We start from the raw sequence: 72,089 nt of genomic DNA on the forward strand, positions 1-72,089 counted from the left end.
TCACACGACAGGGTTTCCCGGCCGTTCATAAATCGGCCGGCACCCGGCTGCATTAGGAATAATAGACCCCTAATGGGGCTATTCACACGACCGATTTTTTGACGGCCGGGAGAACCCGGCCGCCCGGCTCCCATAGAAGTCTATGGGGCCGGGTAATACACGGCCATCACCAGAATGTGTCCCGAGTGATGGCCGGGTCTACCGTTGCTCGCGCACTCCTCCTCCTCACAGTGCAGAGTGCATGTGAGGAGGAGGAGGAGGGTCTTTTATTGCTTGCTGTAGGAGTCGGAATCCCCAATCCCCGGCCGGGAATTGGGGATTCCGCTACAGGAGAAGTGGACATTGAAGTCAGTGACTTCTCCTGGAAGGGGGGGGGATGGGTGCAACCTACAGGGGGCTGTGTGGCATCACCATCAGGGGGCTGGGTGGCATCGCCTACAGGGGGCTTGGTGGCATCGCCCACAGGGGGCTGGGTGGCATTGCCTACAGGGGCAGGGTGGCATCGCCTGCAGGGGGCAGGGTGGCATCGCCTACAGGGGGCTTGGTGGCATCACCTACAGGGGGTTTGGTGGCATCGCCTACAGGGGGCAGGGTGGCATCGCCTGCAGGGGGCAGGGTGGCATCGCCTACAGGGGGCTGTGTGGCATCACCTACAGGGGGCTTGGTGGCATCACCTACAGGGGGCTTGGTGGCATCACCTACAGGGGGCTGTGTGGCATCACCTACAGGGGGCTGGGTGGCATTACCTGCCAGGGGGGCTGTGGCATTATCTACAAAGGGCTGTGTGTGGCAACAAATTTAAATGAAATTCATCCGATTTTAAAACGGACAGGGAAAAAAACGGATGCAAATCGGGTCCAAATCGGCCGGTAAAAACGGCAACTCGGCCCGGAACGGATGCAAACCGGCCGGGAAAAATCGGCCGATTTTCCCTGCCGACACTCAGACTCTGTCGTGTGAATGAGGCCTACTACTTCCTTCACACGACAGAGTCCGAGTGTCGGCCGTTTTGGGGCATTTTTCCCGGCCGGTTTGCATCCGTTCCGATTCCGTTCCGGGCCGTGTTGCCGTTTTTAACGGCCGATTTTTACCCGTTTTGCATCCGTTTTTTTCCCTCTCCGTTTTAAAATCGGATGAATTTCATTTAAATTTGTCACACACAGCTCTCTGTAGATAATGCCACACAGCCCCCTGTAGGTGATGCCACACAGCCCCCTGTAGGTAATGCCACCCTGCCCCCTGTAGGTGATGCCACCCTGCCCCCTGTAGGTGATGCCACCCTGCCCCCTGTAGGTGATGCCACACAGCCCCCTGTAGGTGATGCCACACAGCCCCCTGTAGGTTGCACCCATTCCCCCCCCCCCCTTCCAGGAGAAGTCACTGACTTCAATGTCCATATATGGCCACAGGGTCGGGGATTCCGCTTCTGAAGTGAGTGACGTCGCTGTGTCCATATATGAACAGTGTAGTCACTCACTTCTCCTGTAGCGGAATCCCCGGCCATAGAGTCGGGGATTCCGCTTCTGAAGTGAGTGACGTCACTGTGTCCATATATGGACTGTGTAGTTACTCACTTCTCCTGTAGCGGAATTCCCTGCCACAGGGTCGGGGATTCCGCTTCTGAAGTGAGTGACGTCGCTGTGTCCATATATGGACAGTGTAGTCACTCATTTCTCCTGTAGCGGAATTCCCTGCCACAGGGTCGGGGATTCCGCTTCTGAAGTGAGTGACGTCACTGTGTCCATATATGGACAGTGTAGTCACTCACTTCTCCTGTAGCGGAATTCCCTGCCACAGGGTCGGGGATTCCGCTTCTGAAGTGAGTGACGTCACTGTGTCCATATATGGACTGTGAAGTCACTCACTTCTCCTGTAGCGGGGATTGGGGATTCCGACTCCTACAGGGAGCAAAAAAAGACCCTCCTCACTTGCACTCTGCACTGTGAGGAGGAGGAGAGAGAGCGCGAGCAAAGGAATATATGGCCATCACTCGGGACACATTTCGGTGATGGCCGTGTATAACCCGGCCCCATAGACTTCTATGGGAGCCGGGCGGCCGGGTAAACGGCCGAAAATAGGGCATGTCCCATTTTTTGACGGCCAGGTTTCCCGGGCCGTCAAAAAATCGGTCGTGTGAATAGCTCCATTAGGGGTCTATTGTTCCTACTGCAGCCGGGTGACGGCCGATTTATGAACGGCCATCACCCGGCTGGGAAACCCTGTCGTGTGAATAAGGGCTAAGGCTATGTTCACACGCTTAATAAAAAATGGCTGAAAATACAGAGCTGTTTTCAAGGGAAAACAGCCTCTGATTTTCAAAAGGTTTTTAATCATCTTGCGTTTTTTGCGGTGTTTTTTATGGCCGTTTTTGGAGCTGTTTTTCTATTGAGTCAATGAAAAGCGTCTCCAAAAACAGCTCAAGAAGTGACATGCACTTCCTTTTACGAGGCGTTTTTTTTATGCGTCCGTTTTTAAAAACGGCCGCGTAAAAAAAACGCCCGGTGGGAACGGAACACCGTTTTTCCTATTGAAATCAATGGGCAGATGTTTGGAGGCGCTCAGCCCCACATTTTCAGTCGTTTTTCGGGGGCTTTTACGGCCCGAAAAAGGGCTGAAAATAGGTCGTGTGAACATACCCTTACCAAAAAAAGCCACCAAAAACAGCATAAAAACGAAATAACAGTTTTACTAATACAACTTGAGGTTTTTTTTTTTAGCTGCGTTTGGGTTTTTTTTGGCCAAAAAGCGTGTGAAGGATGCATTAACCACTTCCTGACCATGCACATTTTCAAGTTTTAGCCATGTGCCAATTTAATAGAATTGTTGTTCTATTCCTCTGCAAATTTACATGTATTTGGTCTTGTTTTTCTCAGAAGATATAGGGCTTAGATATTGTGTAATAAAACAAGGACTAGTTGGCACGTTCAGGACGCAGCCCCATTTTTCAAATCTGACATGTGTCACTTTATGTAGTAATAACTTTGGAATGCTTTTATCTATCCAAGCGATTCTGAGAATGTTTTCTCGTGACACATTATACTTTAAGTTAGTGGTAAAATTTGGTCGATAAATTCAGTATTTTATTGTGAAAAACACCAAAATTTGGCGAAAAAGTGCAGAAATTAGAATTTTCTAAATTGAAATGTATCTGCTTGTAAGTCAGATAGTAATACTGCACAAAATAAATGCTAATTAACATTTACCATATGTCTTCTTTAGATTGGCATCATTTTTTGAACATCCTTTTATTTTTCTAGGACGTTACAGGGCTTAGAACTTTAGCAGAAATTTCTCACATTTTCAAGAAAATTTCAAAAGGCCATTTTCACAGGGATGAGTTGAGTTGTGAAGTGGTTTTGAGGCGCCCATATAATGCAAATCCCCATAAATCACCCCATTTTAAAAACTGAACCCCTCAAAGTATTTTAAACAGCATTTAGGAAGTTTATTAACCCTTTAGGCATTTCACAAGAATTACAGCAACGTAGGGATGAAATTTACAAATTTCATTTTTTTTGCAGAAATTCATTTTTAATCCTTTTTTTTCTGTAACACAGAAGGTTTTACCAGAGAAACGCAGCTCAATATTTATTGCCCACATTCTGCAGTTTTTAGAAATATCCCACATGTGGCCCTAGTGTGCCAATTCACTGAAACACAGACCTCCGAAGCAAAGGAGCACTTAGAGGATTTTGGGGCCTTCTTTTTACTCAAATATATTTTAGGCACCATGTCAGGTTTGAAGAGATCTTGTGATACCAAAACAACCCCAAAAAGACACCATTTGGCAAACTACACCCCTCAAGGGTTTTATCAAGGGGTATAGACTGCATTTTAACCCCACAGATTTCTGCAGAATTTAGTGGAATGAAGCCGTGAAAATGAAAATCTAAATTTTTTCCAATAAAACTGAAATTTTCAATATTTTCAATATTTATAAGGCATGAAGGAGAAAAAACACCCCAACATTTGAAAAATAATTTCTCCCGATTACGGCAATACCCCATATGTGGTCATAAACTGCTGTTTGGACACACGACAGGGCTTAAAACGGAAGGAGCATAATTTTGGCTTTTTGAGCTCAAGTTTTGCTGCAATGATTTTCGGGTGCCATGTCGCATTAGCAAAGCCCCTGAGGGACCAAATCAGTGGAAACCCCCCAAAAGTTACCCTATTCAGGATACTACGCCCCTCAAGGAATTTATCGAGGGGTATAGTAAGCATTTTGACCCCACAGGTTTTCTGCTGACTTTACTGGAATTAGGCCGGGAAAATGTCGAAATGTTACATTTTTACAAGGCATAAAGGAGAAAAAGCACCCCAACATTTGAAAAGTAATTTCTCTCGATTACGGCAATACCCCATAAGTGGTCATAAACTGCTGTTTGGACACACGGCAGGGGTCAAAATGGAAGGATCACCATTTAAAGCTCAAATTTACCTGGAATGGTTTTCGGATGACATGTCACGTTTTCAAAGTGCCTGCGGGACCAAAATAGTAGGAAACCCCCAAAAGTGACCCCTTTTGGGAAACTACACCCCTTAAGGAATCTATCTAGGGGTATAGTAAGCATTTAGACCCCACTGGTCTTTTGCAGAATGTATTGGAATTAGGCCGTAAAAATGAATATCAACATTTTTTCCACTAAAAAGTTGAATATTTTTATTTCCTCAGGGATAAAAAGAAAGAGAAAAAGCACCCCAACATTTGTAAAGAAATTTCTCCAGAGTACGGAAATACCCGACATGTGGTCATGAACTGCTGTTTGGACACACAGCAGGGCTCAGAAAGGCAGGAGCGCTATTTGGCATTGGTTTTTGGGCGCCATGTTGCATTTGCAAAACCCTAAGGTACCAGAGTACAGTGGAAGACCCCGAAGAAGTGACCCCATTTTGGGAACTACACCCCTCAAGGCAATTAACATTTGCCTGGACATTTGACAGAGCTCAAAAGTGAAGAGCAACATGCGCATTTGAGGTCTATTTTGGTGATTTTCACAGCATTGGACCACAATTGCAGGGCTCCGAGGTCAAATAGTAAAACAAACCCCCAAGTAATTTTTATTCCATGTTTTGTGAGGGGTGGTGATAAAAAAAATAGCGATTATGGCATTGTTTTTTTTGTTTTTTTTTGTGGTGTTCACCGTGCGGGAAAAATAACATTACAGTTTTATAGATTGGGTCGTTAACGACACGGTGATACCAAACATGTGTACTTTTTTTAACGGTTTCATTTTTTTCCTATAATAAAAGGCTTATTATAGGAAAAAAAAGTCAGTGTTTGTTTTTATTAACTTGAAACTTTAGTTTTTACACTTATATTCAACTTTTTTTTTGTCCCACTAGGGGACATCAGGGCCTGCACCTCTAATCTTTACTCTAATGCATTGCACTACCCACGTAGTGCAATGCATTAGAGCTGTCAGTCATTCACTGACCGCAAGCCTATTAGGTCCTGTCTGTGGGCGGGGCCTAATAGGCTATTGTACGTGGCAGACCAGGACACCATTATTAGGCCTCCTGTTGCAATAGCAAGGATCGGCATCGTCATGTCGATGCCGATCACTACAAACCAATAAGATGCCGCGATCGCTTTTGATCGCGGCATATAAGTGGTTAATGGCAGGGATCTGAGCTAGCTCCGTTCCCTGCCGTTACAGCATGGTGTCAGCTGTAACATACAGCTGACACCAGCTTCTGAGCCTGCGCCATCTTGTTATTGTGGCCGTACGCCTCTGGGCGGGACCTAGCGGGCATAATTTCTAGGCAGACAAGAGGCCATTGTTAGGCTTCCGGTCTGCCAGAGCAGTCATCGCAGAGTTCCGATCTGCTTGTAAACACAATAGATGCAGCGCTCGGTTTTGAGGGCTGCATCTAAGGGGTTAATCGGCCGGATCGGAGGCTAGCTCCGGTCCTGGCCTTGAATCAGTGATAGCGTTAAGCTATCAATGCTTTAAAACTGTGCCTGCAGACATAGTATCCTGTTAATGCGATGTAGTAATAGTACGTCAGTTTGCGTTAACAGTCCACCGCCTGTGACGTAATAGTACGTCACAGGGCGTTAATGGGTTAAAGGGTAACTAAACGTTCAAACCTCTTACATGTCATAGTGACATGTCAGAAGTTTTGATTGGTGGGGGTCCGAGCACTGAGACCCCCACCAATCGCTAAAATGAAGCGGCGGAAGTGCTCGTGTGAGCGCTGAGCCGCCCCGTTTCTCTTCGTTTTTTTTTCCGGAAAGCCGATGTATCAGAGTACAGGCTCATAGACTTTTTATTGAGCCCGTAACACTGCTACATTGAATTCCGGAAAAAGCCGAACAGAAATGAAGCGGCTGAGTGCTCACACGAGCACTTCTGCCGCTTCGTTTTAGCAATTGGTGGGGGTCTCAGTGCCCAGACCCCCAATAAAACTTCTGACATGTCACTATGACCTGTCAGAAGTTTGTTTAGTTACGCTTTTATTTTTTATTTTTTTAAATATGGAAGGCAAATAAAAAGCCAATAAAAGATATTTTCCTTTAGTTGCCTTCTACAATGCTGGTGAAATCTGATTCGGCAAGTGGTTTGGCACACTTTTGGAATGTATTTTTATGATCCCGTGGCTTTTGCAGCAAAAACTACTGTTTCACCTGTAAAAACTGTACGCAGACATATGCAAACATTCCAGAACTGCTGTGAATTACTGTAACAATGTTTTCTCTCACATCACCACAGCACTTTAGCTGCTATGTGTAGCCTTAGGCCTCATGCACATGACCGCATTGGTTTTGCGGTCCGCAAAACCACAAGTCCATTGAGGTCTGTCCGTCCGCAAAAAAAACCTTCGTTGTGCATCTGTGTGTCATCAGGACTCACGGATAACAACAATTCACCAGTATTGGTGAATCCACAAATCCGGTCCGTAAAATGACATGTCCTGAGCTTAAATTGCGGTTGCAAAAGCACGGTCGTGTGCATGAGGCCTTACCCTAAAACTGTATACACACACTGTACCGATTAACCCCTTAATGACCGGGCCTGAAAAGGCCTTAATGACCAGATACATTTTTCAGTTTTTACCGCTCTACATTTCAGCAGCCATTACGTCTTTTATTTTTCATTGACGTGGCCCTATGAGGCCTTTTTTTATGCGGAAGAAATGTTATTATTTTTTTTCATAGTGTAGAAAAAAATAATTTTTACGGCGTGAATATAAGAAAAGCGATTCTGGGCATCGTTTATCTTGTTTCTTTTTTATCCCGTTCATGTTTCACACTAAATTAATTATTCAGGTTATTACGGTCGTTTAGATACCTAATATGTGTATGTTTTTTGTTTTTATTTAGTGTAGGGGCAATAAAATATATTTTATGCAAAATAATGACACCCCTGGCGAGTACCATTCAAAATCTGAAAGGGCTCTGAAAGGAAACCAGAAACTAGAACTCTAGCCGAAGGGTTGGAGTATAACGCTAAAATGGCAGATTTAATATAACTCGACAGACCAAATTTCTCCAAGGTGTTAGAAAGGTACATCCAATTCAGTCGGTCAAATGCTTTTGCTGCGTCCAAGGCTAATAATATAGAAGAATTTTTTTTATGCTCAACCCATTGAATTAGATCAATAAACCGTCTGGTACCATCAAGTGCCTGTCTCCCAGGTACAAAGCCCACTTGGTCAGAGGAGATAATGTCTGGAATGACATGAAGCAACCTGTTAGATAACACCTTGGAGAAAATCTTAACATCTGAATTTAAAATTGGCTGGGGTGTCAGGATCCTTTCCAGGTTTAGGAATAGTAACAATAGTTGCCGAGAGCATTTCTGCTGGGAAAGATCCCTCGACTGCCGCTTTGTTAAATACCGCTACTAGATGAGGTAATAATAGATCAGAAAACTTTTTGTAATATGCATTTGTAAAACCATCCGGCCCTGGCGCTTTAAATTGTTTGAGTGAGAAGACAGCCTTAGAAACCTCTATGCTAGATATAGGGTCAGATAGGTATCTCAGAGAATCTGAACTAATCGAAGGCAGCTGTACGCTATCTAGAAATGAGGAAATCTCCTGTTGTAAAGGTTGATAAGTAGAGGGGTCTGAAGACAAATGATATATCTCCTCATAGTATATGCGAAATTGTTACGCTATCAACCGTGGGTCCACCACTTTCCTTCCCCCCTCCCCCTTTAGGTGTGCAATTTTAGATCTCCCAGCAGACTGCGTAACCTTCCTAGCCAAGAGAGCACTTGCTCTATTGTTATGTACATATGAGCTTAATTGAAACTTTCTCAGGGTATAATCATACCTAGATTGTAACAAAATTTTAAATGCGTCCATAAACTACGTGAAGTATGCATGTGAGATATCGAAGGGGAAGCTTTATTAAGGCTCTCTATTTGAGAAATCTTAGTGACCGTATCTCTCACATCTTTTTCCCTTAGTCGCTTCGCTTGAGCAGAGGCCTGGATGAGGATACCCCTCCATATAAGCCTTGTGAGCATTCCACAAAGGATAAGGGTTAGTAACAGATGGAGCATTTATATCAAAATAAGTAGTGAGAACATCCTTAATCCTAGGCTAATTTTTTCACAAGTCAGGAAATATTATAAATTAGATTCTAATTTATAACATTTCCATGTGCTGGCCACTAGAGGGAGCAGTTCCCAAAATTGCAGCATGGTCAATGTGGTAAAGCAACCTCATTGCATTATGCTGCAAATTTGGGGTTGACACACTCTCTCTAATGTCCTCACACAATCCCCCCTCCCTTATTCTGGCTAGTGCCAGGAGAAGGAGGGGTTTGAATCTTCAAACCTCCTACACTGTGTGCTGCCATTTTCTGAGCGACTGCACAGTGTAGTAGGATTAGATACAGTGCCCAGCAGACAGTATAACACGAACATAATACACACATCACATATCCGAACATAAATTACCTGCTCCTGCCGCTAATGCCGCCTTCGCTTCCATTCTTTGCGCCTTCGCTTCCTTGAACATATGGCCGGAAGTCGCGACCGAAATTCGTCATCTTACTGTCCGGCAGCGGCTTCCGGACCACAAGAATATGGCGCCGGATTTCGCTCTGCGAACGAGCTTCGCTTTGGTCTGTGTGGGAGCGGCGCATGCGCCGTTCCCACACAGACGGCGTACGCTGCAGAGAATGGAACGGCTCCCGTTCGCATTCTCTATGGGGTTGTATGTGCCTTATTCCATCTCTGTATGTGTCGTTAATCCTGCCCCAGGTCCTGCATCGTGTCGGACGAGCGAGGACACATCGGCACCAGAGGCTACAGTTGATTCTGCAGCAGCATCGGCGTTTGCAGGTAAGTCAGCTGACTCTCACTCAGAACGGAGACCTCGCTATCCAAAAATGCCCAGAAGTAGGTAAGTACATTACCACATTGTGCCGGGTTGCCAGATGGAGAGGAAGCAGCAAGAGATCGCCGCTAAAGCACAGGACTGCAGGGAGCACTTAGATCATGCAACCGCTCCAGTTATCGATGTCGGCCATGCTAATACATTATACTGTGTCACTTTGACACAGGCTGCTGTTAGGGAAGCACAGTGTGCCCGAATGGAAGGCAAACTGAACAGACTACGCTGGGGTCCTTTGTAGGTCCCAAGGGCTGACTGCAGAGGAATTCCTCGATGTTTGACCACGTCACCGGGTTTCCAGTGCCTTGATCAAAGACGAAAGTTCCCTTTGATCACGCCGCAGTCACAGACAGCGGCGATCAAAGGGTTAAACAGCTGGGGTCCGAATGTTTTCCGACCCCAGCTATATTCAGCAGGCTCCTCTAAGATCAGGAGCCAAAAGACGTCACTGTAGAATTAGGACATGCACCGCCTGCCGTCAAGACGGTGGGTAGTCATTAAGGAGTTAAAAGTATCAAGACACCTTTTCATTCCCTGTTTTTTCTACTTTTTAGTTTCATATTGAGGACATGAGAACACTGTAGGAACACAAATGGAATTAAGCGGTAAACAAAAATTTTTTTTTTTTATTTTCAAAGTAGCCCCCTTTTGCTTTGATGACAGCTTTGCACTCTTAGCATTCTCTCATCTTTATGAGGTAGTCACCTGGAATGGTTTTCATTTAACAGGTATTCTTGTTTATTTCTTGCCTTCATAATGCCTCATGCACACGACCGTTGTGCCACTCGGCCAGTTTTTGACAGCATCCGAGTGGCACCTGATAGTCTTCACGGACCCATTCACCTTAGCAGGTGAATCGGGTCCATGAAAAATGATCCGTGGAAAGATAGGACATGTTCTATCTTTCCTCGGATCATTGACGAGAATCGGCCCGCGCACATGGTCGTGTGCATGAAGCGTAAGACGTGAAGGTCAGTCAATCCAGAAAATTTTAAGAACTTTAAAAGGTATCCTTAAGCGCATTCATGAAAACCATCAAATGCTATGCTGAAACTGGCTCTCATGAGGACCGCCCCAGGAAAGAAAGACCAAGAGTTACCTCTGCTGCAGAGGATAAATTCATTAGAGATCTCAGCCTCAGAAATCTCATATTTACAGCAACTCAGATTAGAGCCCCATAAATGCTTCACAGAGATCAAGTATCAGACAAATTTCAACATCAACTGTTCAGCGGAGAATGTGAGAATCAGGCTTTCGTGGTCGAATTGCTGTAAATTAAGCTATTACTGAAGATCAAGAAGAAGAGAATTGTTTGGACCAAGAAACACAAGTAATGGACATTAGACCAGTGGAAATACGTACTTTGGTCTGATGAGTCAAACTTTGAGATTTTTGGTTCCAACCGCCATGTCTTTGTGAGAAACGCAGAACAGGTGAGTGGATGGTTTCTACATTTGTGGTTCCGACCGTGAAGCACGGAGGAGGAGATGGGATGGTGTGCTGGTGACACTGTTGGCGATTTATTAAAAATTCAAGGAACGCTTAACCAACATGGCTACCACAGCATTCTGCAGCGTCATGCCATCCCATTTGGTTTGCACTTAGCAGAGCAATCATTTGGTTTTCAACAGGATAATGACCCCAAGCACACCTCTATATAATGGTTATTTGACCAATAAGGAGAGTGATGTAGTGCTGCGTCAGGTTACATAGCCTCCACATCCACCCGACCTAAACCTAATTGAGATGGTTTGGGATGAGTTGGACCACAGAGTGAAGGAAAAGCATCCAACATGTGCTCAGCACCTCTGGGAACTCCTTCAGGACTGTTGGAAAATCATTCCAGGCGACTACCTCATGAGAGAAGAGTGCCCAAAGCTGCCATCAAATCAAAATGGGGCTACTTTGAAGAACCCAAAATATAAAACATACTCTGGTTTACCATTTTTTTTGTTTACTACTTTATTGCATATATGTTAGTTATCATGTCTTCGATATGAATCTATAATGTAGAAAAAAAAAAACAAAGAATGTAAAGGTGTCCAAACTTTTGAAAGGTACTGTATGTCAAGATTTAATTTAAAAAGAATCTTTATTTATGCAGCGTAAAAAAAAAAACAGCATTTTTGTAGATTGATAGCTAAAGAGAATATATATTTATTGAGAGGAATAGTAAGGGAAAATGTAATGTGTTGGGACAATACATAGCAATCTCTCTCTCTGACAGGCTGTGAGGAGAGGGAGATAGTACAAACAAACACGATAAAAGTTTATCTACCTGCAAACCTTTTTGAGGTTTTTGTGACTGGATGCCACAGCGATCACATACCCGGAGACCATGCTGACTGGTCTCTGGGTAAAGCTTTGTGATCTTAGCTGTCTAGAGATAGTGTGGTCACAGAGCTCTGATGAAGCTGGAGGAGGAACTCTGCGGTATGTTTTAAAAGTCAATGCAGAGATAGGTTTGAACTGGCAGGAATGTCTATGGGTAGTCAGCAACTGGTTTCAGGAGAAAACAGCTCCGGAATTTCAGACGTAAAGGCAAGTGCAGGCGTTTTTCGCAGCGTCCATTACGGACATAATTGGAGCTGTTTTTCTATGGAGTCAATGGAAAACGGCTCCAATTCCGTCCCAAGAAGTGACAGGCACTTCTTTGACGCGGGCGTCTTTTTTGTCTTTTGACAGCGGCGCGTAAAAAAAAATGACCATCGGCACAGAACATCGTAAAGCCCATTCAAATTAATGGGCAGATGTTTGCCGGTGCATTGGAGCAGTATTTTCGGACGTATTTCGAGGTTAAAACACCCGAATTACGTCTGTAAATAGGGTGTGTGAACCCAGCTTTAGGGTATATGCACACTCTTACTAAAAAAAACGTCTGAAAATACGGAGCGGTTTTCAAGGGAAAACAGCTCCTGATTTTCAGACGTTTTTTAAGCAAACTCACATTTTTTTACCACCGTTGTTGGAGCTGTTTTTCTATAGAGTCAATGAAAAACGGCTCCAAAAACAGCTCAAGAAGTGACATGCACTTCCTTTTCCATGCGTTTTTTACTGCCATTTTTGGAGCTGTTTTTCTGCCTGTCAGAACAGAACACCGATTTTCCCATTGAAATCAATGGGCAGATGGTTGGAGGCTCTCTGCTACCGAAAATAAGCCGTGTGAACTTACCCTAATGGTATGTTCACACAGGGTGGATACACTGCGTAAAAGTACACAGCGTATCCATCCTAGAACCCGCAGAGAACTCCAACTGATAAACAGCACCCTATTGTAGTGAAGATTTCCGGGCGGAACATCCACTGCGGAAAACAAAACACGTGCGTTGTCATAACGACGTTTCCCTGTTCAGCCCACGTGACCGCTGCAGCACACATTATCCCAGGAGGCCGGGCTGCACGGAGAACAGAGGAACGCGTTGCTATGACAACGCCCAGAGGGCAAGTATTGGATTTTTGAGCAGTGGACTGACGTCAGGAGCAGTGGACTGACGTCAGGAGCAGTGGACTGACGTCAGGAGCAGTGGACTGACGTCAGGAGCAGTGGAGACCTGCTCTCCACAGGAGTTACACAGACTCTACAGAAGCCAAATGTTAGTCTTCATTAAAAATGTCCTATTTAGAAAGTTAGCTAATTTTGCATTTAGGAAGCAAAATTAATAACGAAAAAAAATTGGGTTCAAAAGTGTACATAGCAGAGGCTCTGTCACCAAATTATAAGTGGCCTATCTCGTACATGATGTGATCGGCGCTGTAATGTAGATTACAGCAGTTTTTTTATTTAGAAAAACTATCATTTTTGACGGAGTTATGACCTATTTTAGCTTTATGCTAATGAGTTTCTCAATGGACAACTGGGCGTGTTTTACTATATGGCCAAGTGGGCATTGTGAACAGAAGTGTATGACGCTGACCAATCAGCATCATACACTTCTCTTCATTCATTTACACAGCATATAGTGATCTTATTACATAACTATGTGCAGCCACATAAACACACTATAACATTACTGCAGTGTCATGACAATGAATATACATTACCTCCAGCCAGGATGGGATGTGTATTCAGAATCCTGACCACTTCTCTGTGATTTACAGCACAGCGAGATCTCGCTGTAAACGTCAGTTTACAGCGTAATCTCGCGAGACTACGCCTGCTGTGCTGTAAATATCACAAAGACGCTACAGAAGTGGTCAGGATTCTGAATACACATCACGTCCTGGCTGGAGGTAATGTATATTCACTGTCAGGACACTGCAGTAACGTTATAGTGTGTTTATGTGGCAGCGCATAGCGAAATAGCTAAATCGCTATGTGCAGAGTAAATGAATGGAGAGAAGCGCATGACGCTGATTGGTCAGAGTCATACACTTCTCTCCACAACGCCCACTTGGCCATATAGTAAAACACGCCCAGTTGTCCATTGAGAAACTCATTAGCATAAAGCTAAAATAGGTCATAACTGCGTCAAAAATGATAGTTATTCTAAATAAAAAAAAAATGCTGTGATCTACATTAGGCTATGTTCACACGGAGTATTTTGGGGGAGGAATATCTGCCTCAAAATTCCGTTTGGAACTTTGAGGCAGATATTCCTCTCCCTGCACGCCGATTTTCGCGGCAATTATCGCGCCGTTTTTCGCCCGCGGCCATTGAGCGCCACGGGCATAAAACAGCGAGAAATACGCTTTCTCCTGCCTCCCATTGAAGTCAATGGGAGGTCAGAGGCGGAAGCGACCGAAGATAGGGCATGTCGCTTCTTTTTCCCGCGAGGCAGTTTTACTGCTCGCAGGAAAAAGACGCCGACGCCTCCCATTGAAATCAATGGGAGGCGTTCTCGGGCCGTTTCTGACGAGTTTTGCGACGCGGTTTCCGCGTCAAAAAACTCGGCAAAATACCCCGTGTGAACATAGCCTTACAGCGCCGATCACATCATGTACAATATAGGGAACTTATAATGTGGTGACAGAGCCTCTTTAAGGGGTTCTCTACTTTGTAAATGTTAAAGGGAGCAATTCCCAAAATTGCAGCATTGGCATGTGGTAAAGCAACCTCATTGCTTTATGCTGCAAAATTGGAGAAGACACACTCGCTCTAGTGTGCTCACACAATGCCCCCTCTTTTATCCTGGCTAGTGTCAGGAGAAAGGAGGGGGTTGAATGTTCAAACCTCCTACACTGTGTGCCGCCATTTTTTGAGCGAATGCACAGTGTAGTAGGCTTACATACAGTGGTAATCACACAGTAAAACACGAACATACACAAACATAACTTACCTGCTCCTGCCGCCGCCGCTGCTCCTAGTCCTTGCTTCTGAACATATGTCCGGAAGCGGTCATCTTACTGTCCGGCCGCGGCTTCTGGTCCACATGAAAATGGCGCCGGATTTCGCTCGGCCGAAGACCTTCCTTTTGGACTGTGTGGGAGCAGAGCATGCCCACACAGACGGCGTACACTATAGTGAATGGAATGGCTCCCGTTCGCATTCTCTATGGGGATGTATGTGCCGTATTCCATCTCTGTATGTGTCGTTAATAGACACATACAGAGATGAAAAAAAAAATGGCAGCCCCCATAGAGAAGTAAAAGTAAGAAAAAAAGTAAAACACAAATAAATAAAATTTATTTTAATAAACACACTGAAAAGCAAATTTATATAAAAAAAATAATTTTTTCGTGACACCTGTCCTTTAAGCTCACCTAAATGAGCATATGCTATTAAACTTTATGCTAAAGCTGTCCCATTGTTGGAATTTCATCTCAGGCAAGGTGGCTGCATGAAGATGCTGTGAAATCTACACACACACACGTTTGTACGGCCAGTCGTGTAGTGTATTATTTACAGTAAACCGCACCACAGTACAGTACTCAGGCAACAGTCCTGAAGAACATCAGTCTACATTCTAAAGCCACTTACCCTTACACAGCAGAGCCGCGTGCATCTTATTCTATGCAGAGCAGACACTAATGTATGTTAAAGATATGCAGTATGTAGAAATATATATTTTTTTATCATTTAATTTGCCATTCAATTAGAGAATAAACGCAACGTTAAACTGTTTTCAATATAAAACCGGTTTTATTACAACGTAATGGATAGATACTATAGGCTCTGCAACCCCTCCAAAACCACAACAGATATAGAACAATAACAGATGTATACCTTTCCTTACCTGTATCACTGCAAAATTACAAGATGTTTCAGTGACTTAATATTTCATAAAAGATTTACTAAATAAATATGAAATCTTATAAAACAATATTTCATATTTAAAAGTCTTGTCTGGGGCATCAAGTTACCATAGCACAGCAGCTATACTCTATCACAATATGGCTGCTGCACTAACTAGCTTAGTGAGATGCCTTTGAAGGTACTACCGTAATTCTCATGTTGGAGTTCTAGCTGATAGCGAGCCTTAAGGGCAATGCTCCCAGGGAAAGTATGCAAAAAAGCTCTCCTCCAGAAGGAAGAAAATGCTCTAGTGCCAGCTATCTCACTCAGCCAACCAGAACCCTATTGTATACCGATGAGCAACAACAACTCCGAAACAGCGCTATCTACAGATGGGTGTCCATGCTTGGGCTATTACCCAAGCCATGTTTCAAGCACTAGAAGGCTGGTTTCCCACGTAGCATAAACGCTGCAGAATTCCGGCATCAAAATTCTATTTGGAAATTCTGCAGCATTTACAGTAGCAGCAAAGTGAGTGAAATACAGCAAATCTGCAAACCCCCCCCCCCCCACCAGAAAGCTTGTGCGAAAAGTGTTCTGCGGTGCGACTTTCAATTCAGCAGCATGTCAATTTATGCTGTGGGTCCTGTGCGGTGATGCTGCGTGTATGGCCCATAGACTTTAATGTGGAGCAGAAATTCGGCAATAAATGAGCAGTTGCAATTTGTACAGAGTTTACGCAGCAGAAACGCAGTACAAACTGCTGAAAATCCGCAGGTGCACATATAGTTTTCTGTAATCAATGCTTGAAACTAAATCTGCAGGAAAAAACGCAGGGTTTCCGCAGCAATATATGCAGCAAAAATGCACTATTTGCTGCGGATTTCTGTGACTGAAATACCTGCGTTTTTTGGGATTCCGCTGAAGATTTTCTGTTGCAGAAATTCCGCAGCATATCCTGTGAGTGGCAATATACCCTAAGGGTAAGACATGGACTTACAGGGTAGCTACTTTTAGGTGGAGCGAGACAGAATTCCCTTCCTAATAGAGGAGAGCTATTTTGCAAACATAAATTAAGCCACGGGAACTGCTCAAGAAGGAGAGCAATATATTCCCATTAGGCAGAAATTAAAAATAATAAAATATATTGCATTTCTAATGGTTTTCTGTCATCTGTATGAGAACAGAAATAAAAATAAATTAATAATGACAGGCTCTGACTTATTTCTTTCTTTCTTATGGGTACACTATATGACTATGCGCCATCATCTTATGGAGGGAACGTGGGTGAGGTGAAAAAAACGCATAATCACAATATTATAACAATGAAACTTCAGGAGTCAAGTGTGTTCACAGAATGATATATAACACCAACTAATTTAAAAACCTTAGTCTGATATATACAAGGAAACACAAGTATTTCTTAAATAGCGTTGGTGGGACCGCATCTCTGGAAAAATACTGATCTGTTCATCTCAGCATCAACTCCTGTTGGTAAAAGGCACCTTTGTGTCAATAAGTTAATGACTATGAGCTAAGCCCATTTCAAGTTATCTGAAACTGTAGTCCAAAAACATTGAAGAGGTATCATTATTCTGGTTTGCGTGCCACAAAAAATATACAGTCATAGAAGTATTTCATCATGGATACATGATTCACAGTATACGTTGTCCTTACAGATTCTCTCTCTACCTGTAAAGAGAAAAGACAAAGGTGATCATTAGTTAACTACTGGTAGTGTACAATGGGAAAACATGGAAGGGAACTGCTTATAGAGAAGGGCAGTGTCCCCAACATATGGCTCTCAAGCTGTTGCAAAACGGCCTGCGAATAATTGGGCAGGCTGGGAGTTGTAGTTTTGTAGCAGGTGTAGACCAATGGTTTAGGGATATATGCAGGGAATACAAATTCTCTGAATAACCTAGGGTCCAGCACCTCCTAGAGTGTAATCACACTGCACTGTGGAAAGCCAGCCTTAGGCCTCATGCACACGGCCGTGCGATTGCGGGCATGGACGGCCGCCCGGATTTTCGCCCCGTGCACCCATAGGGAGCACGGCCCCTAAAACGCAAAAGATAAGATATGTTCTATCTTTCGAAGTACAGTTCTACAGCACGGACACCTGTCCGTGACGCAACGGAAAGGTGTCCGTGGCCAATAGAACTGAATGGGTGCGTAATTGCGGACCGCATTACAGTCCGCAATTACGGATATTTTTTACGGTCGTGTGCATGAGGCCTTAGGCGTTGTTCACAGGTCGCAAATAAAACACTTTTTTGCCTGGACTTCTGCTAAATAACAGCAAAAAAAACGCAACATTTGAATGCAGCTCCAGGAACCTTATCAGGCCATGACTTGAAAATGTATCCATAGAGAAAACACGAGCTAATTTATAGACATAAGTCCTTTTTTCTCCGACCGATAATCGGCCGTTGCAGCGAGCGCCGATCAACGAGACATCGTTGATTGGCACTCGTTTTCTCCTGTCACACGAAGCTATGGATGGGGACAAGCGCTCGTTACTCCGATCGCTCGTCCCCATACATTATCATCATGTCGGCAGCGAGTCTCCCAGTTTACACAGGGAGATGTGCTGCCGACAACGATAATTTTTTACTTTTTTAAAACTATAAGATTATCAGATAATCAAGCATTTGCTGATCGTTCCCCCTGTTTACATAGGGCAATTATCGGCAACGAGTGTTCTATGAACGCTAGTCTGCCCGATAATCGCCCAGTGTAAAACCCCCTTTAGTGAAACTAATTCAATACTAATTTATGCAACAAAAAAATCCTCAAGACAATTTGGGGTTCCTTAAGGACAGGTTTGGGAAACATTGCTGCAAAGTCTCCCACAGGGGAAAACAAGGATTAAAGATGTTGGGATTGTATATGGCTGATCCTTATACTCCAATGACAAGAGACGTCAGATGTGTCTCCTTCCATAGAAAATAACCTGCCCATTTGGTGATCAACACCTATTAAGTAGTTATGGCCTGCTTTGATGCATTGATGTAATGCCTAGGAATTGTGTAGACCTACATCTATACATTTCAGATGATTTTGTATGCAACATCCTATGTTTCTTGCATCTACCAAAGAGTCCTTAAATGGATCCACACCAATACAAATCCTTATTGTAATAATCTTTTAATACAATCTCTTGAAAGAGCAGTCTGGTGTGAAATATATCTGTAATAAGGTATGACAGGCAATTTTGAAATAAAAACATGGTGAGGTACATCTCTACAAGGAATTTTGGAAAGATCCTTCCAAATACCTCAATAAGAAATCCATGCTGTATAATAACATTTTTTAGATCTTCATAGCTCACTTCTATAGAAAGTTCATTTGCCAAGTTTTCAAAATGATACAAAAGTGGACCTGAAAAAAATAAAATAAAAAATTGAAAACGTGTAATAGCCAACAATGTATAAGAGTGCTGTTACTGTAATGCTTAGTCACTTTTCCCTTTTGTCTCACAAACTTGCTCCCCCATTTATAGCTCATAAATCCTAAGGCCCTTTAGGGTAAATGAAAAAAAACTTCCACAATCAGAAATAACTCTTCTATAAACAAAATGTATTTCAGCAGTGAAGCCTTTAATGTATTGCTTCCTCTGCCTAATGGGACATCGAAGGAGGAAACATTTGCCAAAATCTGACAGTCATTGGCATAATTTATCCAGAATGTTGAATGTCTCTTGGGTCAGTAAGATCAGCAATAGAATTTGGTATAGGCCGCATCACCCTAAGCACAGTCAAAGTGCCTCACGCATTAATGGGGTTTTCAGAGACAAAAAAAATAAAAAAATATTGGCTAAAGGCAGTGAATGTGATAAAACAACAAGAGAAACATTACTCACCGGGTATATCCTCCGCAGCTCCAACCGGCCTTCAGTGATGTGTCAACTACCCGCATGTGCCCGCTGCATCACCGATGAGGCCAGTGATTGGGTACAGCGGTCACGCGCGGGTAGTCGGCATGTCATTACTGCAGGAGAGCTAAAGACGACCAGTGGTACAACCAAAGCGACGGGGGATATAAAACAAAAAAAAAAAACAAAAAAAAAACAGAGCGCTATGATGCAAAGTTATGTTTAGGCTGCAGATTTTCTTTCAATTACTCCAATACGTCTGATTGTAAGAAGCGCGCTCACATGGTGTTCCAACAAATAACTGCCTCTCTAAACAGCAGGAGCACTCATTCATTTTCTAATAGAAAAGGGAAGGATGGAATTACAAGAGGTTCATAGCAGGAGCTACAAGAGGTTGATCGCGGTGCATATGACACTGCCTATTGGTATCTTGATTGTTTATGATCGCCTAAATGATAGTCATACATGGGAATGTGACCCAACCACACCTTGCCATTCTCACCCCTAACTTTAGACTATTGGTGCCATGGTAGTCTCATCCTTCCCCTTTCTATTTAAAGGGTAGATGTTCTAACATTTTACCTATGATAAGCGTTTTGTGTCGTCAGTTATGGTCCACATCTCTCAATACATGGTGCATTTTATAGGACCAATTTTTGAAGTGAGCAAATGAATGGAACTGTATAAGAAAGCCTAAAGCCGTTGTCCCATCTGGTCAACTCCTTCTAAACGACCTGCTAGGCAGCTAGTGCATATGGATGTCAGAGAGGATCCCTTACTTCAGATTCTGATCTATGAGTCGCTAGGAAGAGAACGGGCACAATATGAATGGATGCAGTTGTGCCAACCCCATTAAAAGAAACAGAAGCTTAGGCACTCAAGTGTTGAGGAAGAAATGTGTCTATAAGGGAACCTTATCACTTTAAGTGTGCAGCTGATGTCTCCAATATACGGTAATTAAAGGTCAATCAGTGTGATTTTATAATTCGCTTTTATTACAATTTTTTTGTACTATTTGAGATACAGTTGCTTTTGTATTCTCTATAGAGGGCGGCTGTATCCTGCGCTAAATCCAGTTCTTGTTAAGTCGGCAGGACTGATGGATGCAGGAGAATGATACAGCTGCTTTGTATAGAGAATACAGAGCAGCTGTATCTCAAAAAGTAAAAATAATTTTTAATAAAAACTAAATTATAAGAGTTACACCAATCACACGGATGCACCTTTTTATAAAAAAATAATAAAAAATAAATAAAAATACGCCTTTTAAAAAGGTGTACATAGCCTTCAACAATAAAAAAAACGTGACCACGATTACTAGCATGATGTAAATAGGCCTCCTAAATGTAAGATTTACAATAGCTGCCCGATAGATGCATAAAAGTTCAGGAATAGTTTAACAATAACTTTGATGTTAATGGGGTATTCCAGTTACAACAAGTTACCCCCTATCCGTAGGGTATGGGGTAACTTGCTGGTCGGTGGGTTTATGACAGCTGGGACGCCCGTCGTTTATGAGAACGGGAGTGCCGAACCCTTCGTTGACTTGAGCGGCAGGTCGCTCATGCTCACTGCTGCTATATTCATTCTCTATGGGAGCGCCGGAGATAGCCAAATGCTGTACTCGGCTATCTCCGGCACTCCCATAGAGAATGAATATAGCAGCAGTGAGCATGAGCGACCTGCCGCTCGATTCAAACGAAGGGTTCGGGACCCACGTTCTCGTAAACGGTGGGGGTCCCAGCTGTTGGACACCCAACGACCAGCAACTTTACCCTTATCCTACAGATAGGGGGTAATTTCTTGTAACCGGAATGCTCCTTTAAGTAATATTTTAGAATGTGGCTAGAGCTACACATTAAATAACCAAACTAAAATTTTAAAGGTATTACATAATATTAATATTCGTTTCTATTTAGAAGTGAAAAAGCAGATACCTTACCTAAATTAATCCAAATGCCTCCTGGTTTAAGGATTTTCCATATTGTCTCAACATAGTCAAGAATATTATGTGCAGTGTCTATAAAGAAGCATGTGGATACACAGTCCCAAGAGTCTGTAAAAATAGGAAAGAAACGCTTAGAACCTTTGATACACTGAACAAACCCAATGACAACGTTTAATGACTTGTATCGCTTCTGTTACGGACAATGTTCCATGCCTGGATGACTAACATCGTAGGGCTCTTATTTTTACATTCTTCCTGTGGCTAAATATTGTCATCAATACGCATGTATAAAACACACAGATTGGATTGACTTTTTTTATAAAAACTAATTTGACATAAACAAAGCTTATATATTGTATAAGAAACAGTTTTACAACGAATATTCTCACCACTTTCAGGATTCAGCGGATGTACGGCTTATTACAAAATCATAAAAAGGGGTCGTACGCTTTAACAAAAAAAAATAAAAAATTCAATACCTTATTATGGAATTCTGAGTTATAGAGGAAAATCTCCAGTTTTAGACCCTTATCTATCAGCAGAGTGGAAAAGGACTACAAAGAGTGTCGCTCTGAAGGAACTGGTTGCTTTCAATGGGAAATGTGTAATGCTTAATTTTCCGGCTGCGGGCAATTGTAGTATCAAACGAGTCTGGGTCCGCCAGAATGAGCAGGTGACCCTCCACCGCTGAACGAGTGGCTCCTGTTCGGGCAGACCCGAGAAGTCCTTGTATAAACCAGGCTGGCCATTCATTTGAATGGCTGCCATGTAATACTAGATCTCCCCTGCAGGGGAAATGTCTGGCTTTCCCTGGCAAAATCAGCTCACCGCTCCAGGGGGTGCATTTTGAAAGGGGCTCTCTCTAAAGACCCCTTTAAGCTTTATTTACATAAAAAAGGAACTCCTTTAAAAAAAACAAAACACACATTTAACAATTTACATATAGATAGATATAACCTTTGTAATAAATTCAGCAACTTTGCAAACGCATTGCATTACTGGTACTTAAAGGGGTCGTTTGGGCACGGGACATTTTTTTCATACTGATCGGTGTGGGTACGACACCCGGACCCTGCACCGATCAGCTGTTTCAGTTGCATTCGGGCACTGGATGTTATGCAGTGACCGGTGTCCATACACTGCATAGCGGCTGTGCCGCAAAACTGTTTTAATTCACTTGCAGTCCTACAGCTGCACTTGTAGTGTATTCAGCTGCAGTACTGGAGCTCGGTCGCTATACTGTGACCGAAGTCATCTGCTTCCAGCACGAACATCCGGTGAGAGGTCCATGTGTCGGGCCTCCACCAATCATATACTGATTAACGATTCTGTGGATAGGCCATCAGTATGAAAAACCATCCCATGCCTGGACAACCCCTTTAATTACAGTATGATTCATAGCCCAGAGCTGTATTCACAATACTGGTAAGTTTCTGAGCCCAACACCGTAAAGCTGTCCAGACAAATCAGAGAGCGGTTTACAGTCATCCGCTCTGCCCTCACTACCACGCACATTATTTTAACGTAAGAGAGGTATGTGTGTTTGACAGACATCTCAGCCACCATTTTATCTAGGAGGAATCTATAGGATCAGACAGGTTAAAATACACATTGGTACTTTTTTCTCTCGATCGCAGATGTCGGAGGGACTGTGTGCTAGGTCCCAGAGACTATAAACGACAATGCTGCTCTGGACAATATTACATTTGATAGTAATTATTTAAGTAATACTACATTAGAAACATAAACCAGTGTAAAATGGACTCATTCAGGTTTACTGGCCATTTTTAAGAAGCAAATCAAGGGTTTCCAGAAAAACTGTACTTAAAAGGCCTCATTCATACATGCCAACGAAAATACGGATCAAAAACAGATGCACAATACGTTTGTCTTTTTTTCACAATTTGTTCCATTTTTGTTTTTGATCCATTTTTGATCCGAGTTGTCCGTTTTTCACCCTTATTTGTTCTGTTTTGTGTTAAAGGGTTAACTATCGTTTTGCTATTTTTGTATTGTTGGAGAAATACGGATGACAAAAAAAAAAAAACACCACTGAAAAAAGACAGAACAAGTATTTTTAAAATTCAACCCATTAACTTTGATAGGCTAAAAACAAGACTCATGTGGATTTATTGTAACATACTGCGTATTGAAAAAAAACATCCTGGGGGGAGATCTATCAAAAATGGTGCAAAGGAAAAGTGGAGGAGTTGCCCATGGCAACCAATTGTGTTCAAGCTCTTACTTTTCAGAGGTCCTTTAGAAAACTAATGACAGAATCGGATTGGTTGCTATGGGTGACTACTCTACTTTTACTTCGCACCAGTTTTAAACTCCCATGTGTATAAAAAAATAAAAAAAAGGTAAATAAAACCATTCAGGGGTTTTCCCACTAAGAACATTTATCACCTATCCACAGGATAGGTAACAAATGTCAGATCGGTAGGGGTCCAATTGCTGGGACCCCCACCTATCAAAAGCGTCCCCGACTTCTCTATGTGAAAGTAGCGGTACTGTGCATGCTCAGCCAACCCTCCCTTCACTTTCTATGGGACTGCAGGAGATAGCCATGGATAGGTGAGAAATGTTGTTTATGAGAAAACTCCTATAAACGTATTGCCAACGTTTCTCCAATGATTTGCAATATGCAAGTGTGAATGAGCCCTTATACAGGTAATCTTTACTGCATTTCTTGATGGTCCTGGTTTAAATACCTTCTAACATGACGCATTCCATAAAGGTAGCAGAGGGTTATTTTTGTTTCAGCAAATAAAAAGTTTTACAATTTTCCAATATACTTTCTGTATTAATTCCTCTATTTTCAAGAACTCTATTTGCAGTCATCCAATAGGACCCTTCATTGTTTACTTCCAGTGGATAAAAATCTGTCCTGGCCATGTGAGGTTCATACAGGGGGTTGGTTTCATAGAAGACACAGCTCTGATAACGGCACCGTAACGAGCCGTGCACCTGTGTCCATCACATGGCTGCAAGCAGAGATTTTGAAAACATTTTTCTTTACAAAAAGAATAACCTTTATTTGCTGAAACTGGAATACCCCTTTAACTCATTTGAAGGCAGTAAGATAAGGTGATTATTATAGTAAATTCATCCATGGTACCTGAAATGAGTGAATAGAGCTACGCTGAAGGGTGTTCATTGTTTTCTGAGGACTAGATCACGGAGTGAAAAACCTATTTACTCACTGTTCTCTGTATAAATTTCCTGGAAGTCTCCTGCAGTCATGGAAAAATTTGGATTGTATGGAAGATCGTGAGGATTGACATCAGGAAAGTATACGGGTCTTACTTGATCTACTGATTTCACGTTGTTGCTAAACTGATGGATCCAAGGATAAAGTTTAAAAGTATTAATCTGGGAACATCTGTAACATATCAAAAAGGAAAACAATTCATAGAAAACCATTAACAAAATAAAGCCTATGACAAAAATGGTCATGGGACTTTTCACTGAAGTCACAACTATAATCGTGAAGTCTCTCCTGTCGCAAGATAAAGATTTAGAATAGAGAAGTACTAGTCTTTTTACTGCCTCTAAATGATCAGTGTGTGTAACTAGCAGAAGTCAGCTCCAGCCTAACTAGATTTAGGGCAAAGCCACACGTGGCGGAATTCCTCTTGAATTCCGCAGCGGACACTCCGCAGCGTTAATCCGCAGCGGAGCCGTTTGTCCATTGACTTCCACTTTTATTTAGCAGTGTTCGTTTAGACGATGCGTAAAATTCCGCTGCGGAGCATAGGCTGCGGAGCAGAATTTGGTGTCCACAGCATACAATGGATGTTGCGGAGTTGTGGCGGACTGGTTGCGGACTCATGGCGGAATTTCTCCATTGACTTCAATGGAGATTCTAAATTCCGCAATGAAGTCCGCAGCTGTCATGAAAATGTTATATGTGCTGCGGATGCGTCTTGCTTTTTTGACATGACATTTCTTCATTCTGGCTGGACCTATGTATTTCTAGGTCTACAGCCAGACTGAGGAAGTCAATGGGGCTCCCGTAATTACGGGAGCGTTGCTAGGAGACGTCAGTAAATAGTCACTGTCCAGGGTGCTGAAAGAGTTAAGCGATCGGCAGTAACTGTTTCTGCACCCTGGACAGTGACTACCGATCCCAATATACAGCAACCTGTCAAAAAAATAGAAGTTCATACTTACCGAGAACTCCCTGCTTCTGTCTCCAGTCCGGCTTCCCAGGATGACGTTTCAGTCTAAGTGACGGCTGCAGCCAATCACAGGTCAATCACAGGCTGCAGCGGTCACATGGACTGCCGCGTCATCCAGGGAGGTCGGGCTGGATGCCGAAAGAGGGACGCGTCACCAAGACAACGTCCGGTAAGTATGAAATTCGTTTACTTTCACTAGGGAAAGTGCTGTCCCTTCTCTCTATCCTGCACTGATAGAGAGAAGGGAAGCACTTTTCCCGCAGTCCGCAGCAGCTAGTCCGCATCAATTTACTGCACATTTTGGGCAGATCCGCCGCAGAATCTGCAACGCAGATTCTGTGCGGCATTGATGCGGAGGAAATCCGCCACGTGTGGCCATGCCCTTAGAGGCTCTGTCACCACATTATAAGTGCCCTATCTGCTACATAAGGAGATCGGTGCTGTAATGTAGGTGACAGCAGTGCTTTTTATTTAAAAAAACGATCTATTTTCACCACTTTATTAGCGATTTTAGATTTATGCTAATGAGTTGCTTAATGCCCAAGTGGGCGTGTTTTTACTTTAGACCAAGTGGGCGTTGTACAGAGGAGTGTATGACGCTGACCAATCAGTGTCATTCACTCCTCTCCATTCATTTACACAGCGCATAGGGATCCTTTTAGATCGCTATGTGCTGTCTTATACTAACACATTAACAATACTGAAGTGTTTAGACAGTGAATAGACATTCCACGGGATGTCTATTCACAATCTCTGCACTTCGTTACTCTGTCTGTGGTAGTTACAGCAGAGGAAGCGTAATCTCGCGAGATTATACGATAAATGACAGGTTACAGCGAGATTACCCTTTGCTCTGCTGTAACTACCACAGAAACATTAACGAAGTGCAGGGATTGTGAATAGACATCCCGTGGAATGTCTATTCACTGTCTAAACACTTCAGTATTGTTAATGTGTTAGTATAAGACAGCACATAAGGATCTAGCAAGATCCCTATGCGCTGAGTAAATAAATGGAGAGGAGTGAATGACACTGATTGGTCAGCATTATACACTCCTCTGTACAACGCCCACTTGGTCTAAAGTAAAGATACGCCCACTTGGGCATTAAGCAACTCATTAGCATAAATCTAAAATCGCTAATAAAGTGGTGAAAACAGATTGTTTTATTAAATAAAAAGCACAGCTGTCACCTACATTATAGCGCCGATCTCCTTATGTAGGAGATAGGGCACTTATAATATGGTGACAGACTCTTTAAGCTCTGTTCATAGTAGCATGATGGCTTCTGTTCATAAAGGAGCCATGACGGCTATGCTAGATGGGATTCCGGTGGATCTCTGACTTACAGATTTCCGTGCAGGTTCCTGTATTTTTTTTTTTTTTTTACAGCAAGAATATCATTGCAGACTACACTATTCTTGCTGTCAAAAATACTGGAACCCCTGACAAAAAACACATTAAACCGCTAATGTGAACAGAGCCTAAAAATAACAACCAAAAAAACTCTACTTAAAGAGCCACAGATAAGGGTGCTGATTATACTATGGAACCGGTACTTATGCAAGTCTCTATTATTTAATGCTGGTCCGAAGCAAATTAAGGGAGACTTGTCAAAAGGAATCTCTGCCTATCTATTGGTTTTGCATACATGGTATTATGAAAACAGAATATGCATATAAAAGTATGGAAAACATAAACCAAGATTGATATATATATTTTTTTTTTTAAAGTGTTACCTTAAAAGGTGGGTAACTATAAATCATGATTTACATAGATGAAGCAATGATGCTAGCATTAAAGGAAGCAGCAAGATCATGCTGGCCAAATGGAGGGCAGCGTGATTTAGTGATGGGTACCACGATCCTATTGAACTATGTTTTACTGTAAAGACTTTAAAACAATATACAGAGGCACTGACCTACAGCCAATGTAAAATACCGGGCTCGGGGAAAAAGTCTGCGGTGCGGCCGTCTTCTGTATTCACCACGCTTGACTACGCATTACTGACGGATCTTTCCCTATTTGTGTATAGGCAATTCAAGTGAACATAGGTCAATAGGATCAGCACCGGTCACTAAATCATACTTCCCAACATTAGTGCAGCATGATCTTGCATGATATTAACACTATTGTATTTCATTTCTATTTTCTTCCTCTCACTAGAATAGGCTTTCTATGCTGGAATGGACTCTGCGGTTATTTGTCCATGATTACAAGAACGCTAAGGGTGTGTTCAGGGGTTGCGGTCAAATTGTGTTTTGGCAAAATACGTGCCTTTGACCGCAGTGTGTTAACACGCTCTATAAGTTTGGGTTAAAGTGAACCTGACACGTTGACAACGCTGTCCTATGTGCATTTATAGAGCACGAGGAGCGGAGCAGATGGATTTACAGTATAGTTTATTAATAAAAGATTCAGCATAATTGGTCATTTATTGCTCTTGGCTCAGGAGTCCAGCGGGTGGTCCGACTCAGTGATTGACATCTAGTCATACGATGAAGGCGGTCAATTACTGAGCGAGATGGCCCACTGGCCCAGATGAAGAAGGGATTTAGAGGAGTAAATTACACCCTATACACTAATTTTTTTCCCTACAAAACTATATCCATCTGTGAATTTGCCTCCTGTTGTAAAACATAGTGCCCACAGATAGAGCAGCATGTTTAACATGACATGCACAATCTTTTGTCGATCTGTTTTAATGCAGTACATAGATTATGAGCTGTAATAAACAAAATGTATTAGTCTACACAGGCAGTTACTGCCACGTGAGCCCTACTGGCACTTCTGTTTGGCCAAGATGCCTAGCCAGGTTTATTGGCATGCCGACCAGGTCGACAATTTCCCGATTACGTGTTCAGGAGGTCGTTTCATTGGATGTAGGACCTCACACGTACATGTATCTGCACGTCTGACTTAAAGCTTAGGCCAAAAGTTGTAATGCAGGACTATACTAGATCTATGCACGCCTCCTGAGGAGAACTAATTAGAAACGCGCGTCGAGGCGGCATACACGCCAGTTACTGCACTGCACTTTATTTCACGCGAGTTTAAGTTTAATCTTTTCTTTTTCTGGCAAGGTTTCAGTACTATATACATCCATATTTGATGTCAGAGGCTTTTCAAGGTGATGATTCAATACACCTCTATGGTGACATGTACTGACCTTTACTTATAGACGTATACCCGCAACGTATATTCCTTGCCATGCTGCTTTTACCTAATGTAGCAAAATAATATCAGATCTCACTCCATGGAAACCAATGTGGCGTTGTATATTTGGTGTTTGATATCATTTTTTTTATCTTTGTAATACATTATATATTTGTGTTTTTATCTTTGTTGTTGCTTAAATTAATAAACAAACATCTTTTTGATACAATATATATATTCATTCTAGTCTATATGTTCCTTTTGTTCGATTTTGGTTTACATTAGATCTATGCAGAGCAGCAACATAGTGGCCAGTGCTGAAAGTCAACGTACCTATTAAGTACAAAATTAGAAGAGAAAAGCATGAAAAAGCTCCACTCATTTCCTTGGCAAGAATACCCATGCATTGCGATTTCCCAAGCCAATCTTCCAAGGCCAGCACCGGGTATTAAGATATTAATTTGGGAAGTATCACTGCAAAATATGGTAGAAATGTAAAAAACAAAAATCAGATATAGAAGTTCTAGTTATGTTATTCAAGGATTCCGAAAAAAACAACAAAAACAACTTAATATATCATCTTTTAACAAGTAATGCAATATATACAGGCAAGGAGTATGCATCTGCTGCATGCACAACTTGTTTTTCACTTTCCTCTTACAAAAGGTTACATACGTCCACAGAACTTGCTGTGTTTTTTTTTATGGAACCCGTCATGCCCATTATGCAGCCCTCACTGAGGGCAGAATAATGTAGTGACAGACACGCTGATTTCAGCGATCTGTCACTTATCTGATAATGTGAAGCCATCTCTATAGAACTTGCATGAGCCCGGGCAGCGTCAGCAGGGAGGAGTCTTCTGGAGTATTCATAGGCTGCCGCTAGCTCCACCCACTCTCCACTGATTGACAGATGTCTCTATTACTGTGCATAGGGAGACATCCGTCAATCAGTGGAGAGTGGGCGGACCTAGCAGCCGCCCATGATTACTCTCTGCCGACGCTGCCCTTCATGCAAGTTCTTTAGAGATGGCTTCACATTAGCAGATAAGTGACAGATCGCTGAAATCAGCGTGTCTGTCACTACATTATATATGTGCATGACAGGTTCCATTTAAAGTGCTTGATCCTAGGTGTCCAGTCTATGATACTTAAAGAGGACTTGTCACCTATCTTGAAAGGTCTGCTTTAGTGAACACTTGTATTCCCCCTAAAATAATGCTACGGCATTTTTTAGAACTCGCCACTGTGCCATTCCTCTGTTATTCCGCCTGCAAATTTATGAATAAATTGACAACTGAGTGTTACCATTTTCCTTGCTAAAGAGGCATGTCTCGCACGGTCAGCACTGATTGGACATTATCAGTCTGTGTAGGGACACCCCAACTGATAACACAGCAAGTCAATTTACTCATACATTTCTAGGAGGAATAACAGAGGAATAGAACAATGCAGAGTTCTAAGAAAAGATACTACAGAATAGTTTTTTTTTATGGGGAATACAAGTATTTACTACAAAAGACATGTCAGAAGAGGTGACAGGTCCTCCTAAATCTAGCCTTGAGAACTCTTCTGTCCCTCTTCTAGGGGTGCCAGCTTCCAAGCATTTTTTAAATCGTTGGCTACACAGTACAGCACCTAAGTGTGAGATTGTGATCTCGCGCCAAACAATGCACATGTGATTTAATTGCAACCAGATCCGCCAAGGACTGCCAATATGGAGTAGATCATAGAAAAGAAGAATCACAAGCTCATGAATTGAATAGTAAATAGAAAAGGTTTACCATTGATCTTTAGGGAAATACTTCAGAATCTCATTGATGATCGGCTGGTAACAAGTGTCTCTCTCCGATTTGCCTTCTTCACTCCAGTCCCGCACAAACTGCTTTATTGTGGATTTTAACTTGTCCATGTCAAATGTCGATACAGGGGTGTTTTTTGTGTGACCCTAGGTAAATATTAAGAGTTTAAAATGGTATATTTTTTTTTAAGATTTAAAAAAAAAAAAAACTTCACTTTAACTGAGCAATAAATGCAGCCCCATATATTGCGCTCTCCTTGTTTACACAGGAATTTCCATTCCATATACACATGCCTTATAATCCAATTTACAACACAAACCTAGAGCTGCAGTGTTCGACATATAGAGATCTATGGGCGCCATACATATAAACAAACATTATACGTATCCGTGATCCTGGATATCAGAGCTCAGGGGCACAAACTTCATATCATACCAGGTGACCAAGCTCTGACCTCAAGAACCCGATGTTTGTTAACATGGAGTAGCGCCTCAGATCCATACATAATGTCATCCTCTTGTGTGCATATAAAAGGAATATTAACCCATTAATGACAAGCCTATTTTAGACCTCAATGACCAAGCTATTTTTTACGTTTTTGAATCGTCGCATTCCAAGAGTTATAACGTTTTTATTTGTGCGTCGACCTAGCTGTATGAGGTCTTTTTTTTTGCGGGACAAGTTGTATTTATTAATAGCACCATTTTGGGGGACATATTATTTATTGATTAACTTTTATTAACTTTTTTTGGGGGGGGGGGGGGGATAGAAAAAAATCTGAAATTTCAACACTCTTTTTTGCGTCCTAAATCTACGCCGTTTACCGTGTAGTATAAATAACACAGTAAGTTTATTCAGCGGGTTGTTACGATTGCAACGATACCAAATTTGTATAGTTTTTGTATGTTTTACTACTTTTAGGCCTCATTTACACGAGCGTATTATACGCGCGTGCGACGCGCGTGCTTTTCACGCGTGTCGTACGCACCTATAATAGTCTATGGGGCTGTTTAGACGATGCGTGAATTTTGCGCTGCGTGAGTGCGTTGCGTAAAACTCACGACATGTTCTATATTCTTGCGTTTTTCACGCAACACGCACCCATTGACTTCAATGGGTGCGTGAAAACAACGCATGCCACACTGACGGTCCTGCGTTGCATGCGCGAAAATCACGCAAGAGCTGTCAAACTCCTGAATGTAAACAGAAAAGCACCACGTGCTTTTCTGGTTACAAACATCCAAACGGAGTGTCAAATTCGAGATGAGCGCACCGAACTTCACCGGGTTCGGCCAAACTCGTTTTGACCGAAACCGGTAAAAAATGTTCGGGTACGCGACGTCAGGAGACAGTCACTGTCCACGGTGCTGAAAGCGTTAAACTGGTTCAGCACCATGGACAGTGACTTCCGCTCCGAAAATCCATGAACCTGTAAAAAAAAAAAGACGTTCTGACTTACCGATAACTCCGGTCCGACCTCCCGGGATGACAGTTCAGTCCAAATGACAGCTGCAGCCAATCACAGGCCAAGCACAGGCTGCAGCCAATCACAGGCCAAGCACAGGCTGCAGCCAATCACAGGCCAAGCACAGGCTGCAGCCAATCACAGGCCAAGCACAGGCTGCAGCCAATCACAGGCTGCAGCGGTCTCATGGACTGCGGCGTCATCCTGGGAGGTGGGGCCGGATGGCAAGAGAGGGACGCGTCACCAAGGCAACGGCCGGGAGCCCGGACTGGGGGAAGCAGGAAGTTCTTGGTAAGTATGAAAGTCTTTTTATTTTCACAGGTTGGTGTATATTGTGATCGGCATTCACTGTCGAGGGTGCTGAAAGAGTTACTGCCGATCAGTTAGCTCTTTCAGCACCTTGGACAGTGACGGGCCTCGACTACCTCATCTCTATGATGGCGGCTGCGTGAAAATCACGCAGCCGCGCATCATGACACACGGAGCTGTCAAATGCCTTTTGCGCGTTTAAAACGCAACAAGGCTGCGTATACGCAGTGCATACGCCATGCATACGCGCGCAAAACGCAGCGTTTTTTGCGCGCGCAAAACGCATACGCTCGTGTAAATGAGGCCTTACACAGTAAAAACGCTTTTTTTTTCAAAATTATTTGTTTTTGTGTCTCCATATTTGAAGAGCCGTAACGTTTTTATTTTTCGCGGATGCGGTTGTATGAGGGCTTTTTTTTTGCGGGAAGACTTGTAGTTTTTATTGGTACCATTTTGGAATAGATGCGACTTTTTGAATCACATTTTTTTAAAGTCAGGATTCACAGAAAACAGCAATTTTTCCGTCGTTTTTTATTTATTTTTTTACGACGTTCACCGTGCGCGTTAAGTAACGTAATAGATTTGTAGTTGGGGTCATTACGGACGCGGCAATACCAAATATGTGCAACTTTTTAACTTTCTTTTTTTAATACTAAAGCAGTTTGTAAGGGGAAAAAGTGGGTTTTTCATTTTCTGAATAAATAAATATTCTGAATAAATATCACGTCCTGGCTGGAGGTAATGTATATTCATTGTCAGGACACTGCAGTAACGTTATAGTGTGTTTATGTGGCTGCACATAGTGATATAGCTATATCGCTATCTGCAGTGTAAATGAATGGAGAGAAGTGTATAAAGCTGATTGGTCACTGATTGGTCAGCGTCATACACTTCTCTCCACAACGCCCACTTGGCCAAAAAGTAAAACACGCCCAGTCGTCCATTGAGAAACTCATTAGCATAAAGCTAGTATAGGTCATAACTCCGTCAAAAATGATTGTTTTTCTAAATAAAAAACACTGCTGTAATCTACATTACAGCGCCAATCACATGTACAAGATAGAGCACTTATAATGTGGTGACAGAGACTCTTTAATAACCAGCTACAATTTTCAGTTTTTGCCTTTCAGCAGCCATAACGGTTTAATTTTTTCATTGACGTGGCTGTATGAAGCCTTGTTTTATGCGGGAGAAATTGAATTTTTTTTTATGCGCAGTTTGGGGCATAGAAAAAAAAATTGCTGTGTAAGTTATAGAACTTATTTTTACAACGTGAATATAGGAAAAAGCGATTCTCTGCAGTTTTTTTGTTTCTTTTATTATCCCGTTCACGTTTTATGCTAAATAACCTGTTCAATTCTTCAGGTACAGTTGTGTAGACAGCTATGGCTTCATCACAGCTGCGTCAGGGCTCAAGTCTGGCGTTCCGTCTGAGCTTTTCTTCAGAACGGAGCCCTGACTGACACAAACGGAAACCATAAGTTTCCATTTCCATCACCATTGATTTCAATGGTGACGGATCCGGTGCCAATGGTTTCCGTTGTGCAAGGGTTCCGGCATTTTGACGGAATCAATACCTTAGTAGACTACGCTATTCATTCCGTCAAAACGCCGGAACCCTTGCACAACGGAGACAAACGGAAACCATTGGCACCGGATCCGTCACCATTGAAATCAATGGTGATGAAAACAGAAACCTATGGTTTCCATTTGTGTCAGTCAGGGCTCCGCTCTAACGCTCAGACAGAACGGAGCCCTGACGCAGATGTGAACGAAGCCGAATATGTATTTTTTTGTTACATATTTCTATTTAATCCCATTAAGGGATAACTTTATTTTTTACTTCTTATGTATTAGCATATTACTGTATGCTAATACATTACACTGGGTCACTATGACACAGGCTGCTGTTGGGGCAGCACATTGTGCCGTAACAGCAGGCAAACTGGACAGCCCTGAGGTCCTTCTGGGTTCCTAGGGATGATTGCAGAGGGATTTCCCGGTCTTTGATCACGTCAGCGGGTTTCCAGGGACGCGATCAAAGAGCAGAGTTCCCTTTAATCATGCCACGGCGATCAAAGGGTTAAATAGCTGGGGTCGGAATGTTTTCCGATCCCAGCTGCATTCAGGAGGCTGCTCTGAATTTAGGAGCGGTTAGGGTATGTGCACACACACTAATTACGTCCGTAATTGACGGACGTATTTCGGCCGCAAGTAGTGGACCGAACACAGTGCAGGGAGCCGGGCTCCTAGCATCATACTTATGTACGATGCTAGGAGTCCCTGCCTCTCTGCAGGACAACTGTCCCGTACTGTAATCGTGTTTTCAGTACGGGACAGTAGTTCCACGGAGAGGCAGGGACTCCTAGCGTCGTACATAAGTATGATGCTAGGAGCCCGGCTCCCTGCACTGAGTTCGGTCCACTACTTGCGGCCGAAATACGTCCGTCAATTACGGACATAATTAGTGTGTGTGCACATACCCTTACAGCTTCTGCTTAGCGGATGAGCGCTCATCAGCCTCTTCTACAGCGACGCCAAAAGACGTCGCTGTAGACTAAGCACCTGCACCTCCTGCTGTCAAAAGACAGTGGGCGGTCGTTAAGGAAGTAAACTTACCTGTAGTTATGGCGACGCATCCCTCTGATGTCCTGCAGCCCGGCCTCCTGGAATGACATTTCATCCCATGTGACCGCTGCAGCCTGTGATTGGCTGCAGCAGTCAAATAGGATGAAACGTTGTCCCAGGAGGCCGGGCTGCAGGACATCAGAGGGATGCGTCGCCATAACTACAGGCAAGTATAGTTTTTTTTTTATGAGTTGTGATTTTAGTGGCGGAATCGCAGCTTTTCCGCAGCAAAAATTGCAACCTTTGTGATTTGTTTTGGGTTTCACCTCCCCATTGAACTTAATGGGGAAAACCAGAAACAGAAAACCAGCAATTCAGCAGCAGAGGTTGACATGCTGCGGATTAAAAAAAACGTACTGCAAGTCAATTTATGAACATTTCTTTCGGCTGATTTTCTTAAATCTCATCCACTCTGCTGCGATTGTATTACGCTGCAGATTTTTCGTAATGAATTACCTGGTGGAAAATCTGCAGTATTTACGCTACGTGTGAACATACCCTAACAGCGTAAGTAGTAACAAGTTAGAGAACAACCACCTACATGATCGCAAGGTAGAACAAATCCAGGAGCCAGGTGGCCAACGCTTCTAACTATTTTCCATTCGGCTTTTGATCTTGCAGTATAATAATTCATTTCTGAAACATAAATGTTGGAGAAACTTACGTTGTTGCCATATTCCTTGTTCTCAAACATAAAGGTGCAGTCATTGACAATGAGTTGAAGGATCTCCTGATTGTGATCAGCACATTTTCGGATTCGGTCCAGGTTGGAATGGAAATTCGGGAGCATTTTTTGTTGAATTTTTGGTAAAGTCATAAATTGTTTCTGTGCGCGGTTCACACGTTCATGTATATGAGACCTAATGGATGAGAAAGGAAAATAATTGCATTATATAGTTGGACTTACCATTTAACCATGAAATCAACAGTCTTACGTGACACTTGTCATGAGAACTTGTTGACAGGAGTAAAACATCTGACCGGTGACGGTCTCAGCCCTGGAATCCCCCAAAATCATGGGTGACCAGACGGAATGATGGGTCAGTGATCACTGTCACCTGTTTGACAGTAGTGTGACAGCACGCTCACTACTCCATATCTCCCAGCATGCATCATCAACTCTCCCCCAGAAACGGGCCATGTAAACGTCACACCACGGTCCAACAAGTGTCAATTATCCCCAACGTCTGTCATGCAGAAGTAGCAGGAATAGGCACCCCTAAGGGCTGGTATGGGCCTATTCTGAAACTTTTTTCAGCGTTTTGAGTGTGCAAAAAGGTGACATTACTAAAATCATGTGACATTTTACATGCAATGTCACTTGTACACCCATTCCAGATTTTACATTTTTTTTTAAAAAGTTGTATGCAGATAAATTTTAATAAAAATGGCACCTGATTGTGATTTTCATGCAAGTGGCATGCGATTACTACTATTCCTCTGTATAGACGTTATACAGGGAGTCTTGTGTAGTCACTTCTTTTTACCCAGGCAGCGGAGTGATCACTGATCTATAGACATATAGTAATCACCCATAACAAGTGAAGGTGTTGATGATCTTCCAGAAGTGCTCCCTCTCCAGCCTCTCCTCCTCCTCCGGGCTTTTCCGTTGCCTCCTCCCAGTATACGAGCGGAACTCCAGATCTACCTCTGCCTCCTCATTCCCGGGCTCCACATTTCTGCACTCACAGTACGCGGGCTCCTCCGAGTCTCTTCTCCGCCGTCGTCCTCGGCTGTGGGTGAACATGTCACAGCCTGACTCTGCCGGCACCGCTGCTGATTCCAGGAGGCGCCCTGGAGGACGCTGGACGGCGGCGGGGACAATAGATATGAGGCAAGATTCAATCAAAACCACGTGATCCGGTCGGCAAGCGTGCCCCCTGGAACATAACTACACTACAGAACGTAAACCTGCGCTCCAAAAGGTTCTGGTCTCTGAAGATGACGTCACTAGAGAGCGCCGCTGATTTTGCGAACGCTGAGCGTCCATATTAAGTGATGGCAAAACGCGCAAGGAAGAAACTGACTAGATGTAAACGTGTTGCACAGAATGCTGGTGTGATGTTGAAATGAACTATGTTGGATATAGCTTCACTGGTTATGTTAAGGCCAGGATCACACAAACCGTTTTGATGCCGTTTTTGGCTTATTAGTTCTTTTTAACCAAAGCAAGAAGTGGGTCCAAAAGGAAGGAACGGTGTGTGTGTATATATATTATAAAGAAGACTGATGCATCGCCTTTCTTTTGTGCCAAAAACCAGTTACAAAAACTGCATCAAAACTGTGTGTGTGATCCTGGCCTACAGGGGAAATGGTGAAAATAATACACCACTTAAAGAGGCTCTGTCACCAGATTTTGCAACCCCTATCTGCTATTGCAGCAGATCGGCGCTGCAATGTAGATTACAGTAACGTTTTTATTTTTAAAAAACGAGCATTTTTGGCCAAGTTATGACCATTTTCGTATTTATGCAAATGAGGCTTGCAAAAGTACAACTGGGCGTGTTTAAAAGTAAAAGTCCAAGTGGGCGTGTATTATGTGCGTACATCGGGGCGTGTTTACTACTTTTACTAGCTGGGCGTTCTGACGAGAAGTATCATCCACTTCTCTTCACAACGCCCAGCTTCTGGCAGTGCAGCACTGTGACGTCACTCACAGGTCCTGCATCGTGTCGGCACCAGAGGCTTCAGTTGATTCTGCAGCAGCATCAGCGTTTGCAGGTAAGTAGCTACATCGACTTACCTGCAAACGCCGATGCTGCTGCAGAATTATCTGTAGCCTCTGGTGCCGATGTGTCCTCGCTCGTCTGACACGATGCAGGACCTGTGAGTGACGTCACAGATCTGCACTGCCAGAAGCTGGGCGTTCTGAAGAGAAGTGGATGATACTTCTCATCAGAACGCCCAGCTAGTAAAAGTAGTAAACACGCCCCGATGTACGCACATAATACACCCAGTTGTACTTTTACTTTTCAACACGCCCACTTGTACTTTTGCAAGCCTCATTTGCATAAATACGAAAATGGCCATAACTTGGCCAAAAATGCTCGTTTTTTAAAAATAAAAACGTTACTGTAATCTACATTGCAGCGCCTATCTGCTGCAATAGCAGATAGGGGGTGCAAAATCTGGTGACAGAGCCTCTTTAAGTGACACTACAGATGGGGTGCAGAGTGGAATTATTTGCTATATGAAGCCGCCCACAAGTACAGGACATGCCCCAATAACAACAGCTAAATTGCCTCCAAAGAGTGACTGCCCTTTCATCAAACTTTTTATATGTCATAGAGACATATCAAAAATTTTGATCGGTGGGGGTCTGGGTGCTAAAACGAAGGTGCAGAAGTGCTCAGCTGAGCGACCTGCGCCTTCGGTTGTGATCAGCGCTTCTCGTCACATAGACGTTCTATAAGAGCCGTCTTCAGCCTGACAGGGAGCGCTTCTGCACCTTTTGTTTCAGCACCCGGACCCCCACCGATCAACATTTTTAAGAGGTCTCTATGACATATCAAAAGTTTGATGAAAGTGTAATTACTTTTTAACCCACACTTGCCAACCTGTCCTGCCCATTTATATAGAGCACGCTCCTAACCTACAGCATTTGTCGCTATTTACGTAAAATCAAATTAAAAAATGCCACAAAACAGCATGTGTACACTACCGTTCAAATGTTTGGGGTCACCCAGACAATTTTGTGTTTTCCATGAAAACTCACACTTATATTTATCCAATGAGTTGCAAAATGACTAGAAAATATAGTCAAGACATTGACAAGGTTAGAAATAATGATTTTTATTTGAAATAATAATTTTCTCCTTCAAACTTTGCTTTCGTCAAAGAATGCTCCATTTGCAGCAATTACAGCATTGCAGACCTTTGGCATTCTAGCTGTTAATTTGCTGAGGTAATCGGGAGAAATTTCACCCCATGCTTCCAGAAGCCCCTCCCACAAGTTGGATTGGCTTGATGGGCACTTCTTGCGTGCCATACGGTCAAGCTGCTCCCACAACAGCTCTATGGGGTTGAGATCTGGTGACTGCGCTGGCTACTCCATTACAGATAGAATACCAGCTGCCTGCTTCTTCCCTAAATAGTTCTTGCAAATTTGGAGGTGTGCTTTGGGTCATTGTCCTGTTGTAGGATGAAATTGGCTCCAATCAAGCGCTGTCCACAGGGTATGGCATGGCGTTGCAAAATGGAGTGATAGCCTTCCTTATTCAAAATCCCTTTTACCTTGTACAAATCTCCCACTTTACCAGCACCAAAGCAACCCCAGACCATCACATTACCTCCACCATGCTTGACAGATGGCGTCAGGCACTCTTCCAGCATCTTTTCAGTTGTTCTGCATCTCACAAATGTTCTTCTGTGTGATCCAAACACCTCAAACTTCGATTCGTCTGTCCATAACACTTTTTTCCAATCTTCCTCTGTCCAATGTCTGTGTGCTTTTGCCCATATTAATATTTTCCTTTTATTAGCGAGTCTCAGATATGGCTTTTTCTTTGCCACTCTGCCCTGAAGGTCAGCATCCCGGAGTCGCCTCTTCACTGTAGACGTTGACATTGGCGTTTTGCGGGTACTATTTAATGAATCTGCCAGTTGAGGACCTGTGAGGCGTCTATTTCTCAAACTAGAGACTCTAATGTACTTGTCTTGTTGCTCAGTTGTGCAGCGGGACTTCCCACTTCTCTTTCTACTCTGGTTAGAGCCTGTGTGTGCTGTCCTCTGAAGGGAGTAGTACACACCGTTGTAGGAAATCTTCAGTTTCTCGCATGGAATAGCCGTCATTTCTAAGAACAAGAATAGACTGTCGAGTTTCACATGAAAGCTCTCTTTTTCTAGCCATTTTGAGAGTTTAATCGAACCCACAAATGTAATGCTCCAGATTCTCAACTAGCTCAAAGGAAGGTCAGTTTTATAGCTCCTCTAAACAGCAAAACTGTTTACAGCGGTGCTAACATAATTGCACAAGGGTTTTCAAGTGTTTTCTAATCATCCATTGGCCTTCTAACACAGTTAGCAAACACAATGTACCATTAGAACACTGGAGTGATGGTTGCTGGAAATGAGCCTCTATACACCTATGTAGATATTGCATTAAAAACCAGCCGTTTGCAGCTAGAATAGTCATTTAGCACATTAACAATGTATAGAGTGTAAATATAATGGTGGTTTCTCTTGGCTCAAATACCCACAAAATCTCTCTCAGACCGGAGCAGGCAAAACTAAATTGGGTATGATCCAACAAATACCCTAAATAACATATATAAAGTACAGTGAAGTTTACCGCTCAGACGGCACTGGTAACAGTCGAATATCATTCAGTATGGGCTCTCTCCCAGAAAAATGCAGTGGACAGTCCGCAATCCAATGAGGGTGTGGATGGTAATTCTTATCCTTGTAGTTCCACCAAGCTCCTTATTATCTCTCTCCACATTCAAAGAACTCCTGGTAGGAAAAGGATCTTATGTCTCTAATAGATGGAAAAAGGAAGACACATAGTGCAACACCCTCTGCAAAAAGATTGCTCCACGCCAAGTTTAATCCATACTCACAGAAGTAACAAGAAATAAAAGCATCAAGGTAAGTAAAAATCTTTAAAATTTCTAGGCGGCACGCCAAACACTCTCGCCCGACCCTGGGTTTCGCCCTTCCGGCTTCCTCTGGGGCATGTGTGACGTGTCTAATTAACAGGTTTATATAGCCGCATATCATTTAAATTTACATAAATTTACATACATAAAAAATGGTTAAAAAAACATATACACCCACAATGATCTCTGCAATATATAGAGATAATCTGATCTTACCATCATAATCGTATACATATATATACACTTTTATTATTTTTATATAAATGCCTAATCTCTTTAAAAAGTAAAAAAATATATATAATATATTATGCTAAACAAGCCTATTTGCCACCTTTATAGTTGGTTAGATTCCACATATCATCCCATATCCATCATATTGATTTTTATTTATATTTTATCAGTTGTTTTATATTTTTTCTGTCTCTAATTTTCCACTTAGTCTGAACTGTGGCCAATCTCTAAAGCTTCCAGAGCTTCAGTGAGCTGCAGCTAATCAGAACAATTGAGTTCTGCTGAGACAAGATCCCTTGGTCAAAATGCTATGTGTGAACAAGTCTCTTACTAATACTATACATAGGGCATTTTTTTGCATAGTTGTTTTCATAACATGGAACTACCAATATGGACCAGAATATCTATCAGATGATATCTCACCAATATTAATAAAAACTTTTTTTTTTTTTTTATAAAAAACACTTCAATTCGAAGTCTGAATTGAGTCGTAAGGGCTGAAGCGTTTTTAATTCATAGATCCAAAAACTTTCTTGCTTGCTCATTTTTTTAATAAAATCCTCCCCCCGCCAATGATTATCAATTGTCTCAATAGCAAAGAATTTAGTGTCCTTGGGATCTTTATGGTGGAATTTACAATAGTCTGCTGATACACTATGGTCCATCTTGCCTTTTCTGATGTTATTACAGTGTTCTGCTATTCGAGTTTTCAATTTGCGGGCTGTACGTCCTACATATAACTGCCCACAGGGACACTGCAATAAGTATATAACCCCTTTAGTATTACACGTTGTAAAATGTTTGATCTCATATTTTCTTTTATTTTCGGCATCCGTAAAAAAGGTAACATTCCCCTTTCTTTTATTATACCCCACTTCTTTACAAGCTTTACACTTGTTACAGGAAAAAAATCCTTTTGTCGCAATAATTGGTTTTGTAGGAGCTTTTATAAAACTATGAGTAATTTTATCCTTTATATTTGGTGCCCTACGATGTACAATACTAGGATTTTTGGGCAACCTAGACCCTATAAGGGTATGTGCACACACACTAATTACGTCCGTAATTGACGGACGTATTTCGGCCGCAAGTACCGGACCGAACACAGTGCAGGGAGCCGGGCTCCTAGCATCATACTTATGTACGATGCTAGGAGTCCCTGCCTCTGAGTGGAACTACTGTCCCGTACTGAAAACATGATTACAGTACGGGACAGTTGTCCTGCAGAGAGGCAGGGACTCCTAGCGTCGTACATAATTATGATGCTAGGAGCCCGGCTCCCTGCACTGTGTTCGGTCCGGTACTTGCGGCCGAAATACGTCCGTCCATTACGGACGTAATTAGTGTGTGTGCACATACCCTAACAGGATCGTTCCTTACAATATGCCAATTTTTTCTAATAATATTTCGTATCAATGAAGAACTTGTGGAATATGTGGTAATGAACGGAACCCTTAATGTTTTATCATTATCATCAATTCTCTTTGTATGAAAATTATCAATTTTTTTGATGTTATCGCCAGAATGGACTGCGATTTCTTCTCTAACCTCCTTCAATGCTAACGACACCCTCTGTTCCTCATAATTCCTTTCTATCAAACGAGATTTAATAACTTGTGACTGTACATCAAAGTCCTCTATTTTTGTACAGTTTTTCTTTATCCTTTTAAACTGCCCTTTTGGGATATTCCGAAGCCAAGGTTTGAAATGGCAACTTGAACATTCAATATAACTATTACAGTCAGTAGGTTTAAAATAATTTTTGGTGTATAGTACATTGTTTTCTATAAAAATTTCCAAATCCAGAAAGCTAACTCTATTTTTATCATACTCTGAAGTAAAGGTCAGATTACATTTATTGTTATTAATATAATCTATGAAAGTTAATAAATTCTCTGTTGTTCCTTCCCAAATGATAACCACATCATCTATGTAACGTTTGTACAACTTTATGAATTCACAGAAAGGATTATTACTAGAGTAAATAAAATAATCTTCCCAGACTGCCAGGTACAGATTTGCATAACTTGGTGCAAATTTAGCGCCCATAGCAGTACCGGCAGTCTGAAGGTAATAGTCTGAATTATACCAGAAATAATTCTTCTCTAAACTAAACCTAATGAGGTCTATAATAAAACGACCTTGCTCAGGAGTCATATTTTTATCCATACCAAGAGTATGTTCTACAGCCTGTATCCCTAATTCGTGGGGTATACAGGTATACAATGATGAGACATCGCATGTGCATAAAATAGTGTCTCTATTGACATTCACGGTTTTTAACTCCTCGATTACATGTGTGGAATCTTTCACATGGGATCTACTAGCAACAACATATTTTTGCAAGAAACAATCAATATACTCAGAAATGCGACTAGTTAGCGAATCTATTCCGGCTACAATTGGCCGACCTGGCGGATTGGTCTTGTTCTTATGAACTTTAGGTAAGTAATAAATTACAGGGATCTTGGGATGTTTTATATTTAAATATTCAAATTCACGGTCATTTAGAATCCCCCTCTTTTTTGCATCCAGAAGGAGACTCTCCAGTTGTTTTTTGAAAACTTCGGTAGGATTATTCTTTAGTTTTTTATAGGTAACACAGTCTGATAGTAATCTTTTCATTTCAGTGTGATAATCAGATTTATTTAAAATAACAATCCCCCCCCCCTTTATCCGCAGGTTTTATTACCACCTTAAGATCTTTTTCTAAATCTCTCAACGCTGTTTCTTCTGCGGAGGTTAAATTTTTTCCTTTATTCTTCACACTTATAGGATCCAATTGGTTGAGTACAACCTTTTTAAAAGCCTCAATACAATGGTTGTTGCTAATAAGGGGTATGAATCCTGATTTATCACGTAAATGTGTGTGGTTATATTGGTCTTTATGTCCTTCAAAGACTGTCTCTTTATGTGTGACGTTATCTCTACTATTTTTTATAGCGAAATGCTTATGTATTTCTGATTAATTTAATGTTATCTTCTTTGAAAATAACTGTGCTTTTCTTGCAAAAATAAGAAAATTTCTAAGTGACCCTAAACTTTTGAACGGTAGTGTAAATACACCCTAAACCCATTTTTATGTGGAAAAGGTGGCAACCCGGATCCAGTGAAGTTTATATCCCCCTGAGGCTAAGTTCACACTACCATTAAGCTCCGTTTAGCTCTCTTCCGTCAGAGGAAGAGATGAACGAGCGTCCAAACAGAAAGCAATGCTTCCGTTAGAATTACCATTGAATTAATTATTTTGTTTTAGATTATTTCGGTTTGTCTCCGTTCGCGAGGTTTCGTTTTTCTTTTTACGAAAGCAAAAGTGCAGTCTGCAACACTTTTTTCTTCCGTGAAAAAACCTAAGCCCTAGTCCACTAGGCGAACTATTAAACTGTGTAAAAAAAACTTTAATAACCTTTTTTGTAGTGTAAAAGAAAATCTGAAATATTAAAAGTTAAAAAAAACAAAAACTTTTCCCATTTGTCCTCTAAAGTAATGTAAAAAATTAACATAACTGGTATCACCGTGTCTGTAAAAGTCAGAACTATTACAATATAATATTATTTAACCCACACGGTGAATGTCGTAATAGATGAAAAATTCATTTTTGGTCACTTCATATCCCACAAAAAATGAATTAAAAAGTGGTCACAAAACCTCATGTAGCCTCGCAAAAAAAAAAAAAAGGTCTCATACCGATCAATCGATGAAAAAATAAAGAAGTTATGGCTCTCAGAATATGGTGCCAAAACACAAATTTTATTTTTAACAATTAATATAGGAAGAATCCTTGTAACAGTAGCAAAACATTAAAAAAAAACTATATAACTCTCTCTTTGTGGCTATACTTGCCAAATGGGAGGTTACTCGATCTTTTCACTCTGCACAGTGTAATGTTTTCTGTATGACGCTGTCCAATCAACATACAGCTTCTCCCCCTTTCCAGCAAGACAGCCTGATCATATAGTATACAGCTTTCATTCCCAACTGTCTATTCAACTGGCGATATCTCTAGTTGTTTCACAGCTAGAACTGTGATTCTGCCAGATTAGAATCTCGTCTCCTCATATGCCACCAGAACCACTGTTCTAGTTGGTCCACAGCGGGAGATATGGCTATTTGAAGTGATCCCTTTCCCTCTAGCCTCAGTCCCTCTAAGGCTAGATTCACACGAGCATGTTCGGTCTGTAAAGAACGGAACGTATTTCGGCCGCAAGTCCCAGACCGAACACACTGTAGGGAGCCGGGCTCCTAGCATCATAGTTATGTACGACGCTAGGAGTCCCTGCCTCTCCGTGGAACTACTGTCGCGTACTAAACACATGATTACAGTACGGGACAGTTGTCCCGCAGCGAGTCAGGGACTCCTAGCGTCGTACATAACTATGATGTTCGGAGCCCGGCTCCCTGCAGTATGTTCGGTCCGGGACTTGCGGCCGAAATACGTACCGTCCTTTACGGACCAAACATACCCGTGTGAATCCAGCCATACTGTGTGAAGCAGCTTCATGCTGCTAGGACAGCGTCAGAGGTTGTGACGTAGCTCCACCTCAGGAGAATCGCTGGTGTTGACGCCCACTTGTCTATTATAGCCTCATTTGCATATTTAGAAAAAAGCTCATAACTTTAAAAATAATAAACTTTTTGGGACACCGTTTTCACTAGCATTTTCAGTGTGACAGAGCCTATTAGATTAGTTAGGAGATTGGGCATTACTAAACTAGTGACAGAGCTTCTTTAACCCCTTTGCGCTCAATGACGTACTATTCCGTCATGCTAACCGCACTGTTTGTGCTCAGTGAGGGAATAGTACGTCATGGGGAAAATGCATCGCCATTTTCCGCCGGCGTGTTCACGACCTGTGACGGCTGCTGTTTCGCACAGCAGGCTATGACAGCACAATATGCCGGGACCTGTCGCGATGGTCCTGCCTCCTCGATCACTGTTATTGGTCAGTCAGTGAGTAACTGTCCAATAGCGACGATCGTTGTCTAAACTTCCTCTCCCTGACATCATATCCTGCCGCACCCGCCCTGAATGCCTCTGTTGGAGATAGCGAGGCATTCAGAGCGGTTATGAGAAGAGAAAGCGAAGAGAAAAGTCGGAAAAATGTGAAAAAAAAGTCTAAAAAACAACTTTTTTCTGCTTCCCACCTCCCCCATCCACTAACCACTCCTGTACCCTTCTTCCTTGTGTTCCCCCCATGTTTTTGGTCAGTGATCTTCTATCACTGACCACCTCTTAGTCTTCAGGACCAATTTCTAGGTCCCTGGGGATTATTTTTTTATATTTTTCCTTTATAAAATATATAAAACAAAAATTTTAAAAAAATTAGTTTGTTTAGACAATGTAACTGCTTAGTTTAGTATTAGGGTTAGTTAGTGTCAGGTGTCAGGGAACCTGTCAAAAACCGTAGTTATGTATAGTGTCAGGGAATTTAGCGTCAGGAGTCCGTCACCGTAGTTATATCTAGCGTTAGGGGTCCATCACCGTAGTTAGGTTTAGCGTCAGGGAAGCTCGGAATAATCTAGTTATGTTTAGTGTCAGGGAATAGTCGCCGTAATTAGATTAAGGCCGGATTTACACGAGCGTGTGCGTTTTGCGCGCGCAAAAGGTACTTAACAGCTCCGTGTGTCATCACCATATGATGCGTGGCTGCGTGATTTTCGCGCAGCCGCCATCATTATGACACTCTGTTTGTATGTTTGTAAACAGAAAAGCATGTGGTGCTTTTCTGTTTCCATTCATACTTTTTATTGGTCTTGTGCGAATCACGCGCGTCACACGGAAGTGCTTCCGTGTGCTGCGCGTGGTTTTCACGCACCCATTGACTTCAATGGGTGCGTGATGCGCGAGAAACGCACAAATATAGGACATGTCGTGCATTTTACGCAGCGGACACCCACTGCGTAAAAATCACTGACTGTCTGCACGGCCACATAGACTAACATAGGTCCGTGCGACACACGTGAAAATCACGCGCGTTGCACGGACGTATTACACGTTCGTGTAAATAAGCCCTTAGTCTTAGGGAAGTTCAAATAAAATCTAGTTAGGTTTAGTCTCAGGGAAGCCCACTCATTCTATAAAAACACAAATTTTTTTTGGGCTGGTTTAGGTAGCAGCCTATTGCTCCTAGTTAGGGAAGCAAACAAACACGTCCCAACGGACATTTACTAAGAACCCCACATAATTTTATGCCCAATCCTACAGGTGGACCCCTGTAGACGCAGCAGAGTTGGGCAAGTTCTGGGGACTTCACTTGAAGACGGGGCTTCTGAAAAAGCCGTCCATTGGGACCTACTGGAGCACGGACTACACCCCGATGTACCGTATGGCCATGTCCAGGATGCGTTATGAGGCAATACTTCGCTTCTTACATTATACTGATAATGAGCAGTGCCCACCCCGAGATGACCCCAGTTTTGACCGTTTGTATAAACTGAGACCCCTATTAGACCATTTCAGTGCCTGGTTCGCTCAAGCATACACCCCTGAGAAGTGTATATCTGTTGATGAGTCCCTGGTACATTTTAAAGGGAGGCTTCAATTCCGCCAGTACCTGCCGAGTAAGAGGGCAAGGTATGGCGTGAAGATGTATAAGCTGTGCAAGAGTGCATCAGGGTATACACAGTGTTCCAAATTATTATGCACATTGGATTTAAGTGTCATAAACATTTAATTATTAGTTTTTCAATTAAACTCATGGATGGTATTGTGTCTTAGGGCTCTTTGGATCTTCGTAATCAATATTAGACACCTGTGATAATTAGTTTGCCTGGTGTGCCCAATTAAAGGAAAACTACTTAAGAAGGATGTTCCACATTATTAAGCAGGCCACAGGTTTCAAGCAATATGGGAAAGAAAAAGGATCTCTCTGCTGCCAAAAAGCGTGAAATAGTGCAATACCTTGGACAAGGTATGAAAACATTGGATATTTCAAGAAAACTTAAGCGTGATCATCGTACTGTGAAAAGATTTGTGGCTGATTCAGAGCACAGATGGGTTCGTTCAGTTAAAGGCATAATGAGGAAGGTTTCTGCCAGACAAATTAATAGGATTAGGAGAGCAGCTGCTAAAATGCCATTGCAAAGCAGCAAACAGGTATTTGAAGCCGCTGGTGCCTCTGGAGTCCTGCGAACCTCAAGGTGTAGGATCCTCCAGAGGTTTGCAACTGTGCATAAAGCTATTATTCGGCCACCCCTAAACAATGCTCACAAGCAGAAACGGTGTCAGTGGGCTCAGAAATACATGAAGACTAGTTTTCAAACCATGTTGTTTACTGATGAGTGCTGTGCAACCCTGGATGGTCCAGATGGATGGAGTAGTCGATGGTTGGTGAATGGCCACCATGTCCCAAAAAGGCTGCGAAGTCAGCAAGGAGGTGGCGGAGTCATGTTTTGGGCTGGAATCATAGGGAGAGAGCTGGCAGGCCCCTTTAGGGTCCCTGACGGTATGAAAATGACCTCTGCAAAGTACATAGAGTTTATGACTGACCACTTTCTTCCGTGGTACAAAAAGAAGTACCGTGCCTTCCGTAGCAAAATTATCTTCATGCATGACAATGCACCATCTTATGCTGCAAAGAATACCTCTGTGTCATTGGCTGCTATGGGCATAAAAGGAGAGAAACTCATGGTGTGGCCCCCATGTTCCCCTGACCTCAACCCTATTGAGAACCTTTGGAGCATCCTCAAGCAAAATATCTATGAGGGTGGGAGGCACTTCACATCAAAACAGAAGCTCTGGGAGGCTATTCTGACATCCTGCAAAGATATTCAAGCAGAAACTGTCCAAATACTCACAAATTCAATGGATGCAAGAATTGTGAAGGTGATATCAAAGAAGGGGTCCTATATTAACATGTAACTTGACCTGCTAAGTTTTTTTTGATTGAAAGAGCTTTTGATTTCTGTAAATATGACCTCCTGATGCTGCAAATTCAACAAATTACCATTTTAGTTCTCTTTACAACCTTTAAAATGTTTTGATCTCTGTTGTGCATAATAATTTGAAACAGTGCATTTTGAGTTTTTGACTTCTAAAAAAAAAATCTGTTATCATTAGGAGATTTGTTCAATAAAATTTGCATTATACTCCAACGGTTGATGGTTTGAAGATTATACTGACTGTCATTTGCATCGACTATTTAGGAAAATCAGCGAAAAATAATATTTGCATAATAATTTGGAACGCAGTGTACGTACAAATTTAGGATATATGAAGGGAGGACAGCAGTATCCAGGCCCCAGAATGCCCCCCTTACTGGGAGTTAATGCAAAAATTTTGTGGGATTTGGTGCACCCACTGCTGGACCAGGGTTACCACCTCTACCTGGATAATTTTTATACCAGCGTCCCACTCTTTAGTGCCTCGCTTCCAGAAGTACTGCGGCATGCGGCACTGCTAGAAGAAATCTAAGAGGCCTCCCTAAGACTCTGCTTGGGCAAACACTCAGAAGGGGTGAAAGCAGGGCACATTCTAGCAGCAACATATTGTATGTCAAGTACAAGGACAAGAGAGATGTCCTTGTATTGACAACAATGCATGGCCACACCAGTACCCATGTACCTGTACGCGGTACCAGTACAGAGACCCCCAAATCCGACTGCATCCTGGAATACAATAGGTACATGGGAGGGGTGGACTTGTCAGATCAAGTCCTGAAGCCCTACAGAGTCATGCGGAAATCGAGGGTGTGGTATAAGAAACTGGCCCTGCACATCATACAAATGGCAGTGTACAATGCGTACGTGCTACGTCGATGTGCAGGCCAGAGGGGAACTTTCCTGGAATGTCAAGAGGTGGTTATCAAGAACCTAATCTTTAGGGACCAGGAAGGCGGGCACATAGTACTTCTGGAAGCGGGGCCACACGCATAGTACCAGGGCAACACTTTCCAGGAGAAGTTCCCCAAACTGGCAAGAAGGGAAAAAGTCAAAAGAGGTGCAAAGTCTGCTATAAGAGGGGGATAAGGAAGGACACAATATATCAATGTGACCAGGGCTCTGTATGAAAGAGTGTTTTAAAATTTATCATACATCCCTTGATTTTTAATCTACCCCAGTTTTACTTACCCTGATGCACTCCGCACAGCTTATCCCCCTCATCTTTCCCTTCTGAGCCCTGCCGTGTGCCCAGGCAACAGATAACAGTCACATGTAGGGTATTGCCATACCCGGGAGAACCCACATTACAGTTTATGGGGTGTATGTCTCAGGTGGCACATGCTGGGCACAATATATCGGACACCGAATTGGCATATATGTATAGAAAATTGCAAATCTGACTCTGCACCATCTGCTGCGCATTATCTTTTACACAATACCTGTGGGGTCAAAATGCTCATTACACCTCTAGATCGATGCCTTAAGGGGTGTAGTTCTGACAATGGGGTCACTTCTTGGGGGTTTCAACTGTACTGGTACCTCAGGGGCTTCTGCATACATGACTTATCACCAGAAAATCCCCAGTAGTCCAAATGGTGGTCCTTCCCTTCTGAGCCCTGCCGTGTGCCCAAGCAGCTGTTAACAGCCACTTGTATGGTATTGCCATACCCGGGAGAACCCACATTACAGTATATGGGGTGTATGTCTCCGGTGGCACATGCTAAGCACAATAAATCGGACACTGAATTGGCATATATGTATAGAGAAAATGCAAATGTCACTCTGCACCATCTGCTGCGCATTATCTTTTACACAATACCTGTGGGGTCGAAATGCTCACTACACCTCTAGATGAATGCCTTAAGGGGTGTAGTTTTGACAATGGGGTCACTTCTTGGGGGTTTCAACTGTACTGGTACCTCAGGGGCTTCTGCATACATGACTTAGCACCAGAAAATCCCCAGTAGGCCAACTGGTAGTCCTTTCCTTCTGTGCCCTGCCATGGGCCCAAACGGCAGTTTATCACCACAAATGGGGTACTGCCGCACTCAGGACAAATTGGGCAACAAAATGGGTTATTTTATTCCTTGTGAAAATTTGACATTTTGAGCCCAAACGACATCTTATTGGAATTTTTTTTTTTTTTAATTCACAGCCCAATTCAAATAAATTCTGTGAAAAAACTGTGGGGTCTAAATGGTCACAACACCCATAAATTAATTCCTTGAGGGGTGTAGTTTCCAAATTGGGGGTCACTTCTGGTGGGTTTCCATTGCTTTGATACCTCTGGGGCTCTGCAAATGCGACATGGCACCCGAAAACCAATCCAGCAAAATCTGGGCTCCAAAGAACACATACCGCTCCTTTCCTTCTGAGCCCTTCCATGGGCCCAAACGGCAGTTTATCACCACAAATGGGGTATTGCCGCACTCAGGACAAATTGGGCAACAAAATGGGGTATTCCTTGCGAAAATAAGACATTTTGAGCCAAAACTACATTTTATTGGAAACAATTATTTTTTTTTTAATTCACAGCCCAATTCAAATAAATTCTGTGGAAAAACTGTGGGATTTAAATGGTAACAACAACCATAAATGAATTCCTTGAGTGGTGTAGTTTCCAAAATGGGGTCACTTTTGGGGGATTCCTACTGTTTTGGCACCTCAACACCTCTTCAAACCTGGTATGGTACCTAAAATATATTCTAATAAAAAAGAGGCAGTAGGTGCTTCTTTGATTCTGGGGCTTGTGTTTTAGTCCACGAGCAAACTAGAGCCACATGTGGGACATTAATAAAAACTGCAGAATCTGGACAATATATTGTTAGTAGTGTTTCTCTGATAAAACCTTCTGTGTTACAGAAAAAAAGGGAATAAAATTAAAATTCAGCATGAAAAATGAAATTTGCAAATTTCACCTCCACATTGCTCTAATTCCTGTAAAATGTCTAAGGGGTTAAAAAAAACTTTCTAAATGCTGTTTTGAATACTTTGAGGGGTCTAGTTTTTAAAATGGGGTGTTTATGGGGGTTTATAATACATAGGCCCCTCAAAGCCACTGAACTGGTACCGTAAAAACAAGGCTTTTGAAATTTTCTTAAAAATATGAGAAATTGCTGTTCTAAGCCTTGTAACGTCCAAGAAAAATAAAAGAATGTTCGAAAAACGATGCAAATCTAAAAAAAAACTTTATTTAACGTATTTTAACTTTTTTTTTATTAGTCCCCCTAGGGGACTTCAACCAGCGATCGTCAGATCTCTTGCACGATATACCGCAATACTAATGTATTGCAGTATATCGTGATTCTGACAGGCACCTATTAAGCCCTGCCGGAGGTGTACAAAGATGGCGGACACCTGGGGGCGTTCATTAAGCCCCCAGGCAGCCATAGCAACCATCGCCCCCCCCCCCCGTGATTGCGTTGCGGGGGGCTCGATGAGCTGTTAGAGGGGGTCGCCCCCCTCTTTCTGACGATTTAAATTCTGCGGTCAGTATTGACCGCAGAATTTAACAAGTTAAACTTGCGGGATCGCGCTCGAGCGTGATGCCGCTAGTTACTCTGAAGTGTCGGCTGTAACATACAGCCGACACCGTCATCGTATGGAGCGAGCTCACCGTGAGCCCATTCCATACTTCCCCTACCCGACTTTGGCGTATGGATACGTCAAATGTCGGGAAGGGGTTAAGATATCCATAGTTTAATTGTGAATCATCATACATATGATACACCTGTGAAAATATTATTACATATAAGAAACTCACCACAAATAGGAACCGGCTCCTTAGTAGTAAAAAGTATGCGCGTTCCCCACGGCGTTCACAAGTTGTAACTGCGCGTGCTCAAACACAAAGAGCTGTCAAAGTCCGACAGCCCTATTGCGCATGTCCGCGCATGCGTAAATCCCACAAGCCGCACATTGTGGCCATGTCAAAGAAGAGCATGTCAAAGCAAGTGACATGTATATCAATATGTAGGAAGGAGCAGGAACGTAAGTTACAAGTATTCGCTAAATGTTCCAAAACAGAACAAGAACATTATAAATGGATAATTAAAGGGAAGGTGTCACGGAATTATTTTTTTTTATATGTTATTGCTTTTAGTATGTCATTAAAATAAATTTTATTTATTTGTGTTTTTGTGTTGTACTTTTTTCTTTCTTTTACTTCTCTATGGGAGCTGACATTTTTTTTTTCATCTCTGTATATGTCGATTAACGACACATACAGAGATGGAATACGGCACATACATCCCCATAGAGAATGCGAACGGGAGCCGTTCCATTCACTATAGCGTACGCCGTCTGTGTGGGAACGGCGCATGCGCCGCTCCCACACAGACCAAAAGGAAGGTCTTTGGCAGAGCGACATCCGGCGCTATTTTCATGTGGATCGGAAGCTGCGGCCGGACAGTAAGATGACTACTTCCGCTCGAGGCTTCGGGCCATATGTTCAGACGCAAGGATTAGGAGCGGAGGCAGCGGCGGCACTGACCGCGGCGGCAGGAGCAGGTAAGTTATGTTTGTGTATGTGATGTGTGTGTATGTTCGTGTTATACTGTTTGATTACCACTGTATCTAATCCTACACTGTGCATTCGTTTAAAAAATGGCGGCACACAGTGTAGGAGGTTTAAACATTCAACCCACTCCTTTCTCCCGGCACTAGCCAGGATAAAGGAGTGGGGATTGTGTGAGGACACTAGAGCGAGTGTGTCTTCTCCAATTTTGCAGCATAAAGCAATGAGGTTGCTTTACCACATGCCAATGCTGCAATTTTGGGAATTGCTCCCTCTAGTGACCAGCACATGGAAATGTTATAAATTAGAATCTAATTTATAATATTTCCTGTCTTGTGAAAACATTAAAAAAATTAGAACAATGTGTAATCATTTATATACTAACTGTTTAACAAACAAAAAAAATTCTAGCGACACATTACCTTTAAGAACAACTATATTTGGGATAATAACAGTGGATATAAGGGACACCGGAACTCCATTTGACAAAGGAAGCTCTTTAGAGAAGTGGACACGTAAATGTATATACATATAACCCAGAGGAGTGCACCGTAGAACCATCCCCTGAACACAAGGGGAAGATCTATCATGCAGAGGAGGAAAGGACACACACCAAGCATATATATAATATGCCCAGATGACTAGTCCTCCACCTCTCATCCTCTCACGGGGTATGTCTCTGTGCAGCCTATATTAGCCATATTGTAATGACCACTTATTCACTCCAATATTGTATCCAACCTAACAAGATACCATCCCAAATTTGTTTATACAAAAATACTTATTAATAGGAAAAACCTTTTTATCGCCTGCTAATCCCTTACCGATATTACCAATATACCGGAGATGTGTTGTATTGATAAAAAATTTAAAAAATACATTAATAAAAAATGTGTTGCAAATAGACAATATTTATTGTATATCAGGAGTCCCAGATTGGCACAATGATCTGGGCAGATCATGTGCCTGTCTTTCTTTCCCTTACTTTCCCAAACACAATATCAAGAGAATGGCAGTGGAGGTTGAATCCGAATCTCTTAAGGGATTCAGTTTGTCAGGTGGCTATCGAGCACTCCATTGCTGACTTTCTTGATCATCATGTCTCAGACACTACTCCTCTCCCAGTTCAATGGGAAGCATTAAAGAGCGTTATACGGGGCACTTTTATACAACAGGGAGCAAGATTGAAAAAAGAAAAAGCCTTTATAATTAAACGTCTACTGTCTCAAATACGTGACCTAGAATTAAAACATAAGCAGACCTAACTCTCCCAGAGATTAGGTGAGTTGATGGAAGCCCGAAACTCACTGAGGGATCTACTTGATCAGGCACACGCTTCTTATCGAGATCACTGTCGCCGCTACTCATATGAACATTCCAATAAATGTGGTAAAGGTCTAGCTCGGACGCTTCATCCAAGAGCTCCTCAATCATTTATCCCCTTGATCAAAACCATATCTGGAGAACCAAGACATAAATCGGAGGAGATTGTTAATATCTTTAGAGAATACTATCATTCTGTAAAGGATCTGCCAGACACAGCTTCTGTGTCGACTCCCGTGGTTAGTCAGTCTGCACCTGCTCCTAAGTCTGATCGAGTGACCCCTCCTTCTAGCAATCGGGCTGTGAGGCTGAGGAGTGGGAGAGCCTATCACAACCTGGCCAGACGGAGCTAGCTCCCGCCCTCTGTCTATTTATACCTTCACTTCCTGCTCCTCCTTTGCCTGTGATTCTGTCGGTTTCCTGGCTCTGCTGCTGCTGCTTGTACTTTTGTCCTCTGCTCCATATAGACCCTGGCTTACTGACTACTCTCCTGCTCTGCGTTTGGTACCTCGTACACTCCTGGTTTGACTCGGCTCGTTCACTACTCTCCTGCTCTGCGTTTGGTACCTCGTACACTCCTGGTTTGACTCGGCTCGTTCACTACTCTCCTGTTCTGCGTTTGGTACCTCGTACACTCCTGGTTGGACTCAGCTCGCTCACTACTCTTGTTGCTCACGGTGTTGCCGTGGGCAACTGCCCCGTTCCCCTAGCTTCTGTGTACCCTTGTCTGTTTGTCTGTCGTGCACATAGTGAGCGTAGGGACTGTCGCCCAGTTGTACGCCGTCGCCTAGGACGGGCCGTTGCAAGTAGGCAGGGACTGAGTGGCGGGTAGATTAGGGCTCACCTGTCTGTCTCCCTACCCCGGCATTACACATTCCCTATACAATCTTAGGGGCCCCTTGGCAGATATGTAACCTTCTGATCTCCAGCATAAAATAGACTCCTATGTTTTCTGACACAGCCTTGCCGACCTTAGATGCAACCGAGACCTCTTCCTTGAGTGAGGAATTCTCGGATCAGAAGTAGATGTAGTTATTAAGTCTTCTCCAGCTGGTAATAGCCCAGGACCAAATGGATTCCCGTCATCTTTCTACAAAGCCTTTCTCACTTCACTCCACTCCTTCCATTTATAACCTGGGTTTTTAAGTCCGTATCCAAAGCTGGGGAAAGATCCTTCTATTTGCTCGAACTTCCGACCAATTTCATTGATAAATGAGGACGTTAATTGTTATTCAAAAGCTATAGCTAATGGGTTAGCTCCTCTCCTTCCGCGGGTTATACACTCTGATCAGGCAGGATCGAGACAACACTAATATCTTATTATTATCTTTTGTCATGAAAATGTCGATCTCCACGTGTTTGGTAACAGTAGACGCAGAGAAGGCTTTTGATCGTGTTCACTGGGAGTTCTTGCGTTCTGCCCTTTGTCAGTTAGGGATTGGCCCCAAAATGTTAGGACGAATACTTTCTCTATATCAGAAGCCTACGGCTAGGGTAAGGGTTAATGGTGTGCTCTCACCCTCCTTATCAATAGCAAACGGTACCAGACAGGGTTGTCCCCTATCTCCGCTGCTTTATGTTATTACGATGGAACATCTAGCAACAGCTATACGTAATTCTCCAGATGTTTCTGGGATTAGAATGGGACAGACACATCATAAACTATCTCTATACGCTGATGACCTCTTACTCTTTGTTATGAACCCTTCTATTTTGTTTCCGGTTCTCATATGGGAGTTCGAGAGGTTTGATCAAGTGAGCAATTTTAAAGTAAATTATAGAAAAACAGAAGCCCTAAACATCTCTTTACCTATGGCGCTACTAAACAGCCTAAAATCTTCGTTCTCATTCAAATGGCAATCAAGATCTATCAAATACTTAGGGGCCCAGATCCCGGGAGACTTAGCAGATTTATATTCCCTAAATTTTCCCCCACTACTTCAACGTACCCTTAAGAACCTACACTCCTATGACTGCAGCTATCTTTCCTGGTTCTGTCGCATGAATGTCATCAAAAAGGTTATAGTACCAAGCTTCTTATTCCTGTTCCAGCCGGTTCCTGTTCTTATTCCAGGGACATTCTTTTAGAGTGTTCAAGGGGCCTTAAGTAGATCTGTTTGGGGCAATATGAGGCCACGCCTCAATAAGAACGTTTTGTCTCGTCCAAAGTTGAAGGGGGGAGTGGGACTTCCCGATCTCCTTTTATACCATCAGGCCACTATTCTTATGCGAATTGTAGATTGCTTTCACAATAGCTCCAACAAACAATGGGTCTCGATTGAACGGACCATTACCGCAATTTCCCTTAGGTCCTTACCTTGGATTCTGCCGGATTATAGAACGGCCCATTCTACTTTCCCAACACTTACCCAACATGTCCTCATTTTTTGGGATAGACTTTTAGCTCAAACGGACCTATCGAATAGACCTGGGCTTTTTAGCCCACTCTTCGACAACCCGGAATTTCCACCAGCTGTACACAAAACTAATTTCTTGGTATGGTCCTCCTCTGATGACATTCGATTAGGCCAGGTCTTATCGGATGATGGACGTCTACCCTCCTTTTCTGAGATGCGGGGGATCTGCCCTGGGAGGACTCTGTCATGGTTTGAATATGCTCAGCTATCAGCTTTCCTCCGATCTGCCCTACCAGGGGGGCTTCAACTGTCCACAAATACCATCTTTGAACCCATATTGCTACAATCAACAGCACCAGGTCGCGTCATATCTAAAATATACTCCCTCCTATTGGAGGCCTCGGCGGATCAAACGCCTGCATACGTTAGTGCCTGGGAACGTAAACTAGGGGTTCGTTTGACGACTGCGGACTGGGATCGTATTTTTCTGTTGACACATAAAATGCCTATGGCATGTCATGCTCAGGAAAAGAATTTAAAGATTCTGACTAGGTGGTATCGATGCCCTCTGATCCTACACAAAATGTATCCTGATGTGTCTGATATTTGTTGGCGTTGCGACATGGAGACCCGAACGATTCTACATATCTGGTGGTCATGCACGGTCCTTCAGACTTTCTGGAAAGCTGTATTTGATGTTTATGCCTTGGTTGAGAGATCTCCCATGGTGCCCACTCCACAGATTGCTCTCTTATCCCTGATTCCTGGTCCCTTACCGGGGATAAAAAGGGGATTACTCTGACACTTCCTGATGGCGGCTCGAACTGTCATCCCCAGGCATTGGAAGTCCACTGAGCCCCCCACAATCAAAGAATGGGTTGTGGAGATGGATCTTCTACAGAGAATGGAAACATTGATGGCGGAAGATGGAGATCACTCCTCTCTAATTATGCTCCTATGGCAGGCTTGGTCTTCCTTTAAATCGGGCCCACATTTAGCTACTTGGTTAGGTTGAAATTAACCTTATTGGTCCTCCGACACGTACAGTGACATTATAGATGTGACTTACATCTGATATTGGGATGGCTTCCCCCATTTTGTTTCCGTTCTCCATTTCTTTACCCCTTCTTTCTCTCTTTCATTCTTAATTTCTTTCTAACTTTTGTTATTTTTATTATTTGGGTATTCTTACCTCATTCTTTTCTACTTACTTCTGATAATTTATATTGAATTTTCTCATGCTGCCAAGATAACAATATACTCTTATGTGCTGATTTGTGTGCTGCATTGTTTATACTCTACTTTTGAATAATCGTACTAGTTCAAAACTGTAATTACTTAGTATATATTGATTTGTATGTATCAGTTCTTTTCTTTTGTACTTGAAAATCTGTAAATAAAAATCTGATTATGAAAAAAAAAGATTAAATAAGTTAAAGGGGTTTTCCAATGAAGGACATTTATGAGATATCCACAGAAAACGCTGCGAAATACGCTTTCTGTGCCTACCATTGATGTCAATGGGAGGTCAGAGACATAAACACCCAAATATAGGGCATGTCAATTTTTCCCGTGAGCTGTTTTTTACGCTCGCGGGAAAAAACGCCTCTGCCTCCCATTGAAATCAATGGGAGGCATTTTTGCCAGTTTTTTGGCGAGTTTTCCGACACGGTTTCTGTGTAAAAAAACTCAGTGTGAACTAACCATAAAGCTCCAATAAGTCAGGAAAGATAAAATATGCAGTTGTGCAGACCCGAGGGGAACGTTTTTCTATTAAAAGAGGCGATTTAGCAAGGCCCTAAAATTAGGGAACCAGGAATGGAAGGGCCCAAACATCTGCTGGAAGCGAGGGTGCCCTTATTATACCAGGACAACACTTTCCCAGCAAAATTCCCTGCAGAGGTGCCGAGTGTGGACCAAGAGGGGGATAAGAAAAGACAGCATTTATCAGTGCGACACTGGCCTGTGCAGAAAGGATTGCTTCACAGCCTAACACACATCTATGGATTATTTTATTGTGTTTTTTTTTATCCCATTATTATACCACCTGACTATGCCCCTGATGTACTCTGACCAGCTTACACATGCCCCCTACATCATAAACTGAAATACCAGTAATACTCCAAACAAAACTACTACCAAGCAAAATTCGCACTTCAAAATCCAAATGGTACCCCCCCCTTTTGGGTCCCACACTGTGCCCAAACAGCCGCTTACTACCACATATATGGCATCACCATACCCAGGAGAACCCTTTTAACAATTTCTGGGGCGTGTGTCTGCAGTGGCACAAGCTAGGCACGACATATTTGCAACTGAAATGGCACATCTGGGGAAAAATTTTAATTTTTACTTTGCACCATACGCAGCAAATTCATTTATGGAAAATACCTGTGGGGTGAAAATGTTCATTACAACCCTTACTAAATGCCTTGAAGGGTGTAGTTTCAGAAAGGGCGTCACTTTTCAGTTTATTATTTCACATCAGAGCCTCTGCAATTGTGAACCAATACTTTGTAAGTCGCCAAATTAGGCCTCAATTTCGCATGGTACTCTTTCACTCCTGAGCCCTGTCAAATGTCCAGGCAAAAGATTAGGGCGTTTCTAAAACCGGGAATCACAGTATAATAATTAGAGAGCTGTCTTTTCATGGTGGCACAAGCTGGGCACCACATATTGGCATATCTATGGAAAAATTGTACACTCATTTCTTGAAAACAGCTGAGGGGCTAACATGCTCACTACATCCCTAGGTGAATACCTTGAGGGGTGTAGTTTCCAAAATGGGGTCACTACTGGGAGTTTCCACTGTTTTGGTCCCACAGGGGCTCTGCAAATGCGACATAGCGCCCAGAAACCAATCCAGCAAAATCTACACTCCAAAAGCCAAACGGCGCTCCTTCCCTTCTGAGTCCTACCGTGTGCCCAAACAGCAGTTTTTGACCACATATTGGGTATTTCCGTACTCGGAAGAACTTGCTTTACAAATGTTGGGGGGCTTTTTCTTCTACATTCCTTGTGGAAATTGTTTTTGTTTTTTTAAGCTAAAACGACATCTTATTTAAAAAAAATTAACATTTTTCATTTTCACATCCAAATTCTAATAAAATCTATGAAATACCTGTGCGGTTAAAATACTAACTACAAATGGGGTCTTAGGGTGTTTCCTTTGTTTTGCCATCACAAGACTTCTTCAAACCTGACATGGTGCTTAAAATATAATCTAATAAAAAGAATTCCTCAAAATCCTCTAGGTACTCCATTGCTTCTGAGGCCTGTGTTTCAGTAAATTAGCACACTAGGGCTATTTCTAAATTTTTATAAAAATTGCAGAATCTGGGCAATAAATATTGAGTTTCGTTTCTCTGGTAAAATCTTCTGTGTTACAGGAAAAAATGAATTAAAAATGAATTCCTGCAAAAAAAATTAAATTAGTACATTTCACCCCTACTTTGCTTTAATTCTTGTGAAATGCGTAAAGGGTTAAGAAACTTTTCAAATGCTGTTTTGAATACTTTGAGGGGTGCAGTTTTTAAAATGTGGTTATTTATGGGGGTTTGTATTGTATGGGCCCCTCAAAGCCACTTCACAACCGAACTGGTCCCTGTAAAAATAGCCTTTTGAAATTTTCTTGAAAATGTGAGAAATTTCTGCTTAAGTACTAAGACTTGTAACATCCTAGAAACATAAAAGGATGTTCAAAAAATGATGCAATCTAAAGTAGACATATGGGAAACGTTAATTAGCAAATATTCTGTGTGTTATTACTATTGCAGATGCATTTAAATTTATACAAAAATGCAAATTTTTGCCAAAATTTTGGTGTTTTTCACAATTAAATACTTAATCTATCGACCAAATTTTACCAGTAACATAAAGTCCAGTGTGTCACGAGAAAACATTCTCAGAATCGGGTGGATAGATAAAAGCATTCCAAAGTTATTACCACATAAAGTGAGACATGTCAGATTTGAAAAATTAGGCTCTGTCAGAAAGGTCAAAAGTGGCTGCAGCGGGAAAGGGTTAGAAATCGAATAAATCACAAGCCCCCTACTCTTGCGCCATGGTCTCCAGAAACGTTGTGGTGAGGTGAGGTAAGGAGGAATGAGAAGGGAAACTCAGCGTTCTGGGCAAAAAGAAATAAGAGAAAAAGTAAAAATAATAAAAGGACCGAAATCTGTCCAATTGAAGTGACTTAATTTTGTAAGTATGTATTTCATTACTTTCATGCCCAAATAAGGTGTTGTTGTTGTTGTGCATAACCTGCTGCTAATTTGATGTGTACCTTTGTCAGCTGTCATCATGGATAAACTCATTAAGGGCTGTCATCTCATCCCTACTCATATTTGCATATAAAAATTTGTCATCATTATGTATCAACTTCAGTTTCTCAAAATTCAGAAGACAAGGCAGCACATCCAAAATAAATAAGAATTTTAATCACCCACAAATGTAACGTTTCAGTGCAACAGGACCTTTCTCAAGCATGCTTGGACTGAAACGTCGCATTTGTGGGTGATTAAAATTCCTAATTATTTTTAATGTGCTGCCTTGTCTTCTGAATTTGGTGGTCTGTATCTTTGGGACCTTGGATCAGGTTCCTTTAAGGCTTGCACCCATTATACTACATTTTATTTTGTATCTCCGGTACTGTGATTACTCTTTTTTCCAACTTCAGTTTCTCAACACCACTCTTCCGCATTAATAAATTCATCAATTAGAGGTACAGTGGACGGGGGTACAAAATAACTTTTGTTAGAGAGCCCAAAGTCCCTCAATATCAATTCAGAATTTATAGGTCTAGGAACAGATGTATCACCAGTTAACCATACTTTCTGTAACGTCCTCAGACCGCAGACTCCTCTCATCCTGCCGACGCCTTCATTCCCGGAGATGCCAGCACATGCGGCCGTCCTGGCCTGCAGTGACAACTAGGGTGCGCACGCGAGCTCAGTCCCCGGCCTTAAAGGGCCAGCGCACACACATGTTTAGAATTGTCTAATCACCCTGGACTATAAGAAGGGCGCTGCCCCTTCACTCATTGCCTGAGCGTTGTTGTATTTACCCGTGTTAGTCTTGTAAATGGTTCCGTTCCTGCTACCTGTATCCCGTGCTACCTTGTTCCTGTACCTTAGAGAGTTGGAGTTGTGTTGTGCCACCTATCACGTCTGCTGTGTTACACCACGACTGGTGTCTGCTGCCAAGGTCCCATCTGAGCCTAAACATTGCTACTGTCTGAACTACCACAGGTACCCTTACTCGGACTATAGACTTTACTTGGTACACAGTGTGGCCAACTGCTATCCCACTACGGCCCAATGGGTCCACATACCCACAGATCGTGACAGTAAGCCCAGGCCATGGACTCAACCCAAGACCATGACGACGTCACAAGTGATGCGGGCAGATATGCTAGACCTCCGGTCTCGACAGGACCAAATATTCCAGGCGTTGAACATTATTGCGCATCGGCTGAATACGCAACATGCAGTTCCCCCAGCATCTGCTCCTATTGCCTCTGCTGTTCCTCCTACTAAACCTCCTGGCAGTACTGGCCCCCTGACTACACCTCCTAGCGGTGCTGACCCCAGATTTTCTCTGCCACTACCTCATTGCTATGATGGAGACGCGAGGACCTGCAGGGGATTCTACAGACGGCACAAGGGTCGCTTTCATCGTCTCTCTCCTTACTGGCAAAGCCCTAGCATGGGCAAATCCCATCTGGGAGCGTCAGGGAACAGTAACCCGTGACTTCCGGGGGTTTTTATGGACATTTCACACAGTATTTGAGGAGCTAGGACGGGTCTCGTCAGCAGCTGCCTCCATGCTGAACCTTCCCCAGGAAGACACTTCCATGGGCGAGTACGCCACTCACTTCCACACCCTGGCGGGAGAGCTGTTATTGAACAACGAGGCCTTGGTGTCTACATTTTGGCAGGGACTGTCGTCCGAGATCAAGGACGAACTTGCCACTCATGATCCTGAATGACCTCATCTTGCTTGCCACCCGGGTTGACATCAGACTCCGGGAACAATCTGAAGAGGTTCGTCAGGAGAGAGGACTCCCTAGGCTGGCCCCTACTTTCCAGCAGCCCTCGCCAGTTGGCCCACCTGAGGAGCCTATGCAGGTGGACCGGCTTAAGTTATCCGTCCAGGAGAAACAATGCAGACGCACTTTGGGACTCTGTCTGTATTGCGGCCTCGGTGGCCGTGTTGTGCGTCTGTGCCCTCAAAAGCCAAAGAAACTACAATGCCTAGGATTGGTTGGGGGGACAACCCTAGGCGATACAGTGCTGGATAAAAACCTCCTCAAAACTGTCCATCCCCAGTCCAATGGTCAAGTCAAGAGGATCAATCAAATCATGGAGAACTATCTACGACACTTCATCTCCAGGCAGCATGATGACTGGGTACAGCTTCTTCCTTGGGCCGAGTTCTCTTATAACAACCACACAAGCGAGTCCACTGCTGCCACACCGTTTTTCATTGATTACGGCCAACGCCCACAAATTCCTCTCCCGGTGTCAGCTATGTCCCAGGTGCCTGCAGCTGACTGCATTCAGGGACTTCTTGCAGATCTGGCAGCAAACCCGATCCTCTATTCTGCTGGCGGTCGACCCCATGAAATGAAAGGCAGACACAAGGAGAAGAGAGCCTCCTCAGTTTCTTCTGAGTACCAAGGTCTGACTGTCCTCTAGGAATATTCGGCTGAGGGTCCCGTCATATAAGTTTGCTCCCAGGTTCCTCGGACCCTTTGAGATCCTACAGCAGATCAACCCTGTCTCCTACAAGCTTCGGCTGGTTCCCATCCTCAAGATCCCCAACTCCTTTCATGTCTCCCTCCTGAAGCCTGTGGTCCTGAACCGCTACACCAAGACTCCCAGTCCTGCAGTTGCCCCCAGCGGTTCATCAGATTCATTCAAGGTTAAGGAGATCTTGGACACCAAAAAAGTGGGAGGAAGAACTTTTTATTTAGTGGATTGGAAGGAGTTTGGTCCAGAAGAGAGGTCCCGGGAGCCAGAGGAGAACCTCAATGCTCCTACCCTCGTGAAGAAGATTCTCTCCCGCTCTGGCCCCAAGAAGAGGGGGCATAAGAGGGGGGATAGTGTAACGACCGTGGCCGCAGACCACAGACTCCTCTTATTCTGCCGACGCCTTCCTTCCCGGAGATGCCAGCACATGCGGCTGTCCTGGCCAGCAGTGACCACTAGGGTGCGCGCGCAAGTTCAGTCCCGACCTTAAAGGCCAGCGTGCACACGTTTTGAATTGTCTAATCACCCTCGACTTTAAGAAGGGCCCTGCCCCTTTACTCATTGCCTGAGCGTTGTTGTGTTTACCCATATTAGTCTTGCAAATGGTCCCTTAGTGTTTTCCAGTTCCCAGGTCCCAGCGGAGTTACTAGAGGGCAGGGCAGCAGCACACGGTGCTTCTCCCAGCCCTCACCCAGTCTGCTCTTCCCATCACTCTATTGCTTCCTCCGTTCAACCCACGGGCGGAGGAGGCTTAGCGCTGGTCAACAACAGTCAGTGCTCGGTCACAGAGCCTGAGCGCCTGTAGCAGCACATCTATACTTGCAGTCCGGCTCTCATATAAGCCACCTGATCGCCTCCGCTCTGGCCAATTGCGGAGTAACTGGAGGGCAGGGCAGCGGCACATCATGCTTCTCACAGCCTCCAACTAGCCTCTTCATTCCCAACGCTCTCATTCTTCCTCTGTTCATCCCACGGGCGGAGGAGGCTTAGCACTGGTTAGCAGCAGCCAGTGCGCGGGCATACAACCATAGCGCTTTTGGTAGTACATCTGACAGGGAGATGGCCCTATAATTCATCTCCACAGGCATCTTTTGTATGCATGGCCAACATTAATAGATGACTATAGTATAGCAAGGTTGGGCACATATTAGTAACCAGGGTTATTTGTTCCCTTTAGATGAAGCAAAATAGGGGTCTCTGCCAACTTCCTATTTATGCCTACTATTAATCTTTTACCACATTATATAATCAATAAAAAATTTATTCCACAAGTCACATTCATTTTCCCACACACTTTTCCATTCTTCCCCTTTCCCTCCCATTTACACTCATTACTACTATCTATTTGTTGTTTTGGATTCCTGGAGAAAAATGTCACTGTTTTGAATGTTGCATAGGTAAATATGTTGTTTTTTAGTTCTTAATCTACCCCCAAATTTCTATATTAATTTTTCAGGATACATAGGGCTTTCTTATTATTGAAATAAATAAATAATTGAAACTTATGTTAACTAATTTGGTAGGTCCTATTTAGGGAAAAATTGACAGAGGCATGTCCTGTTTTGAGTTAGTTTGTTCAATTAGCTGATAAAGAAAAATAATCAGTATAGCTTTTGCTAATAATCAATTGCCATTATTATATGCTGATGCTACATATATGCCTATGGAATGTATTTTATATAATCTTGCTAGCTAAGGTTTGTTCTTGAACCATATTCTCTGAATATTATTTATTGTCTGTTCTTTTTTGATATGTGTGGACGTTTACCATAACGTTTATAGTTAGGTCTGGTTCTATATAGGTATTCATCATTCTCTGAATATTAGACTACTTCTCTGCTTATCAGGTCTTCAAGGCCCTTCTGAAATAAGACTGCCAAGTTTACTGGAGACAGACATGATATTCTAGACAACATAAAGCTTGTACATGGAATGACATGTTATTAGTACGCATTTCTTTTGTGGTCAATAATTTGTAAGGCGGTTTCTTGATGGAACTAAGCCAGAGACCTTTAAAAGGTTAATTGAAAATTCAACCTTTAGGTGTTCTGTCTAAACTCTTGAGAGGACCTCCATGGCCATGTCGTTCTTATTTCTTACTTCTCTATCTCTCTCTTATTATTGTAACTTTTCTTTCTTAATAAAGCTTTCATTTAATTTCACGGTGAGAAAAGAGAGTATGTTTAAGATTTCCTTATCAGCCATATAGGAGTACATGTAGCGCCTCCTCCCCTTTACTTTAGATGCAGCATCTGTACATGGATGATAAACATACATTTTTTTAGTGAAAGCGTACAAGTACAGACCTGGCTAGAACAGGCAAAAGTTGGTGTCTGGAGGTAATTATTGTATGTTTTTCTGCATAAGAGGAACAGATTAATGCCTGCGCATTGGGCGCCCATTAAAATATGTTCAGGTCACGCAGGATGTCTAATATTGGTGTATGTGGTTTCAATAAAGTATGGACTTTTTTGGGGGAAGGGTGATTTTATTTTTAGATATTTTTTCCCTTTTTAAATGGCTTATTACAATTACAATTTACTATATTTACTTATTCATTTAGGTAATTTTTACTATTGGTAACAGGAGGGCCTATTCACATCAGTTTTGCTTTTACATTAAAGGGTTCCATCAGAGGTTTGCATCACCATTGATCACAATGGTGGCGGAAACGTTGCTTAACCCCTTAATGACCGGGCCTGAAAAGACCTTAATGACCAAGCCAGATTTGTTAAATCTGGTATGTCTGACTTTATCAGAGAATAACTGTGCGAAAGTTTTGAATATCCAAGTAATTCTGACATTGTTTTTTCGTCACATGTTGTACTTTATTTTAGTGGTAAAAGTAGACTGATACGATTTGCGGAAATTAATGAAAAAAAAAGAAAAATTGAAGAAATTTTGTAAAAATTATAATTTTTCCCTATTTTTAACTGCAATATGTCACATATGTACATACATACAATTTTTTTTATTAAATATATATTTCCATCGCTTTACTCTATTTTGGCAGCACTTTTGAAAAATAATTTTTTTTTTTGAGCAATTTAGAAGACTTACAAGTTTAGTAATGATATTATACATTTTGAAGTACATTTTGTTTTCCTGCACCAAGCCAGGTTTTCAGAGGCTCATAGGTGTCAGAATGGTGGAAACCCCCACAAGTGACACCATTTTGAAAACTACACCCCTTAAGGTATTTATTAAGGGGTGTTGTAAGTATTTTGACCCCACAGTTTTTTTGTAAGAATTCATGCAAAGCAGGCGTAAAAACATATAATTTCACTTTTTTCATAAAATTATCACTTTGAAGACCGATTTCTTTGTAAAGCGACCATGAGAATGAAGAAATGCACCCCAAAATCTATCACCCTGTTTCTCCTGTTTTCAAAAATGCCCACATTGTGACCCTAATGCGTTGCCTGGACACACGGCAGGGCCCGAAAGGAAGGGAGCAACCGGAGGCATTCAGGTCTCATATTTTGCGTGAAAATGTTTTAGGCCCCACTGTACATTTGGAGAGGTTTTGAACTACCAGAACGATAGAAACTCCCCATAAACGACCCCATTTAGAAAACTAGACACCTTAAGGTATTTATCTAGGGGTGTAGTGAGTATTTTGACCCCACAGTTTTTTGCTAAATTTAATGTATAGCAGGTGAAATAAAAAAACAAACCACTTTTTATATAAAAGTATCACTTTGAAGACCGATTTCTTTGTAAAGCGACCATGAGAATGAAGAAACACACCCCAAAATCTATCACCGTGTTTCTCCCGTTTTCAAAAATGCCCCCATTGTGACCCTAATGCGTTGCCTGGACACACGGCAGGGCCCGAAAGGGAGGTAGCACCCGAAGACTTTCAGGACACACATTTTGCTTGAAAATGTTTCAGGTCCCATTACACATTTATAGAGGCACTGAGCTGCCAAAAAGATAGAAACTCCCCATAAATGACCCCATTTTAAAACTAGACCGCTTAAGGTATTCATCTAGGTGTGTACTAAGTATTTTGACCCACAGTTTTCGCAGGAATTAATGCAAAGCAGGTGGAAAGAAAATTTTATTTCACTTTTTTTCACAAATGTGTCATTTTAAGGTCAGATTTCTTGTACAGAGGACATGAGAATAAGGAAATGCACCAGAAAATGTATCACCCTGTTTCTCCTGTGTTTAAAAATATCCCCATTGTGGCCCTAATGTGTTTCCTGGACACACGGCAGGACCCAAAAGGAAGGGAGCACCCGGAGGCTTTCAGGACACACATTTTGCTTTGTAAATGGGAGGATTCTACTTTTCTAGATTGAGAAATAGATGTCCCTAACGGTTTCTACACCCTATGACTATGTCGTGCTAAGAAAGCAGCTGTCCTGAAATAATGTCAGTCCATAGACATTATGTATATCAACCCGCTCTGATATATAGTAAGTTAGAGTGGGAAAATGTATTAAACTGTTGGCGGAAAAAGGCAATATATCCAAAAAAAAGGAGGAAGAATGTATCCAGCTATGTGGAAAACTAGAGCATGTTCACAGGATGAAAGAAAATTTGTAGGGCTGTAATGACTTTATTATTCAAAGTGACTGGTCATACAACGTCTCTTTAGCTCCATCAATCCCTATATAAGGGACGAATGTGCCAAGTGACGCGGTACACCATAACAAGCCCCTGCACGGCAAGGTAGGAACCGCCATGTGCACAAAACAACCAATCACCTGTAGAATATATAAAGGGGCAGTGTCCCACACCGTATGTATAGATACATTAAAGGACCACTACTCCCCAAATTAATGTCGCTATTTCTAGAAGTATTGTCGGGTGTAAGAGGTCCACCAAAAACCCCAACAAAACTGTAATAAAGCCCATAGTGTATTGATAAGGACAAAACAGGGACTTATGCATAGACCAGGGTTGGAAGGACAAGCGGAACAATAATATCGTGACTCACTTCGCTTTCCTCGTTTGCTGCAGACCCGACACCGTTTTTTGGGGTATTTTTGGTTAGATGTTGAAGGGATGGGGTGTAAAAAATGTTTTTCAACAAGTCGGTGTACATCCTCTGACTCATGGACTATTCTCTGGTCTGCAGATTGAAATAGGAGATCTTCAATCACTTTCTCCTGAAATTCAAAGAATGTCGCCCTGCCCGCTGATTTTTTGTACAGGACAAATGCGTTCTGCATCGCAACCTGAATTTGTTATAGCCGATGACACACACAGGCTTTTGTCTATCTGCAGAGGCCCCACGTTCTCTAATAGTTGCTGTTGCACTTGAATGGACAGTGCTGATCATGTAGACGTCCTTGCGGTCACGAAATTTTAAAGCCAGCATCTTCTCAATTTGAAAAGTGCATGACTCCCCCTTTCTTAGTTTTTTATCCACAAGTTGACGTGGGAAACCTTTGCTATTCCTGCGTATTGTGCCACAGGCTCCGGTGTTGGCACAATGAAGGGCGCTAAACAATGGCACACTGGTATAAAAACTGTCTTGTGTATACATGATACCCCTTGTGTAGGAAAGGGCCAATTAAATCCCACACAATCTTACCAGTGGTACCAATATTTGGAGGGCACCCTGGTGGATTAAATTCACTGTCTTTACCCTCGTAGATCTTAAATGCACATGTGTAGCCAGTAGTGCTTTCACATAACTTGTAGATCTTTACCCCGTATTTTGCACTTTTTGAGGGTATGAATTGACGGAATGAGAGACGCCCTTTGAAATTTGTGGGATTCCACAACCTGGCATTAGGTGACGAAGGCTTATTGGCAATGTACTGCCTGGCATACAAATTTGTTTCCTGCACAAAATGTTCCAAAACTTGGTCCGTAATAAAAATATTAAAATAATTTAGTGGTGAAAAATTACTGACATTGGGACTTATGCCAGGAGTAGCAATAAAGTCATTTATGGTGGGAGAAAATAAACTTGTGTGTTCCCACACTAAATCGGTTTGGTGGGGTCGTGCAATTTCAGGGGCTGCACTTTGAACGGACGTTGTGGCAACTGCGCCGTCTCCCATATCACTGGTGCTGGGTCTCATATCCGTAGAATCCCTTGAAGCGACACTTTCGCTGTCGCTTTCAAGTAAGGCTGGGTTCACACGACCTATTTTCAGACGTAAACGAGGCGTATTATGCTTCGTTTTATGTCTGAAAATAGGGCTACAATACGTCGGCAAACATCTGCCCATTCATTTGAATGGGTTTGCCGACGTACTGTGCAGACAACCTGTCAAACGACGACGCGTAAAAATACAGCCTCGTCAAAAGAAGTGCAGGACACTTCTTTGGACGTTTTTGGAGCCGTTTTCTCATAGACTCCAATGAAAACAGCTCCAAAAACGCAGCGAAAACGCAGCGAAAACCGTGAGTTGCTCAAAAAACTTCTGAAAATAGGGTCTGTTTTCCCTTGAAAACAGCTCCGTATTTTCAGACGTTTTTGGTCACTACGTGTGCACATACCCTAAAAGCTCAACTTCAGATGCAGAATCCGTATCTGAGCATAGCATCTGATAGGCTTCCTCAACGCTGTATCTTCTGGCAGCCATAATGATAATACAGTCTAAACCGCAAATAATAAATGGAACTAGCGGTTTCAATTTTTTTTTTATGAACTAAGGCCTCATGCACACGACCGTAAAAACACCCGTTATTGTGGGTCGTTATTACGACCTGCAATAACGGGCTCATAGACTTCTGTTACCCACGGGTACCTTCCCGTTTTCTCACAGGAAGGTGCCCGTGCCTTTAAAAAAATAGAACATGTTCTATTTTTCTATTTTACGGGCCGTGCTGCTATACTTTATAATGACAGCACGGCTCGCAAAAGCGGCCGGCTACCCGCAGGCCGTGCTCGTAATTACGACTCGTAATTACGAGCACGGTCGTGTGCATGAAGCCTAATCAACTAAAAACACTAAAAGAATTAAACTTTTTTTTTTTATTGTTTTTTTAAAGTTTTTTTTTTTTTTCAAACCTAAACCTAAACCCTACGCCTAACACAAACCGTAAACCCAAGCCCAGAACAGCACCCTACGCCGTCTAAGGCCCCATGCACACGAACGTGTTTTTGCGGCCGCAATTCCCCCGAAAATCCACGGGAGAATTGCGGCCCCATTCTTTTCTATGGGGCCATGCACACGACCGTAGTTTTTGCCATGTGCATGTAAAGGATCTGCCAGGCACAGCTTCGGGGTTAACTCCCTTAATTAATCAGTCAGCACCTGAATCTACATCCCTGAGACTGACTCCAGCTTCCACCACTCAGGCTGGCAGGCTTAGGAGTGGGAGAGCCTATCGCAGCCTGGCCAGACTCAGCTAGCTCCCGCCCTCTGTCTATTTATACCTGCATTTCCTGTTCCTCCTTGCTTGTTATTATTTTTCGTGTGGTTTCCTGGCCCAGCTACAGCTCCTTCTATTTTGTTCCTGCTCCATACAGACCCTGGCTTACTGACTACTCTTCTGCTCTTCGTTTGGTACCTCGCACAGTCCTGGCTTGACTCGGCTCGTTCACCACTCTGGTTGCTCACGGTGTTGCCGTGGGCAACGGCCCCTTTCCCTTGCTTGTATTCCCTTGTATGTTTGTCGTGTTTGTCGTGCACTTACTGAGTGCAGGGACCGCCGCCCAGTTGTACCCCGTCGCCTAGGGCGGGTCGTTGCAAGTACGCAGGGACAGAGTGGCGGGTAGATTAGGGCTCACTTGTCCGTTTCCCTACCCCCCGGTCATTACATAATAACAAGCCCATACCTAGTCTACCCTGGTCCCTGACACCACTATGGACCCCCGTGAGACCCTGGCTCAGCAAATGCAGGGTCTCTCCCTACAGGTCCAGGCCCTGGCTCAGAGGGTCAACCAGCCTGATGCTACCTTAGTAGTTCCCCTCACCGCACCTCTTGAACCCCACCTCAAGTTGCCCGACCGGTTCTCAGGGGACCGGAGGGCTTTTCTCTCCTTTCGGGAGAGTTGTAGGCTTTACTTTCGTTTAAAGCCTCATTCCTCAGGTTCTGAGAGCCAGCGGGTGGGTATAATTATGTCCCGGCTCCAGGAAGGGCCCCAAGAGTGGGCCTTCTCCTTGGCTCCTGACGCCCCTGAACTTTCCTCCGTTGATTGTTTCTTTTCTGCTCTCGGACTTATTTATGACGAGACTGACAGGACTGCCTTTGCCGAGAGTCAGCTGGTGACCTTACGTCAGGGTAAGAGACCTGTTGAGGAGTATTGCTCTGACTTTAGGAAGTGGTGCGTAGCTTCTCGGTGGAATGACCCTGCCTTAAGGTGCCAGTTTAGGTTGGGTCTGTCGAATGCCCTGAAAGACCTGCTAGTTAGCTATCCCTCTTCTGACTCCCTAGACCAGGCTATGGCTTTAGCGGTACGACTTGACCGACGTTTCAGGGAACGACAACATGAACGTTTATGTGTTTTCTCCTCCGACTCCCCCATGATGCCTCCCGAAGTTCCGTTGCTTCGTTCCTCCCCGAAAGACTCAGAGATACCTATGCAACTCGGGGCCTCCGTGTCCCCCCAACAACGTAGAGAATTC

The 72,089-nt window shown here is 42.8% G+C and overlaps 1 protein-coding gene across 2 annotated transcripts; it reads right to left on the reverse strand.

Moving 5' to 3' along the window:
• Positions 1–15,413: 15,413 nt before the first annotated feature.
• On the reverse strand, positions 15,414–36,834 carry CARNMT1 (carnosine N-methyltransferase 1). 2 transcript variants are annotated; one of them, XM_075828182.1, is made up of 8 exons: positions 36,426–36,834; positions 35,558–35,753; positions 30,474–30,637; positions 29,024–29,164; positions 24,558–24,736; positions 21,346–21,459; positions 18,807–18,910; positions 15,414–17,218 (listed from the first exon to the last, which is right to left on the reverse strand). In XM_075828182.1, exons 1-8 carry the CDS (start codon positions 36,638–36,640, stop codon positions 17,117–17,119), a joined length of 1,215 nt encoding a protein of 404 aa, XP_075684297.1. In that variant the 5' UTR covers positions 36,641–36,834; the 3' UTR covers positions 15,414–17,116. The 2 variants fall into 2 exon arrangements, with proteins under 2 accessions (XP_075684297.1, XP_075684302.1); XM_075828187.1 differs by lacking the exon at positions 36,426–36,834 and adding an exon at positions 36,288–36,412.
• Positions 36,835–72,089: the final 35,255 nt, after the last annotated feature.

This window comes from Rhinoderma darwinii, chromosome 1 (genome assembly GCF_050947455.1).
Source record: "Rhinoderma darwinii isolate aRhiDar2 chromosome 1, aRhiDar2.hap1, whole genome shotgun sequence".
NCBI classification, from domain to species: domain Eukaryota; kingdom Metazoa; phylum Chordata; class Amphibia; order Anura; family Rhinodermatidae; genus Rhinoderma; species Rhinoderma darwinii.

Excerpts from the sequence above, each read along its gene's own strand:
- CARNMT1 (XM_075828182.1), bottom strand. The coding sequence starts at position 36,640 with ATGTTCACCCACAGCCGAGGACGACGGCGGAGAAGAGACTCGGAGGAG. Across the intron at positions 35,754-36,425 it reads AACACCTTCACTTGTTATGG|GTCTCATATACATGAACGTG; the intron begins GTGATTACTATA and ends CTCATCCATTAG. Across the intron at positions 18,911-21,345 it reads AGGCATTTGGATTAATTTAG|GTCCACTTTTGTATCATTTT; the intron begins GTAAGGTATCTG and ends TATTTTTTTCAG.